At 33.0% G+C, this 72,089-nt stretch overlaps 1 protein-coding gene across 2 annotated transcripts; it reads right to left on the reverse strand.

The window, feature by feature from the left end:
• Window positions 1-30,418: 30,418 nt before the first annotated feature.
• On the reverse strand, window positions 30,419-52,477 carry LOC127704442 (MAM domain-containing glycosylphosphatidylinositol anchor protein 2-like). 2 transcript variants are annotated; one of them, XM_052208491.1, is made up of 8 exons: window positions 52,360-52,477; window positions 50,059-50,195; window positions 41,930-42,037; window positions 38,532-38,639; window positions 35,431-35,513; window positions 33,710-33,836; window positions 31,520-31,686; window positions 30,419-30,533 (listed from the first exon to the last, which is right to left on the reverse strand). In XM_052208491.1, exons 2-8 carry the CDS (start codon window positions 50,183-50,185, stop codon window positions 30,450-30,452), a joined length of 804 nt encoding a protein of 267 aa, XP_052064451.1. In that variant the 5' UTR covers window positions 50,186-50,195; window positions 52,360-52,477; the 3' UTR covers window positions 30,419-30,449. The 2 variants fall into 2 exon arrangements, with proteins under 2 accessions (XP_052064451.1, XP_052064461.1); XM_052208501.1 differs by lacking the exon at window positions 41,930-42,037.
• Window positions 52,478-72,089: the final 19,612 nt, after the last annotated feature.

Raw genomic sequence — 72,089 nt, forward strand, 5'->3', positions numbered from 1 at the left:
GTAATCCAGAAATAGTATAATAGTTGTCTGCTGGAATATTATTGCTGCTACTGTTTTTTCTATCTCCTGAACGAAGATTTTCAAAAAAGGGGAAATAACTCATTTTTCAAAATTACATCTTTATTAGTTTGAGCATAACATTTTTAATTTCTGGAATATGTAATATGATATAAGGACCCTCAATACATCTAAAATAGTTTTTTCATAAGAAAGGACTATTTTATCATGAAAATATTCATATAAAATATTTATTTACAAACAGAGCCTAAATAAAAGGAATCTAAGGGTAAATTTTAATGACTAGTATTCCTCTATTGGCAACTTTGTGCAACATTTACCCAACACTTTTTTTGCAGCAATTTGTTGACAAAACATCCATACTTTTATATTTTATAGTCTTTTATGTGAGGAATTCTGCGTTTTGTGTAAAACAAGATGTCAAAAATGACAAAAATCATGCCGATTTTTGTGTTAAATGGACACCCTTATGTACCAAAAAACTATTTTTATTCAAAATATTTGTCAGTTAACAGTTTAAATGGTTGATATATTCTCCAATACCCATGAAAATAACAAAAACTGTGATGCTTTATCTCATTTGTACCATAAAATACATTGTTAGCCATTTCACCTTGCTATACTAAAATAAACATGTGATGTCACATTGTTTCCATGGCAACCAGACTATACAGATTTTTTTTATTGATTTTTTTTAAGTTTGATTGTTAATTTGGACCATTTAAACTTTAAAAAAAGTAATCGAAAAAAAATAATCTGGCCAAAATTTTTCATATTTGGTCTATTATTACAGAGAATTGATGTTAATATCCAATCAGCAGTTGAGAGACCAAAATTATATTTATTTGGTCAATCAGGTAATTTTAACATAAAAATGTTAATTTCTAGGAATCAACTTCTAGTAAATAATTTTTAATAAGAATCTAAAATTACAGTAGGTGTATTGAAATAGAAAACATTGGTATACTTTTGATTTTCGGTTCACAAATCACTAGATTCAACTTTTTTTTTTTAAACCTAGCTGCAACATAGAATTCCTTAAAAAGCAAATTAGTCATGGTACTCGTGCATAATCACAATTTTTGTTCTGAAGGGTCAGCAATCTGTGATTTCTTGGTCAAAAGACCAAACTTATTCTGTTAAGGACAATTCAGGATCATTCCTGCATAGTTGATGTTTAAGTTAGTTTTGAAGAAGTCTAATAAATCTTTTTTTTTCAAATTGTGTCAAATGTTGAGAGGTCTGCTATCTTTCAGCTACAGAAACATGCAAAATTACCCAAATACTAGAATACTAAAATTAATGGTGCCTCTATTCAACAGATTAAATGACAATAGTATCAAGATTAATTTTAGCAAACCTAACTGAAAGAAATTGATAAATGAAACATAACATTTTACAAACCTGGACAAAGAATGCTTATTTTCAATCTGTAATGTATCCAATTGCCATCTTGTTTGTACTTGAAACTGAAAAAAAATAAATAAAAAAATATAAATAGAGGCTCACATGAGCCTGTGTCGCTCACCTGTATTTACTGATGCTTTAGAAATCATGTAAAATAAGGTTAAAAATCATAATTAATAGTATTAGATATTTGATATTATTAGATACGATAATGATATCTAATATACTAACAAACAAGAGGCTGTCAGAGCAACAGCAAACCAGATTTATTACCATTGATTTGTGTCCTGGCATTTTTCAATATCACAAGAACCATAACTCCTGAACAATGAAAGTTATCAGTAACAGCAACAACATATTTAAAATTTGAAAAGCTTTAGTTGAACGGTTCATGAGTTAAAGTACGGACATGACTGGAAAGACCATTTTTCAATCTTTCAAGAACCATAACTTCTGCACGGTGAAAGTGAAAATCGTCAATATCGAACTTGACCTCCGTTTTGTCATTAGTAACAACATACTTAAATTTGAAAAACTTTATTTAAACAGTTTATGAGTTACAGCACACACATGACTGGAAACACAATTTTTCAAATTTTTAAGAACCATAACTCCTGAGAAGATTTTTGTAAAAGTTAACAGACGACGACGGACGCCAAGTGATGGGAATAGCGCTCACTTGACCATCAGGTCAGGTGAGCTTAAAATGAGGAAACAATGCTGTCACAAGTGTGAAATCCCACATGGCTATATATTTATAAAGTAGCATTTACCTAAAAAAAAAAGAAGTCATTTTTATTTTAGATAAATAACACAACTGTAAACCATAACCTTCATTTTATAATAAGAAACCATATATAATTAACATCATATTTCGGTTTCGACTTGAATTCTGCATCTCAATACTTAATAAAATTATTTGAAATCCTTTGCAACTCATTTAATTCTGTTGACAAAACTTACCTGTGTTTTCTTAAAGTATTACAGTGAATCAAATTTCTTCCTCTTGTGTTAATCCTCTTTTGGTTTCTTTCTAAAATATAAGGAACACAATAGATATCACTAATATATTTGGTTTCTACAATGAGTCTGGAAAAATAATATAGTTAATTTGACCTATAGTTACTTATTCTATTCTCATCCTATTATTACCATTTAACTATTTTGGAAATTCAAATTTGCTTTAAGACTGTAATATAAAGTTATTGCACTATTATTCACTAGTATTGTCAAAGTAATATAGCCCAAGCTTTTGATGGACAATATTCCTCAGAGACAGCTGACAATTACCATCTTTTTATAAAGCACTAAAAATATTTCAGCAACATTAATACTTGTTCCGATTCATGCAGTAGGGAACCAATGTCAATTTCTTCACCTCATTTCTTTTTTTCTTTTTTTTTGTTGCTTGCTTGTGAATAAATTTTAACTTGGGACCTCTCTATTACGTACTTGATGAAAAGTATAGACTGCAATGATGGTCAATATTGAATACTTTTTAAATAGCCACTGGAAACACTCTGCTTAGGTATATTGATAAAGGAAGACTAGCATCAACCTGTAAAAGTATCTGTAAATATAGCATTTAAATTTCACAATGAAAAATATATGTTGAAATTATATTATAATTGAAAGAATTGGTACTCCAGTATCATCAAATTAAGGTAATTGTGATTTTAAAAATTGTCCTGAGAGTCCAAATGACCAGTATTTCAGATATTATTGGTCACTGGACACTTCAACAATGAGCAAAACACATCCAGCATACATGCATGTGGTCCACTAAACAAGTCCCTGACATGACCAATTATGAAAAATGTCAGATTTGGGACATGTAACGGGTACACAAAATAAGGCAGGATTAAATATGTGAGCTTTCGACCCGCCCCTAACCTAGGGCAGTGGTGTAACAGCTCATTATTACTGCATTTTCAGGCAGCAGCGAAACTGAACAAGTTATGTACTTAGAAACCAGACTTCAAGATTTAGAAGCTATTAATTTGCCAACATCTGAAGGTACTGTCGAAGTCTTTGATGTGGTACGCGTCTTTAGTGGTGATGGTCCAGCACGAGAATTCGAAGCAGGTCAGCAACGTGGTGGAAAGTATCCATGCATTTGTGGTTTAAAAGCTTCACAACATGGCAATCTTGTTAACTGCTACCACCAAGAGGTCTTGGACTTGGATGGTCGTAATAAAATTGCTTTGTCAGTCAACAGCCTAGACAAACTCCATCATGGAAACATAAATCCTTTTCAAAACCTGAAAAAGCAGGATATAATATATGAGCTTGACAGCAGACGTGTCGACTTTTTTGCATCCAAGAAAGCAGATCTTCAAGAGGAACTTACCTTATTACTCCATGGAATTGTTCGGCCTCCAGCACTGATGCTCCAAAATCCTAAGAAAACTGCAAAAGAATTAAACATTGGTCATTATGAAGTTCTTGGTTGTGAACCTCTCCACGACATTACCAACCTAGTCCAGAATGTTATAACTGAATTGCCACACCAAATTAAAGATACAACTGTACAAAAACAATTTCAGCATTTCACAGCAACCACAATAGGCAACAAAAATCAAATAAAAGGATCAGATGCTAGAATGTTTACAGTCAAACTTAATAAATTTGCCAACACCTTGTATTCCAATCAGCAACTAGATAGCAACATAATGCAACTGATTAATTCTCTTACTGATATTGTCCAAATCTGTTACAGTCCATATGAATCACGATCACCAAGAACCATCCTGAGACTTTACAACCAATGTTTTATTTTTGCCATCATGAGCAGGACTGTATTTGGTATTCCTTCAAACATGAAAACCAGAAAATTCTTTGGTAGCCACTTTCATAGTTTGACAATACATGCACCGGAATCTTACAGAATCTTCAATTTGAAGTCTATTGTGACAGAACAAGAGGAGAGATGTTTCGGTGATTTACGGAGAGTGTCAGAAACTACATCTAATAGGCAAGCAGGACAAATTGTTGACAATGCAATTATGCGTGTAACAACAGTTGGCATACAAGCAGGATTCTTTCACCATCCAGGATTCAAGTATAAGCAAACAGGCCAGACTTCTTCAACCACGACCAAGAACAACATTTTCTGCAGACCTGATTAAAAACCGGTCTGTCTTAGTATCTGCTCATCTGAAAAGGATATCAGATTTTATGATCTGTGGCAAGGATGTGTGGTGGATGTGGGAAGGCGGCAATGTCGTCTTTATGGATGGACCAGAGGATCCACCATTCCACTGTGAAGGACCACCCCTTCACCATTTCAGGTCCTCATCACTGAAAAAAAAGAAGCAGTCTAATCTCTCAGATATATGGAGAGTTGTTTTAGATCTTTTTGAGAATGGCACATTAGAATTGCCCTTAAACAAAATCAAGGTATTTGATGATGATGGTAAATCACGATTTATTTCAAGCTCAAGACACTTAAATAACAACAGAGTAGTACCAGGTAAAGCAAAAAAAGTATAGGTTAAATTTTCAAGACAAATAGCACAACTAAGTTATTCCTATTCATGGTTTTTTTTCAAAATTAGGCCAAAAAAAAATAATATGTGGGTTTCTTATTACATCTTTGAAAACAATAGGGTAGGTAGGTAGGGATTTTTTTTTATTTTACCAATTTTTTTTACATTGAGTCTATGGGAGGGACTTATTGAAATATGACAAAAAAATCTTTAGGGTAGGCTATTTTTGAGCTTAAAAAATAGGGAGGGTATGGTTATAGGAAACATGCATCTTTTTTTTTTTGGCCTATATATAACAAGAGTGAACACACGCTGAAATGTCTAGCCTTCTTTACTAACCATTGATTTTATGTTGATAGTCCTAAATATAAAGCTTTACTACAAGTAACACATAAACTTAACATGATCCAAGAAAATGAGGTCAAGGTCAAGGTCAGATAAATCAAACATAGTTGACCTATTGCTTATAGTTTCCAAGAAACAGTCTTAACCAAGAAAAATTAACATTGACCAATGAACCATGAAAATGAGGTCAAGGTCAGATGAACCATGCCAGACAGACATGTACACCTTAAAATCAATGTATGCATTAAATATAGTTGACCTATTGCTTATAGTATCTAAGAAACAAACTTAACCATGAAAACTTAACATTGACCAATGAACCATTAAAATGAGGTCAAGGTCAAATGATACCTGCCAGACAGACATATACACCTTACAATCCTTCCATACAACACATATAGTTGATCTATTGCGTATAGTTGAAGAAAAACATACCAAAACACAAAAACTTAACACCGAGAAATGAACCATGAAAATGAGGTCAAGGTCAAATAAAACCTGCGAGACTGACATGTACATTATAAAATATTTCCATACACCAAATATAGTTGACCTATTGCATATACTATTAGAAAAAAGATCAAAACTCAAAAACATAATTTTGACCACTGAACCATGAAAATAAGGTCAAGGTCAGATGACACCTACCAGTTGGGACATGTACACCTTACAATCATTCCCTATACCAAATATTGCAGACCAACTGCTAATAGTATTTGACATATGGACTTGACCACGAAAACTTAACCTTGTTCACTGATCCATGAAATGAGTTTGAGGTCAAATGAAAATTGTCTGACGGGCACGAGGACCTTGCAAGCTACGCACATACTAAATATAGTTATCCTATTACTCATAATAAGAAAGAAATTAACATTACAATAAACAGCTTCGCTGAGCGCAGCTGGATACGCCCGCTGAGGTCCAACCGTGAACAGTTGGGGCAAAACTGGACACAATATTCAAGCTTGATACAGGTCTGAATTTGGATTGTATTAAATATTTGACATATTATAGGTTTCTGAATAAATGTAGTCAAAGAACTTGAAATTGGTTTATATATGAATTGAATTTTTATTCAATTAAGATTTCTTGCTGTTGTGCAATACACTGTGCTGTTGCGCAATACTTAGTAAATCTGTTGTCAGACTATGAACAATTAAAGTTCAATTAATTCTCAATGTCATATTAGAAATTTACGAAAATGTAAAGGGAGCTTACAGCAATAGATATAAACAATTCACCAAAGTTTCATGAGAATTGCTGACAGCATTTTTGAATTATTGTCCGGAAATTTGAAAATACCCCCTTTTTTAATGAATAAAACCCCACAACTCAGAAATGTAAAATGTAAAATTCTAAACGGAGCTTACATCAATAGATATAAACAATTCACCAAAGTTTCATGAAAACTGCTGAGAGCATTTTTGATTTTTTGTCTGAAAACTGGAAAATCCCCCTTTTTTATGAAAAACCCTGTAACTCGGAAAAATAAAATCTAATATATATAAAAATCGAACGGGAGCTCATGGTGATAGATATAAACAATTCCCCACAATTTCTTGCAAGTTGGTGAAAGCATTCTTCAGTTATTGTCAGAGAACTGGAAAATCCCCCTTTTTTTAATGAACAAAACCCCATAACTCTGAAACTTAAAATCTAAAATTTATAAAAAACGAAAGGGAGCTCATGTCAATAGATATAAACAATTCACCAAAGTTTTATGCAAATTGGTTAAAGCGTTTTCGAGTTAATGTCCGACATGTTGACGACAGATGGACGGACAACCATAATACGTCCCTTAAAATATTTGCTAAACGTTTGAAAAACATTATGAACATCAAATAATGTTTTACAAATGTTTTTGGGATATTTTCTTTCAAGTGCCTGCAAAATGTTTACAAATGTTTTTGAAGATGTTTTGGTTGATATCTATATCATATTAATATATGATTTTTTGTTCTTTAAATTGAGTTTCAAGTTTTTTAACATTACAAATCATAAGTTCAATAGATATACATTGATTCATTCTATAAACAAACAAGAACAAATTAGTTGTTTTGCTAAGCACGTGAAAATTCACAATTCAAAGTATCCGAAAACAGGAAGTATATACGCATTTTGGGGCATCCAAAATAATTGCAGACACAACTCATCATGGTCATGATGGTTGAGAGGCTAACCAAATATGAAGTCATTCTGTTCAGCTGCATTACTGATAGAAGTCATGAAAAATTTGTTTTCAATCATACCAAATATAAGCAAACAGGAAACAGGTATATGACAGATACGAAAAATGCTCATACATCACAGTTAATCACTACCAAGCAGCTCACTAAATATGAAATCATCCTGTTCAGTAGTTTTGGGGAAAACAGTTATGAAATATTTGATTAAACCTGCAGTATGAACGAAAAAACAAATAAAACTGACAGTAACCAACGGTAAACACCAAATAACTGTTCCAGGCTAGTGAATAATTCGTAATACTAAGGACTTTCTTATCCCGGGCATAGATTACCTTGGCCGTATTTGGCACAACTTTTCGAATTGTTGGTCCTCAATGCTCTTCAAAGTTGTACTTGGTTTGGCTTTCAAACTTTTTTATCTTAGCGTCACTGATGAGTCTTATGTAGACGAAACGCGCGTCTGGCGTATAAAATTATAAGCCTGGTACCTTTGATAACTATTTACACCACTGGGTCGATGCCACTCCTGGTGGACGTTTCGTCCCCGAGGGTATCACCAGCCCAGTAGTCAGCACTTCGGTGTTGACATGAATATTAATCATATGGTCATTTTTATAAATTTACTGTTTACAAAAGTATGAATTATTCGAAATACTAAGGATTTTCTTATCCCAGGTATAGATTACCTTAGCCGTATATAGCACAACTTTTTGGAATTTTTGGTCCTCAATGCTCTTCAAATTTGTACTTGTTTTGGCTTTCAAACTTTTTTTATCTGAGCGTCACTGATGAGTCTTATGTAGACGAAACGCGCGTCTAGCGTATAAAGTTATAAGCCTGGTACCTTTGATAACTATAGTGACAGACATATACAAATAATGCGATATTTTACATGTTGGTTAGCGTTCAAACCTCCCCCTTTACCTGGGTCAGTTGTGTTTAAAAAAACAAAATAACATTTTTTAAAATTGTTAAAAATATTTCGAAAGGGGCTTAACTCATGCATGTAAGATCTGTATAAAGCACAAACACAGATAACAAAACGCACAAACAACAGCTCAAAGAATACTAGCAGAAAATAAATACTAGTTCAGAGCCCAAATTCAACTGCAAATAACCCACAATTTCAAAGACTTCAATGTCAATCAGTTCACCTCCAATGTTTTAGTGTAAATACGTCAAAGATAGAATAAAAAAAAAAAAATGACCTCGTGCAATGCTTGTTGCTGTTATATATTCATTACTTTTATATAGACTAGGGACAGTTGATTTGATATTTTGTGTAGAAACCTGCTTATTATGGAAGACTGTTTGCTGCCATCTGGATGTCTTTTGTTATTTTTGTTATTTTATTACATTACCATTGACGCATACCAGAAATCTCTTTCTACTCATAAGAGAATAGGAGAATCGTTTTTATTATTTCAGTTTGATTTCATCAATATCAAAACATATCTATTTGGTGAAGAAACTAAAATTAAGAAACATGAATGAACAAACACCATAACCGAATAATATTTACATAAAGAAAGAAATTACAAGTATTGCATTATTCAGAAACTTTCAACTGTACATTCATACGTTTTTCTGTTACACAGAATTAGAGATTCTGAAAACGAAGGCGAAATGACTATTTTGGGCAACTTTATTACTGCACCTCGGTTTCTTTCTGCTTATTTAACAACAAAAAGGTTAGAACAAAATAACTCACATATTTAAATATGCATATTCTATATCATTTGGTCTCTGGTGGAGGGTTGTCTCATTAGCATCCATACGACATCTTCTTTTTTTACCTGCATCTACTGTATTTATTCTTTTCAAGTAACGCCATGTCCAAGAGTCCCATGTGAACACTGTGGGAATTGTTCGGTGACAGGTAATAGTTTTTCCTGTACCTGTTCAAACGGATTCACAGGATTACAATGCCAAAGTAAGTAATATGATATCCGCATTTAACGTGTAAGCATTATAACCGTTAACATAATCGCTATTTTCAATACATATGAACATAAGGAGATGCGGTATATGCCAATTAGCAACCAAACAACGAAAATACTAAACGGTATCTATAGGGCAACATTAAGTTTTCAACCATAATAGACAGCTTTACAATATGTTTACTCTAAGAGTTGACTGTGGTATATGATTATGGTCGTTCCTAGAGTTCTCACATCCAACAGGTAAACACACGCTAATTAGGTTGGGCCTCCGAATCGCTGTGTCGAAAGTATAAATACGCAGCCACTTCAAGACTCGGAGTCGAAATAATTGTGTCCGGGTCGGATGACATGATTTCCTGCAGACTGTTACCTGTGAACTAGAACGTTAATTATCCATCTCAGCGTCTAGAACAAAGTAGGTTTAATATTCATATTACAAAATCATGTTCAGATATGCATTTCATTAGCCACTGGACGTTAAACAACTGTCCATCATTATCCCCATACAAACTGTGCATGCATCTGACGAAACATATTTTATTTGTTTTAAGCACAGTGTGAAAAGAGTACTAGTAAACTTTTGCTAATGATTGCATTTTTATAGCGGAAATGTGATACTAACCGAAAACCTCACAAAGCTTATTGTCGACTTTTAAGTCCTAACACTCCATGTTGGTCTTTGATACACATTTAAGCGTTTCATTTATTTGTTAGAAAGGGTTTTCACAAAAACAAGAAACGTAAAGAGATTATTTCATTTGTAAAACCACTGTACTGCAGGGTGGGAGGATGTTATTTCTACTTGATACACATTGTTTCGGAAAATCCAAGTCCTTCCGAACAATGCATTATTTTAGGGAAGAGAAATTTGTTCATCGCTTTTTGTCGTTTTAAATCAACATTTCAGTTTGCATCCACTCTTTTTTTTTATAAAGCACACGGTTACGTAACTTTCTGGTTTGGTCCAGACTGTTTTCCTACATAACTTGGTTTATAAAAGCTGGGAATAAGTAAGGCCATATTTTCCAACAAATAATAAACTGTAGACTAATCGTTAGATTACTTGTTGTATTTTTGTTTTCAAAAGAGGTAGGCATCAAAAATCGAAGTGGAAAAACACCATTGTGAAAAAAAACACCAAATAATAGTTTGCAAAACATTTCACGAAAAACACTACACGAAAAACTTTACACGAAAAACATTACACAAAAAATAATGATTGATCAAGAAGAAGCTAACTAAAGGTGAAAAAGAGTTATTACGAATCTGCCAAAATTCAATTCCCATGTGGTATCTTTCTCCTGATTAAGACTTTGTTTTACAGTAAAATGAAAAATGAAAAGCGAAAGTCATGTTTTTTTCTTGTTTAAATGACGGAAAAAGGTCCCACCTGTGCTGTATTCTAATTTTAATATATGCGTAGATTCGTTAAAAAATACAAAACTCCGAAACAGCGGTGACGTTTCTCCGCCAAACTAGCAGTCAACGTAGCGTAGCAAGGAGGACGTTACTACTGTTTCGGAGTGTGAAAAAAATACAATGAGCTCGACATTTGAATGGTATCTGTTTAAGGAACTAACGCTTTTCCATTGTGTCCAGTACTTAAACATTTGTTGTGACGCCTGTTCCAAATTCAGTTCTTTTCTTGGTATGGTTTGACTTTTTAAATGCTATTTTGTACCATGGCAGTTCATTGCCTAGTTATTTGCGAACTGCAGTTGAAAATTTCGTAATAAATCATTTTTTGTTCGCCTGTGAAAAATGTAATGTTTATCTAACATTATAGTTGTTGGGGAAAATGTGTATTTTTTCAGTGCTTATTATATCGGGTAACTTTATCTCGATTGCGTTACAAATCACTCATTTGTCATGAGTATTTTAGATCAGACATTCGTTACTTGTCTTATTAGAGGAGTCCATACAAGCGACATAACTTTACTTAATTTTGTCTAAAATAAATGTAACTTAGTGCATCTGTACTGGGTGATGAAGCACGTTTTAACTTAGTTATATTTTATGAGGCTTTCCGGTAAACGGCACATACTAGTAACTAAAAAGTAAAATATTGTTCATCGTCTTATTGTCATAGAGTCATTTTATAGCTCATTTTATATGTTTGTGAAAATTTAGTTTTCAGCAAAAAGGAAAAAGTTTAATTCAATTTCTTTATTTAAAGTCTATTTCGAAGCTGCAATTGTGATTATTAAGTAGTTTTGATTTATATTCGTTCATTATTGTTGAAAGAAATCATTTTTATATTCTCGATAGATTTTTAGCAGATATTTATTTTGGTATTTGTCACTTTAGATTTTCTCTTTGTTAGGCATTATTGTTATCAATATAAGATGTTTAGCGACAAGCTAAATGGACACAATAAGAAATGTTTTTTTACTAAGTCTATTGTCCTTTTAGCACAAACAAGTTGTTGTGTAGGTAACCTGGTCAATTAGGGTTCTTTGTTCTGTCCAGCAAAGATCTTTCCACGCCCCTTTTTACCCTAAAATATCAGGGTAACTAAATTGGCTTGGGTGTTTAACGATTCTGATTGATCGAACCTGAAACAGTAACGCGAATTGAACAAGTGAATGTCGGTCTCAAAAGTGGCACTTTCTCATGCGCTTTTGAAGAAAGAAGATCTAAAACCTATTTCACTGTGTTTGTCATAACTGTTTTCATGCCCTTGTTCATCATCCGAAGTCCGCAAGGTGTGCTGTTGGTTAAGTCCAATCCCAACAGTAAAAAAACAGTCCATTTAACCCAGAAACCCAATTCTGATATTATACTAATACTCCAATACCTAGTCTGAGTAAATTGCTGTTCCGGACGCCTATATTGACTTCAAATTACATAAATGACCACAAGGGTAACGAAATATTTCCAATAACCCTATCTTTGAACAATAGTTTTAATTTTAAAGAATATCAGAGTTATTGAAATACATAAATTACCATTTTTTTTCAATTTATCATGCTAACTTTGAGAACAACATGGACTCCATATTTTTTCAGGATCTCAATGACGATTTCAACTGGACATTAAATTCGGTAATACATTTTAATAAAATATCACGCACGTTATACGTCAATGGGACAACAACCGACTGACAAAGCAACAAAAACTCATCTAGAACGCAGCGTTTAATCCTCAACCAGACATTATGATATGTCAAGTACAAAATCGTACCGCGTCTTTAAAAGTTTGGAATAATTTTTCAGAGACAATAAAAGATCTGTAATTATAACAAATTTCTCCAAATAGAAAAGTCATTCCTTGCTGTCCTTGAGATTTCATATAGCTACGTAAAATATGCTACGTCAAAAACAGCACAGAAAAACAATCTATACGAAAATCCAAGGGAAACGTTTAAGTTATGCGCCAAACTATAGCTATTGATATTTGTCCAAAAGAATACGATTAATTGATTAATTGTTGTTTGCTTTACGCATTATTGCAATTCCAAAATATACAAGTCACAGTGATTAGACAGCATATCAATCAGTATATGAAGGCAAGAAGACAGATATGAGGAATAATTCCTAAATTTATAGGCTTTTTATGAACAATATTACATTAAAGAGCTAAATGCGAAACACCACCTTTCATTTCAATCCCAATGAATCGTAAAGTTAGTATTTTGGATTTCCGCGTTCAATTTGAAACCGGTCTCTTTCAAATTACAGGGGTGCCAAATTCGCTGAGTTACATTAGATCAAGATGGTAATGCAAAGAGAACGATATCAATTCCTTTCACCTCTCCCAGTGGGAATGTTTGAGAGAAATTTACAAAAATATTTCTGAAATTAAGCTGCAATGTGTGAATACAGACATGTACAGTTCCGTTTGTAACTACCTCTCATTTAGGCGTTCAGTCTAACATCCCTAGTTAAATTTGGGTAGTGATTTAAAAAAAAAAGGCAGTAAATAGCCAATATCCAAAACAGGCTGTTAAAAAAGGGATCAAATTTTATGCGAAAAGATGTGGAATTTTTTGCCTGCACAAAAAAAAATTGCACCTACATCCTATAACGACAGGTTCATATATTTTAATTTTATGATAACTCTGTTAAAGTAAAAGTAATAAGAATATAACAATATTAAAAACGTACTACATTTTGAATTTGCCATTATCTGGTTGATGCATTTTAATCCTTGACGTTTTTGAATTGAAAAAATCATCGAACACAAAAAGTGGCAGTTGATGCGAATTTAAATGTTTTTTTCCCTAGAAATCCCGAAAACAAATCAAATTCTCGTTTGTCTAACTATTGAAATGATCTTCGATCTTGTAACAAGCGTTTTTGAAAGTTTATTGCACACATTTCACCCACGCTGGATAAAAAATAAGGTTATGGATTATTATATACATTTATATTCATACATAAGAGGTAAGTTACATTAAATCATGACAATTTTTAATCCTTTTTTTACTATGTCTCGTATTATTAAAAAGGCAATTTGCTATGCAGAATTCTACGATTATTGTTTCGTTTAGAAGCTGTTTCATTTCATTAATTTTTGAATACATGTTTTTCGCAAAGCAGGGCAAAACACCCACTCCACAGACTGGTCCGTCGTCAGCATATGAATGTGATTACTACTTATTTATGGAGTCATCCAACAAAGATGAAGGAGATGTTGCAAGATTACTGTCACGTGACTTCATTTTTGGTAAAATTATCGAACTTTTATATGTATGAGATACTCTCGAACTTATAAATGTAAATTCGCTCTCGATCGACATTTTGCTATAACAATTGCAATCAGCATTGAAAAATGGTTTAACTTATGTATTCACAATATATAATCAGCATTTTTGATACTTTGATATGCTATATAGAAGGAGAATCATTAGGTTAATGTATTGAAGTAATTATTTTCAAAATTTCAACAATAATGACATTTAATACATCACTTTTAGTTTTTTTTAAACAAGTAAAATGTTCATATATGAAGTTCTTATCTTATAGCCAAGTAAACTGTAACGTGCAAAAATGAAACATGAAAGAGGGATGGACAGGGGTAAGGGAACATAAGAATGAGGGGCCGAGAGTCAAGGGGAAGCGGGCAGTCAGGGGACAGGAATCGGGGTTAGAGGTTGAGTAAAAATAGGGATATGCTGAAACTAGAGACTCTAAAGACCTTGTGTCGCTCACCTACATCTTCAACAATGGCCGCTTTTTAGTAAAAATCATCGTTAAAGGGGAATCACTCTTTTAAAAGTTAACTGAAAATTTCAGTCATGCTGAAATATTTGTAGATCTCATACTGCTGATAATTTTTCCTGTTTAAAGTTTCTATTTATCTATTATATATTTCAAGATAATAGGCAAAAAATGCATAAACATGTTAAAAATTATCATTTAAGGGCAAAAACTCAAATAGCAAGTCGACAGAAGATTTTGGCCATTATTGCTTATTTGTAGATCTTGTCTTGCTGATCATTTGTGCTATTTGAAGTTTTCTATCTATCTATTACAGTTTTCAAGACAATAGGTAAAAATTGAAAAATGGGGAAAATCATTATTAAATGGCAATAACTCTTATAAGGAGTCGACTGAAGATTTCGGCTATGTTGACTTATTTGTAGATCCTGTCGTGCTGATCATTTTTGCTTTTTACAGATTTCCCACCATTTTTTTCTTAAAATGTCCTGTACCAAGTCAGGAAAAAGGCCATTGTTATATTATAGTTTGTTTCTATGTGTGTTACAAATTAATGTTGTGTTTTTGTTGTGTCGTAGTTCTCCTCTTATATTTGATGTGCTCCCCTCAGTTTTAGTTTGTAACCAAGATTTGTTTTTTTCTCAATCCATTTATGAATTTCATACAGCGGTATACTACTGTTACCTTTCTTTATCTATCTATGTATTATAGATTTTTAGATTTTAGGCAATAACATGAAAAACGCAAAACGTTGGTAAAAATCATCATTAAAGGTAAAACACCCCAAAAGAAGTCATCTGACAGTTTTGACGTGAAACAACAACTCAACATTCTGAACAATTTTGCTCCTGTCAAATTTTCTCTTTTTATAGCAATTTTCAAAATAATGGGCAAAACTTGCATTTTACAACAATGTTCTATTTTAATCCATGTCGGCCATCTTGGTTAACAAGCAGGGTCATCGGACATATTTTTAAAACTAGATACCCTTATAATGATTGCCGCCAAGTTTGTTTAAATTTGACCAAGTAGTTTTAGAGGGGGCATTAAGTGTTATCCTTGTCCGTCTGTACGTCCGTTCTCTAACTTAAGTTTGCCTCAACCAAATGTTATACACAATGATTATGACCACAAAACTCAGATCAAGTTCTAATTTAAGTGATGTCACTTTTACCGTTCCTGAGTTATGTCCCTTTTACCGTTCTTGAGGTATGTCCCTTTAAAGCGTTATATGCAAGTGGGGGACATCATCTGTGTCCCATGGACTCATTATCCATTTATTGTTAAAGTTAACTGGCGACGACGCTGGACGTCAAGTGATGAGAAAATCTCACTTGGCTTTTCGGCCAGGTGACCTTAAAAAACATTTTACCCGATTTTCGTCTGGTAGTAAGGGGTTATTAGAGTGGCAATAGGAGTGGGGAAGTAAGAGTTGTGGTAGGGAAGTGGGAATTAGTGACCCCCTGTCTACGCCCTCATAAAAAAACTAAACTTTATCGCAAAGCTATTCATCAAATAAGTACATTTTGTTACAAATCATTCTATACGACGATAAGCAATTATTTTTGTTTTTTGACATGGCATTGTCAGTTTGTTTTCGGCTAATGAGTTTGATTATCCCTTTGGTACATGTATCTCTCGCCTGTCTCTTAAAGGCTTCGTTGTAATATGAATGCTACATATTTGCAGAATACCCTGGATGTCTACAGTTTCATCACCACATGTATGGTTCTAACATGGGAACTTTAAATGTATATCAAGGAAGCAGTCTTATTTGGAATAAAACAGGAGATCAAGGAGATAAATGGCAGCTTGCCGAAATAAGCCTACAAGCGAATAGTTCTAGCAGCTACAAGGTGAGAAGAAATCCCACAATGTGATCTGTATCTGCCGACACTATAACCCCCCCAAAAAAAAAATAAAACCACGAAAAAGACAAACAACAGTCAACAAAAAAACTGAATATACAAAATAAAGATTGAACAACAACATCAAGAACAACACCAAAAATCCGTAAGGGTTCCGCGGAACCCAGTGTCTCGCCTATTTTTGCTGTTAATCGCAGGCTCAACAAAAATGAGGAAAAAAATTAATAAAAATATTCGTTAACTGGAAGAAAAACTAAGTCCATTTATAAGAAAAATACGGCAAAAATGGAACAAAATTTTAACAAAATTTCCTTCTAGATACTAGCTTTTAATCATAAACAAGCTTCTGTCCAAGTTTGGTACAAATCCAAGATAGTTTAAGAAAGTTATTAAAATTTCTAAAACTTTAACTTCAGAGTGAATGTAATGTTTCCTGGCAGAATAACAAAGTCCATTTATAAGTAAAATACGGAAAAAATGGATTTTTTTTTACAAAATTTACTTTTGGATATTATCTTATGATCATAAAACAAGCTTCTGTCCAAATTTGGTAGAAATCCAGGATAGTTTAAGAAAGTTATTAAAATTTCAAAAACTTTAACCACAGAGTGAATATTTGTGGACGCCGCCGACGACGACGACGGAATGTAGGATCGCTATGTCTCGCTTTTTCAACAAAACTCGAAGGCTCGACAAAAACCTGGTGTCATCTCAATGGTTCCTGCTCCACTAGTGGTACCCGACGGGCAGTACATAAACAATTAAGATAATCTATCTTACTTTTAAATGTATGTGCATAGTACAGTTCCCGTCTCTCAATTTTCATACAGATTAAACACGTGCAAATTTGACCTTAATAAATTATACGTATCAAGAAACTTGAGTTCACGATCCTTGGGTATTGAATGAGTACGAAAGGAACAAGCAAGACGTCTATTGTTCTCTATTACAGATATCATTTGAAACAGTACGTGGTAGAAGTTTCCAAAGTGATATAGCCATTGATGACGTTCAAGTACTTCTTACAGACTGTTGAAATTATTCAATAAAACGGAATAATTAAGTGATGTCAATATTATTCTTACATATACCATTTTTATAGAAACTCCAACTTTCAGAAAATTCTGAGAACTGAGAAACATGACTACAATACACAAAATTACTATTCACTGAATGTCACATTTGATAAATACAACAAATATGTGATGTTGGATGAAATATTCCCTAGTTATACCTTTTCGTCGAGTCGTAAATATAAAATAAAACCTTTTTTTGAAAGCTCTCGGTCAACTAAATCAAAGTTTGGCCACTAGCACCATTATGAAGGTTATCTACTTTCCCATTGTATCTAAAAGATCAATTATTCCAAAACTTGTAGAACCTTGTCCTTGATATGCATAAATGCCTTACTAATTAGATATAAGAAGATGTGGTATGAGTGCCAATGAGACAACTCTCCATCCAAGTCAAAATTTATAAAAGTTAACCATTATAGGTCACAGTACGGTCTTCAACACGGGGCCTTGGCTCACACCGAACAGTAAGCTATAAAGGGCCCGAAAAAATTACTAGTGTAAAACCATTCAAACGGGAAAACCACCGGTCTAATCTATATAAAAAACGAGAAACGAGAAACACTTATGAACCACATCAACAAACGACAACTACTGAACATCAGATTCCTGCCTTAGGACAGGTGCAAACAAATGCAGCGGGTTTAAACGTTTTAATGGTACCAAACCTTCACCCTTTTTCTGAAACAATAGTGTAACATTACAACATAGAAAGACACAATATAAAATATCAACTGAAATAGCTTAACTCAATCAAAGGACATATTAACACCATTGAACATAAACTGAACAAATAAATTTGACCTATGACACAATGTAAATACAAAATAAATAAAATAAGGGAAGAATAATAAAAGTAACATGTTATATCGGTAAGAAATGTTAAACAATTAAAGAAAAACAATATGCTCGAACAAAAATATCAGCCATTTGCAATAACTTTAAACACAGGTAAATGAAAATAATTTTGTTGTTAGGTATACGTGTACAGTACCAATAGAGAAAGGAAATATTTTTACAAAATAAATAATTTTGATGTTCATAGTACGAAGTGAAAATATATAGTTATACCAAACACTTATCAAAGCTGGTATATAGACCAGATATAACCCTGAATAACATTAAATAACAAAAAAGCAATACAATTAGTATCAACAGGTCAAATAAACAAGAAAGTACGATTTGAGAGTACTCGCAGTTACTGACAGCTAGTTAAAAGCCAAAACAATTAATAATAAAAAATCATGCATCAGAGACTAAAATCAACTAAAACACATCCCAGGGATTTAGTATTTTAACGTCATGGACAGTCAAAGCTAGTGCAATGCCAAAAATAAATGTATCGACAGACAGTAGGATAGTTAGGAGTTTAACCTCTTTATAGATCTAAGCGAACGTGGGTGTGTCTTAATACATCCCACTTGAAAAAAATACAAATTTAGTTATGTTTTAATTTGCTGATGACAAAATCGATATTAGTGCCAATGTAAACTATATTCAAAGATCTAATTACAACATTGGTAAGATAACCTTTACTAATAAGTTTGTTTAAAGGTTCGATGAGTACTAAATATGTTTTTGACATGGTGATGTCGTAGATAACCCATAGTTCGGTATGGTATTCTTCTTATATTTTAGAATTTGGTTAAAAAAACCCGTGTTATTTTCTTCTTTTAAGGCATTGACAAAGATAAGTTAGTTTTATTTCTTTTATTCTGTATGCATTTAAACCGGTTTTGATCAGTTAGAATTTCATTTGTCAGTACGTTACAATTAACTTGATACATTTATATCCTGCAATTTTCTACCATTTCCAATCAGAGAATTGCACTAGACATGTTCCCTCATCTTTTTGATAATTGTGTTGTCTCATTGGCTGTATTACGACGCTAGATTAAAACTGACGAGGAAAGGTAACACCCGGCCACCGAAAGCTTTATTTTTGAAGCCTAGGTGGTCGCGTCGGATACAGTGCAGGCGATTTGGTGTCACGATATCTCAGTAGCATAAGTTCGAATCCCGGCGAGGGAAGAACAAAAAAAATTGCGAAAGCAAATTTACAGATCTAACATTGTTGGGCTGATGTTTAGACGAGTTGTATATACAGAATGTACACAGCCATGTATCACCATCACTGCTGGTGATCCGATGAATAAATCTGTTTTAGAGTTGTCACTGGTTCAGACGTACTTATAAATATAATTATTTCTGTGACTGTATCTTGCACTAATTTATAGGATCCTTTACAATAGATATTTCAGCTGATCTGTAACAATTCCATCTTCATTCATGCCTTATATACCATGTACTGTATTACGACGCTAGATAAAAACTGACGAGGAAAGGTAACATCCGGCCACCGAAATCTTTATTTTTGAAACATAAAATTGGTACACCATATCCGGATATCGACAATTAATGTCTCTTCAGTGATGTTGCGAATCGAAACGGTATTTGGATGGCCATATAATCTACCTCAATTTAGGATTAACTCTTGAATTTAGAATATATATATATATACAAGTCTAAATTGAAAACAACGTTCAAACCTATGATTGCGTTGAATAAAAATCGCAATTCTTATACGTGTGCATGCAAAACAAATTTCTTGGTAGAGGGGTCTTAATACAGCACAAACAACATTTTCTAAAAGACCAAATGAGTGAAAAAGTATATTTTAACAAAACGCATTTGACTAGCAGGTCGAACAACTGATGTTCTTAAACCCTGCTGACTGCCATTGGCGATTGCCAAATAAACGGATCACAAGATGTAACAAAATAGATCTTATTACTAATTTATTACCGAACATAAAACATTAAACTTGCGGAAAAGATGATATAGCGCAAACATGAGGTGCAAAAATTTGTACACCATATCCGGATTTCGACAATTAATGTCTCTTCAGTGATGTTAGGAATCGAAACGGTATTTGGAAGGCCATATAATTTACCTCAATATATATATGTATATATATGAGAAAGTTTAAATTGAAAACAATATATATATATAAGGATGAAAAGAATGCAAATACCTTAAGCGGGGTACTGGTAAATCAAGGTTTCTTTACTGTGGAAGACTGTTTTATTCCATCTGAACCACGCTTTCCTCCAATGAAGGAATTGGCCCGTTAAAGCTGACAGCTCTTCTCTTGTTACTTCTTCAGATGTTGTTGAATTTTCCAAGGAAAACCTAAGGTATCCTTTATTGTCATGTCGTTTTTCAAATTGCGTTTTGAAATTCACAGTTAGAACACGCGGCCACGGTTGTACATGTATCAAGTCACCTGAAAAAGAGCGCGCTTAAAAGTCCAGATGGATGCCGAAAGGGTACGCACAAACTTCAATGAGATTAAATCTATTTATAATATCAATTTTGAGCTGAAAGAAGAGCAGATCACAGTAGCTGTATCAGCCTTACAGAAGAGGAATGGTGTTTGTCTGTTTCCAACAGGTTTTGGAAAGACAATGTGCATGGTGTTGCCAGTCATTTTACGAATGGACAGAATTCCTATCACGCTGGTCATCTCCCCGTTATCATCTCTGATAGACGATCAGATGTCAACCCCGGAAAAATGGAACATCAAGTGTGCGAAAATAACATCTCTGTTAGACATGCAAACAGACGTTCTTTCGGGAATTTCTAAAGGAGAACTTAATTTAATAGTCACTTCATCTGAATCCGTACTTAAACCATTCTGGAAGAATGTTTTCCTTGGAAGTATTTGACAGTCTCGTTTGTCTATTTTATGTGTGGACAAAGCACACTGTATTTCGGAATGTGAGGAAGATTTTCGGGCAGAATATCAACAGTTGCATGAACTGAGAAGCTTTTTCAGTGCACCCGTAATGGCACTGGCAGCAACTTCCGCGCAGAAAGTGAAGGGTGACATCATGGAAACGTTGCAGTTGACAGATAATGACACAGACGTTATATTCAAGTCACCAGACAGACCAAACATCTTCATAGAAATAAGAAAAAGGGACAGTACAGATTTATGAAATTTCACTTCAATGGCTTATTGATAATATCAGGGAAAACGGAGTAAATTCAAAGAAAATCGTAGTTTACTGTAGGTCAATTGATAGGGTGTCCGATTTATTCTTGTGTTTATAGTACAATCTTAAATTACATGCTTATGCAAATCAGGAGAAAATGGCAAGTAACCTGCTAGTGGAAATGTTTAAAAAGAGTACGTCCAAAAACTCTAAAAAACGCATCCTGAAAGAGTTGAAACGTGAAGACAGCAAAATCCGCTGTTTAATTGCTACTGTCGCATTAGGCATGGGACTGGACATGAGGGACATTGACCTTATAATACATATTGGATGTCCAAAATCAGTGTTGTCCTATTGGTAAGAAGCTGGCAGATGCGCTAGGGATGGCAGAAATGGATTCAGTTTTATTTTATACGACAATTTCACTTTGTCACTTAAAACCACCGGCACTTGTATCAGACATCAAATTGTAAATTTATTGACTGTAGATAACTATAAAGACACAACAGATACAAAGAAATGCGAAGGTTGCGATTTGCAGCACTGGCATTGTCCTTCTGTAAATGATTCGCAGAGTGTACAAAAAAATGTCATTGTCAAGGAAGTTTTTACAAACACCGAAAGATTAAAAATTGCATTTTTACTTTAACTCTCCCTTTTAACAACTGGCTTACTTTCTTTGTATGAACTTGCATTTTGAAATACAGATATCGCCTCGCCTGCTCTAATTTATTTCTATTGATGCATACAAACTTGGTCAAGAAAATGTTTGGTGAATGAGAATTGACTCGCTACCACCGTTGTATGAACTCGAATTTTGAAAGACATTTATCGCATTGCCCGCTCTCACTACTCGCACTTGATTTCTGTTGATGCTAAACAGCTTGGACAAGAACACTTTTGGCGAATGGCTCTCTCACTCCCGTTGTATGAACTCGTAATTTGAAACATTTATCGCCTCGACCGCTCTCACAACAGATAATTTCTGTTGATGCTTAACTACTGACTAGTGTGAATGAGAAATGGCTCGCTCACCCCCGTTGTATGAATTCGTATCCTGAAAGACATTTGTGGCCTTGCCGACACATCTGACAATTATTTCTGTTGATGCTTAACAACTTGGACTAGAGAACTTTTGGTGAATGGCTCGCTCATCCTCGTTGCATGAACTCGTCTTATGAAAGACATTCATCGCCTTGCCCGCTCTCTCAACTGGCAATTAATTTCTGTTGATGCTTAATTACTGACTAGAGAACTTTTGGTGAAGGAGAAATGGCTCGCTCACCCCGTTGTGTCAACTAGTATATGAAAATCAGTATCGCCTCAACCGCTATCTCAGTACTGTTATGGAATTGCAACTACATAGTAGATTTCACCACCTTATGAAAACATTTTAGGAAATAACTAGGATTGACTCGCTCACAGGAATTATTGGGTACGAAGGAACTGACTCGCTTAATGAATAAATTATAACTATAATTAAAAGCAGAGGCACCTGAGGGTATGGATTTTTTTTTTGGGGCGGGGGGTCCATTATTTCTGTATTCTTTATTTTTTTCGCTCACCATTCTTTATGTTTAAAATAATTTTTACTATTCTATATTTTGGACATTGATCTCTTCTGTAAACAGCATACTTATACCCTTTTTTTTTGCATTTATCATGTTTATTTTTTATAATTTTTTATAACCCATTTTTCTCTATTCATTATGTTTTTTGCCGAATATTCTCTATTCTGTAAACCCCATTTGCACCCTCGCACCTAAATTTATGGATATAAATTTAACTGACACTATTCTGTTTAGATTACAGTAATTGGTTGTGTTTTCCTACGTTGTACAAACCTGACTCTTAATATTACCGTTAAATTAGTTTTATTCACGAATTCCTAAAAATTAAGAATCGGCACATGTATAGGTGGCGCATTTGAAGTAAAATGGCGAGAAGAAAAATGTTTGTCAACTGAGGATAAAAGGGATGGATTAGGAACATAATTTTGAACTATAAATGCGGTAAGAGGTTATTTTCATTCATATTTAGGTTGCTTCTATTAGTTTTATTAGTTTTAGCAGTGGGTTATTTATTTAAAAATTTGCTACGAGAAAATAGCAAGTTCCGATAAGATTTCGTGGTTCAACATTGATAGTTAAAAAAAATATCCGATAAAAAACGTTGAATGCAAATGACATGAACCAAAGAAGTCTTACATTATAGGACTAAGCAGAGGAAAGAACGAAATCAATGTCATATTGAAATTAACGAATGAAGTTGTAAGGGGCTGTGCAACCTAAAAAGGTGCAAACAATCTTCTTTTTTAATTTCGTATCACATAATAACGTTAGTGGGAATGAGTCATATTTTGGTTTTGGTTTTCAGTGGGAACAGACAGCATGTCATTTCTTTATTATACATACAAAGGCTTGAGTTGACAATACAAAACAACTCTCTTACTTCTTTTCAAAAATTGCTACATAATAATACAACAAAAAGCAAAATTAAGTAATTTTCTATTGCTGTTTTACCATGTTCATGTATGGAGAAAAACGGCTTTTATAACAACATGGACCGCACTAAATAAAATCAAATTAAAGACTGATTATTTTCATTATCTAGGGTCACATAGCCATCGTTTGTACCTATCAAATCAGTCTATGGAAAGTGCGAGTGTCAATTCCGACCCGCGAACGGTATGGGTTTTTCTCAATGTTGAAGGACTCCGTTGACCTATTATTGCATAGATTCGAATTCAAATATTCCATATAACCTGTCATGAATGAATGCCGATGTTTCTTATTTATTTGAAATGCATATTGTAATATTACCGTAACCGTTTTCCTAAGAGAAAAGTAAAGCATTTATAAGTTGTTCATGATAAAAACATATCGCTGTTCTTTTAGAAAAAAATCGCACTCATATAAGATAATATAGCATAATTAATCTATTACATGTGATTATGGCTTAAAATGCAATCGATCACATCGACAGTGCATTCTACTGTCTCTGAAACATGATTTTCTTAGTATAGTTCACTTAAAATTATAAATGCAAATAGGTTTCATTTAATGCAATTTGCCTATTTTCTCGTATAAATACTAAGTACTTGGAACTATATGTAAAAAATGCATGTGAAGTTATACCGACGTTTGTTCTGTTAATTATGTCCCTGTTTTAATAAGGAAAAACAATTATTTACCGGACAATCTGGTTTTTTTTTTCTTTTTACAAATGCGATGTTAGTCTAAGATTTTCTACAAATCTAATCTTGAATCAATTCTAATCCTATCTTATTTTTTGTGAAATATTTTTACAAATTCAAATGTGACGTCACTTTGTGTGTTTTTTTAGAATTTCAAATGTGACGTCACTTTGTGCGTTGAGGCTTTGGCTAACTCGGCTGTGTATTTTTATGTGTTGGATTAAGTTGTTTTATGTAATGTATCCGTTTTTATTCTGTAGTTAGTCCCCACTTCGGTTTTATCATGTATATCTATTATATAGTCATTTTGTAAAATTTACTGTTTGCAAAATCATAAATTATTCTAAATAATAAGGATGTTCTTGTCCCAGGCAGAAAACCCTGGCCGTGTAAGGCGCAACTTTTTGGAAGTTTTGGTCCTCGGTGCACTTCAGCTTTGTACTTGTTTTGGCTTTCAAACTTTTTTCATCTGAGCGTCACTGGTTGGTCTTGTGTGGACGAGACGCACGTCTGGCGTATTGAATTTTAAGCCTAGTACCTTTTGTTAGCTATCATTCGTGTGTGTCTTTGTCCTATATGTTCTTCCATTTATTTGTATTGTGGTCTTGTCATATGATGTTGTCATTTAGGTGTTGTGTTTGACGTTGCTATAAAAGCGGGAGGTTTGGCATGCAACAAAACCAGGTTCAACCCACCATTTTTTTCTTAAAATGTCCTGTACCAAGTCAGGAAAATGGCCATTGTTATATTATAGTTCGTTTCTGTGTGTGTTACATTTTAATGTTGTGGTTTTGTTGTGTCGTTGTTCTCCTCTTATATTTGATGCGTTTCCCTCAGTTTTAGTTTGTAACCCGGATTTGTTTTTATCTCTATCGATTGATGAGTTTCGAACAGCGGTATACTACTGTTGCCTTTATTTCCCGCCATTCATATCGTTTCCAAAAGAACATATAGCTACACTACATAAGAAACAGATTTTCGATTCGCTCCTTCAATAGACTTTTCAGTGATCTACGAGATATCGTTGAGATGTAAATTGGAATGGGAACCGAATTTTGCAACTATGAAAACAAGATCTGCGAAAAAAACTCAAAAGGCACCAATCACCTGAACCCAAGATTAATGTCAGCAAAGGAACATATCCAGTATTATTAAGTCTACACAATTCCCTCAAGTCCCTGCTTTCTATGTAGACGAGATGAATTGTTTTTTATGAAGTACCCTCTGTACAGTACCGGATTGTTTAAATCAAACTGAATTCAGCCTGGTCAGGTAAAAATGAAACGTGTAAGGTTCAAGGGGAAGTAGTGTATATAAAAATAAGAAGATGTGGTATGATTGCCAATGAGACCAAATGACACAGAAATTAACAACTATAGGTCACCGTACGGACTTCAATAATGAGTAGTCCCTTAGACAACACTTCTGTCAACAGATTTGTTCATAAGGAAAATTTTGTAAGGTGTCACTTAGAGTCGTTTTTGAATGTTGAAATGTATGACTTTTTACTTCAGAGGAAGACGAATCTTCAAAATTGAACATCAGATCGAATTCCTCTGTCGCTCATGTTTCTCGGCTGGTCGGCACGCTATTAATCCTTTTTTGGTTATCTTCCATATATGAACAAATTGAAGTTTTGTTTTAAGATTGGCGATGTAGTTTCATAGAAAACATTCAAATGTGATTTCCCATAGTGTTCATTGGACATAACCTTCTTTGCATCACTGCAACAATCCACGCAAATCTTTTAAAAGCGTCTTTCCACCTTTTTTGAGATAATGAAATGGTATGATAAGCACAACGGGGACCTCTAGAGGAGCAGGAACAGTTACTGCTTAACCTTCTGGGGTATCCGAGTTTTCTCGTTTGTTTGTATTTTGTTTGTGTTGTGTGTTCTTTGGTTTTCTACGTATTCATGGTATTACTGTGTGAACTGTCGCTTGTTTGTCTGCGTGTCGTTGTTCGTTTTTTCATAGCGTTATCTGTTTTTAAAACGTTTATTTAGTGGTTACCACTGTGATATTTTTTATTCTTTTGAAAACAAACTCCGCAAACCGACATACTTAAACCTGTAGTGTTTTTTAATTAGGGCGTTCAATTTAATATATATGCATACTTATCGCTACTTTGTGTATTTTTCCTTTGATCTTTTTTGTGATAATTTTTTCATACCATGCTACATTGTACTAGCTTGAGACTGAAAATTGTCGAGAGTATCTAAGGCCCGTTAGCTACAGCGTGTTCATATAAACACTTTCTTGTTTGAAATGACATTGGCTTATAATTATAAAGTTGACCTAAGATTTAACTATTATGATTTAGGTTCTTTTGGTCATATAGCTCTTCACCTGTTTCGGTTCTTATACATCCTTGGATTTCAAATATTCGACTTGAGCATTTCTGATTAAGGTATCTCCAGAAAAACGCTTCGGACGCACATAATTTATAAAGTGTTGTTTTTTTTTTAAACATATCATATTAATCTCAAAAGAAATTAACTATGATTATCTATATAGAATGAAACATTTCATTTATGTTTAAGGAAAATTTTTCTAAAAATGGGATTAAAACTTTAAATGATCTATGAGATGTAAATACCAAATGTTTTTAGGTAAAATATTCAATCGACTTATCAATAAAAGAAATTGGATGTCAGAGCTGAGTCGAATCAAAGCAGCATTCACATCCGTAATTATCAATGTATTAAAAATCCGAACATAACGTCTCTTCTAACTACAAGTGAGAGGTTTAGCTAGCTGTAAAACCAGATTTAAACTACAGTTTTCTACATAAAAGAAATGCCTGTACCAAGTCAGGAGTATGACAGATGTTTTCCATTTGTTTGATGTATTTGAGCTTTTGATTTTGCCATTTAATAAGGGACTTTCCGGTTTTAATTTCCCTTGGAGTTCGATATTTTTGTTAATTTACTCTTTTTATAAATCGTACAAAGTTAAAAGCTCCACCCATTTACAAAAAAATAATAAAATCAATGAAGTAAAGAAATATGTTTAAAACATATTCAATATATCTTTGATGTCTCTTTTGTACCAAATTGTGAACTAAAATGGAAACTGTATTTTGAATCTGAGTTGCCATGGGAATTCATTTGGGACCGTGTTTACGAAAATTTTGCTAATCGAATAGCAACCCAAGAAGATAGGCTACTAGAAAATAAATAATCTGATGGTATTTGCCACTTCTGTCTAGAAGTAGAAACATTATTTCATCTTTTGACCAACTGTAAATTCGTTAGATCAGTTTTGCAAATTGTATTTGGCCATAACGGATTTATTTGGCAGTTTTATTTTATACATTGCTTGCTCGACCGACAGTTCGCAGACCGGTTACATATACTGTAACAGATGGCTTAATATGCTAGCTTTGGACTTCATAAGCGCGTCTGTATCATTTCTTTCACTATTTTTACTTTTTATAATTGCTTTGCACATTTTGCAACACGACAGGTGACACATGTGGAGCAGAATCTGCCTACCCCTTCCAAAGCACCTGAGATCACCCCCAGTTTTATTTCGACTTATGAGTTTGAATCTCCCTCTGGTATATTTCGCCTCTCTTTTGCAAAGTTATGATTTGTTTAGGTAGGCGATCTCACAAAAAAATATATGAAGGAGGAGATTGGCGATATTTATTTTATTTTTACTTCTCTTTTGTCATTTCAACTATAACATCACTTGAATTTGAAAAATCTTATCAGAATTATTTTCAAATCTTGCCATGGCTCATTGGAAGGACAAAATTGTTTCACTAATCCCAAATTTCCCTGCTATCTAATATACATGTAATAACACATTTTCTAAAACCATTATCAAAAGGTAATTTGTGGTTCGATTTTGATGTTTTTTTTCAGATCAACTGACAAATGCGAATACTTTTTCGTGGTTATTATGAAATATGTTGATGAAGTGTCATGACTGGGAAATCATTACTGATATACTCATATTGAAATTAAGTGTAATTGATTCCTATATGGCTATATGATTTTTTTTCGTACAGAAATTCATATTTGTCTTTAAACAGAGATTTCTCTAGAAATATAAATCATAAATATATTTCATTACTTTTGAAAGAAACTGCAGTCATTTCTGTATGAAATGAAATAATTCTTTTAATTTGGACGAGACAAATTTTCAGTAGAATTTTGATTAAGACTGTGTTTTTATGTGAAATAATAGGGGAATTTCCAAAAAAATGGTAGCTGTACTATTTTGTTACGTTGTTTTAATTTTTTAAGACAGACAGACAGATACCATAAACATACTAATGTATGCACAGCCCAGAGTATGATCTTGTTTTGCTATATTTTATAAAAATAAAATTGACAAAAAAGGTACTGTAATTGTTTCAAAATCATGAAATGCAAATAAAACATCTGACATATAAAATATTTGACAGTTCATATTTAATATGAAATTGTAATACATAAGTAGTAAGACATTACATCAACTTAAATCATATCAATTTGATACATGACAAAAAGCAAATGTGGGCAGAAAAATCTGCCCCCTCTCCCCCTTTACAGATATGTATACATAACTACGTCTAAAAATTGAAAAAAGGGAGGTATACGGGTAGGAATTCAAATTAAACATAAATTGTGTGATAAGAAATACAAGTACACAAGTCAAACGTTAATGATAAAAGGAAGTGAACGCAGAGCACATACACGTGAACTCGTGCTAACCACGCAAGATCATTGAACGCTAAGAACGATGTAATCCAATCATCATGAACTGGTCATTAGTTGAATTTCTCTACACATAAAAACAAGTGTTATCTAATTTCAACAAATTATCATTTAATAAGGTTTCACACGTCTCAACCATCGAGTAGTACAGATACATCATAAATTTAGAATGCGAATATATGTGCTATGTACATGTTTTTTTTTACAATAGTTTTTAGTTGAAGATTTAAAATACTGTAATGACAGTTTTGTAGAGGTTCTTTTGGGTATTGAGCTATACATTTGCAAATTTGATTTGTTTACAGTTTGAGTTTAATTTCTTCTTTCATGATTTGATATTGTTTCTTATACATTGTAGATTCTACCACACTTTCCCGTTGATTGTGATATTTATCAAAGCAAGATAGTTTCAAACATCAAAATTTGAAGAGTAACCATACGGAATTGATAGCTATTGTAGTCGACGCGATTAAGTGGAAAAATCTGTTTCTGATGAGTGAACATGTCTAGTGCAATGTTCTGTTTGGAAATGGCAGAAAATTGCAGGATATAAATGTATCAAATTAACCTTATCTTTGTCAATGCCTTAAAAGAAGAAATTAATACGGTTTTTTTAACCATATTCTAAAATATAAGAAGAATACCATACCGAACTACGGGTAATCTACGACGTCACCATGACACAAAAAGGCATTTATGCATAGCAAGGACTATGTTCTACAAGTTTTGGAATAATTGATCTTTTCAATGGGAAAATAGATAACCTTCATAATGGTCCCAGTGGCCAAGCTTTGATTTAGTTGACCGAGAGCTTTCAAAAAAAGTTTTTGTTTTAAATTTACGACTCGACGAAAAGGTATAACTAGGGAATATATCATCCAACATCACATATTCGTTGTATTTATCAAATGTTACATTCAGTAAATAGTAATTTTGTGTACTGTAGTTACGTTTCTCAGTTCTCAGAATTTTCTGAAAGTTGGAGTCTCTTCAAAAAAGGTATATGTAAGAATAATATTGGCATCACTTAAATATTCCGTTTTATTGAATAATTTTAACAGCCTGTAAGAAGTACTTGAACGTCATCAATGGCTAAATCACTTAGGAAATTACTACCAAGTACTGCTTCAAATGTTATCTGCAATAGAGAACAATAGACGTGTTGCTTGTTCCTTTCATACTCATTCAATACCCAAGGATCGTTGACTCAAGTTTCTTGATACGTATAATTTGTTAAGGTCAAACTTGTACGTGTTTAATCTGTATAAAAATTGAGAGACGGGAACTGTAATATGCACATACATTTAAAAGTAAGATAGATTATCTTAATTTTTTATGTACTGCCCGTCGGGTACTACTAGTGGAGCAGCAACCATTGAGATGACGCCAGGTTTTTGGTGTTGTTCTTGATGTTGTTGTTCAATCTTTATTTTGTATATCCAGTTTTTTTTGTTGACTGTTGTTTGTCTTTTTCGTGGTTTTATTATTTGTTTTGGGTTATAGTGTCGGCAGATACAGATCACATTTTACAGATCACATGGAACGAGATAACTTTGATTTAATTCATTCTGAGTCACATCTCATCTGCAAAAGATCTAGATTTTATGATTTAAAAGGTACCAGACTCGTGTTACATATTATAATGCTGAGATAAGGAAAATGATTATGTAACACTATCTGAAATCGTTGTAACAATTGTTGACATTGTCTTTGAATGCATAGAATTGGTTTAAGGGAGTAGAGAAGACCCAAGGGAATTAACCCTTTTAAAAATCAGCTGAACGGTTTTATCACATACAATTAGTAAAGAGAAATCAAACTTCTCAAAAATTAAAATTAGTGTTTGTCAAACTGCTATATATCAATGAATTTATTCCTGTAAGGTTCAAATTTCTTAAAATTATTATATTTTGGCAACAGGTCAAGGACAATATTTTTTCAAAACATTATGAAAATCAAACGAGCAAAATTTATTTTAGTCAAAGCGTTGGGTACCCCCTGGAGTACTTACAGTGACTTAAATATTGCTGCTACCCGAGTCTGTAGTTAAAAGGCATATATATCTTGACAAAACTTGAACAACACAGGACTATAAGGTAGCAATTTTATGGGATTTCTTCTCACCTTGGAGCTGCTAGAACTATTTGCTTGTAGGCTAATTTCGGCAAGATGCCATTCATCTCCTTGATCTCCTGTTATATTCCAAATAAGACTGCTTCCTTGATATACATTTAAGGTTCCCATCCCAGAACCATCCATGTGGTGATGAAACTTTAGACATCCAGGGTTATCTGCAAATATGTAGCATTCATATTACAACGAAGTCTTCAAGAGACAGACGAGAGATCCCAATGGGATAATCAAACTCATTAGTCGAAAACAAACTGACAATGCCATGTCAAAAAAACGGAAATAATTGCTTATCGTCGTATAGAATGATTTGTAAAATAATGTACTTATTTGATGAATGGCTTTGCGATAAAGTTTAGTTCCCACTCCTATTGCCCTTCTAATAACCCCTTACTATCAGACGAAAATCGGTTAAAATGTTTTTTTAGCTCACCTGGCTGAAAAGCCGAGTGAGATTTTCTCATCACTTGACGTCCATCGTCGTCGCCAGTTAACTTTAACAATAAATGAAGAATATGTCCATGGGACACAGATGATGCCCCCGATTGTATATAACGCTATAAAGGGACATAACGCATGAACGGTTACGGGAAATAACTCAGGAACGGTAAAAATAACATCATCAAAATTCGAACTTGATCTGAGTTTTGTGGTCATAAGTATTATGTATAACATTTGGTTGAGGCAAACTTAAGTTAGAGAACGGACTTACAGACGGACAAGGATAACACTAAATGCCCCCTCTGAAACTACTAGGCCAAATTTAAACAAACTTGACCGCAATCATTATAAGGGTATCTAGTTTTAAAAATATTTCCGATGACCCTGCCTGTTAACCAAGATGGCCGACATCGCTAAAAATAGAACATAGTTGTAAAATGCAAGTTTTACCTATTATTTTGAAAATTGCTATAAAAAGAGAAAATCTGACTGTAGCAAAATTGTTAAGAATGTTGAGCTCTACCTTGTCATTTTACGTCAAAACTGTCAGACGACTTCTTATAGGAGTCATTTACCTTTAATGATGATTTTTACCAACGTTTTGCGTAATTCATGTGATTGCCTAATATCTTAAAAACTATAATACATAGATAGAATCTATAAAAGGAAAAATGATCAGCACGAAAGGATCTACAAATAAGTCAACATAGCCGAAATCTTCAGTCGACTCCTTATAAGAGTTATTGCCCTTTAATGATGATTTTCCCTTTTTTTGTCCAATATTTACGTATTGTCTTGAAAACTGTAGATATATTGAAAACTTCAAATAGCACAAATGATCAGCAAGACAAGATCTACAAATAAGCAATAATGGCCAAAATCTTCAGTCGACTCGTTATTTGAGTTTTGCCCTTAAATGATAATTTTTAACATGCTTATGCATTTTTTGCCTATTATCTTGAAATATATAATAGATAAATAGAAACTTTAAACAGGAAAAATTATCAGCAGGATGAGATCTACAAATATGTCAGCATGACTGAAATTTACAGTTAACTTTTAAAAGAGTTATTCCCCATTAACGATGACTTTTACTAAAAAGTGGCCATTATTGAAGATCCAGGTGAGCAACACAGGGTCTTTAGAGTCTCTAGTTCCAGCATATCCCCATTTTTACTCAACCTCTAACCCAGGTTCCCGTTCCCTGACTTCCGCTTCCTCTTGACTCTCGGTCCCTAATTCTTATGTTCCCTTACCCATGTTCATCCCTCTTTCATGTTTCATTTTTGCACGTTACAGTTTACTTGGCTATAAGATAAGAACTTCATATATGAACATTTTACTTGTTTAAGAAAAACTAAAAGTGATGTATTAATTCTTATGTTCCCTTACCCATGTTCATCCCTCTTTCATGTTTCATTTTTGCACGTTACAGTTTACTTGGCTATAAGATAAGAACTTCATATATGAACATTTTACTTGTTTAAGAAAAACTAAAAGTGATGTATTAAATGTCATTATTGTTGAAATTTTGAAAACAATTACTTCAATAAATTAACCTAATGATTCCCCTTCTATATAGCATATCAAAGTATCAAGAATACTGATGATATATTGTGAATACATAAGTTAAACTATTTTTTAATTCTGATTGCAATTGTTATAGCAAAATGTCGGTCGAGAGCGAATTTAAATTTATAAGTTTGAGAGTAACACATACATATAAAAGTTCAATAATTTTACCAAAAATGAAGTCACGTGACAGTAACCTTGCAACATCTCCCTCATGTTTGTTTGATGACTCCGTATATAAGTAGTAATCACCTTCATATGCTGACGACGGACCAGTACGTGAAGTGGATGTTTTGCCCTGCTTTGCAAAAAACATGTATTCAAAAATCAACGAAATGAAACAGCTTCTAAACGAAACAATAACCGTAGAATTCTGCATAGCAAATTGCCTTTTTAATAATACGAGACATAGTAAAAAAAGGATTAAAAATTGCCATTATTTAATGTGACTTACCTCTCATGTATGAATATAAATGTATATAATCCATAACCTTATTTTTCATCCAACGTGGTTGAAATGTGTACAATAAACTTTCAAAAACGCTTGTTACAAGATCGAAGATCATTTCAATAGTTAGACAAACTAGAATTTGATTTGTTTTTGGGATTTCTAGGGGAAAAAAAAAACATTTACATTCGCATTAACTGCCACTTTTTGTGTTCGATGATTTTTTCATTTCAAAAACGTCAAGGATTAAATTGAAATTATAGGGCATATTTGCATATGACTTTTAAGATAAAGAAATTGGACGCAAGAGCTTATAATTTTTTCCTATAAATGCATCAACCAGACAATGACAAGTTCAAAATGTAGTACATTTTTATATTGTTATATTCTAATCATTTTAACTTTAACAGAGTTATTAGAATATTAGAAGACGTGTCAGTTACTAAAATATATGCACCTGTCGTTATAGGATGTAGATGCAATTCTTTTTTGTGTAGGCAAAAAATTCCACATCTTTTCGCATAAACTTTGATCCCTTTTTTAACAGCCTAGTTGGATATTGGCTATTTAACGCTTTTTTTTTAAATCACTACCCAAATTAACTGGGGATGTTAGACTGAACGCCTAAATGAGAGGTAGTTACAAACGGAACTGTACATGTCTGTATTCACACATTGCAGATTAATTTCAGAAATATTTTTGTAAATTTCTCTCAAACATTCCAACTGGGAGAGGTGAAAGGAATTTATATCGTTCTCTTATATTACCATTATGATCTAATGTAACTCAGCGAATTTGGCACCTCTGTAATTTGAAAGAGACCGGTTTCAAATTGGACGCGGAAATCCAAAATACAAACATCTTTACGTATTATTAGGATTGAAATGAAAGGTGATGTTTCGCATTCAGCTCTTTAATGAAATATTGTTCATAAAAAGCCTATAAATTTAGGAATTTTCCCTCATGTCTGTCTTCTTGCCTTCATATACTGATTGATATACTGTCTAATCACTGTGACTTGTATATTTTGGAATTGCAACAGTGCGTTGAGCAAACAACAAATAATCAATTAATCGTATTCTTTTGAACAAATATCAATTAACTATAGTTTGGCGCATAACTTAAACGTTTCCTTTGATTTTTCGTATAGATTGTTTTCCTGTACTGTTTTTGACGTAGCGTTTTTGACGTAGTTATATGAAATCTCAAGGAAAGCAAAGAATGACTTTTCTATTTGAATAAATTTGTTACAATTACAGATCTTTTATTGTTTCTGAAAAATTATTCCAAACTTTTAAAGACGCGATACGATTTTGTAATTGACATATCGTAATGTCTGGTTGAGGATTTAACACTGCGTTCTAGATGATTTTGTGTTGCTTTGTCAGTCGGTTGTTGTCCCATTGACGTATAACGTGCGTGATATTTTATTAAAATGTATTACCGAATTTAATGTCCAGTCGAAATCGTCATTGAGATTCTGAAAAAATATGGAGCCCATGTTGTTCTCAAAGTTAGCATGATAAACTGAAAAAAATGGTAAATTATGTATTTCAATAACTTTGATACTCTTTAAAATTAAAACTATTGTTCAAAGATAGGGTTATTGAAAAAATTTCGTTACCCTTGTGGTCATTTTATAATTTGAAGTCAATATAGTCGTCCGGAACAGCAATTTACTCAGACTAGGTATTTGAGTATTAGTATAATATCAGAATTGGGTTTCTGGGTTAAATAGACTTTTTTTTTACTGTGAGGATTGGACTTAACCAACAGCACACCTTGCGGACTTCGGGGGATAAACAAGGGCCTGAAAACAGGAATGACAAACACAGTGAAATAGGTTTTAGATCTTCTTTCTTCAAAAGCGCACGAGAAAGTGCCACTTTTGAGACCGACATTCACTTGTTTAATTTCGCGTTACTGTTCCAGGTTCGACCAATCAGAATCGTTAAACACCCAAGCCACCTTAGTTACCCTGAAATTTAGGGGAAAAAGGGGCGTGGAAAGATCTTTGCTGGACAGAACAAAGAACCCTAATTGACCAGGTTACCTAGACATACATGTATGTTGTTTACACAACAACTTGTTTGTGTTCAAAGGAAAATAGGCTTAGTTAAAGAAACATGTCTATTTGTGTCTACTTAGCTTGTCGCTAAACATCTTATATTGATAAAAATAATGCCTAACAAAGAGAAAATCTAAAGTGACAAATGCCAAAATAAATATCTGCTAAATATCTATCGAGAATATAAAAATGATTTTCTTCAACAATTATGAACGAATATAAATCAACATTACTTTTTAATCACAATTGCAGCTTCGAAATAGACTTTAAATAAAGAAATTGAATTAAACTTTTTCCTTTTTGCTGAAAACTTAATTTTCACAAAAATATAAAATGAGCTATAAAATGACTCTATGAAAATAAGACGATGGACCATATTTTATTTTTAGTTACTAGTTTGTGGTGTTTAACGGAAAAACTCATTAAATATAACTAAGTAAAAACATGCTTCATCACCCAGTACAGATGCACCAAGTTACATTTATTTTAGACGAAATTAAGTAAAGTTATGTTGCTTGTATGGACTCCTCTAATAAGACAAGCAACGGATGTCTGATCTAAAATGCTCATGACAAATGAGAGATTTGTTACGCAATCGAGATAAAGTTACCCGATATAATAAGCACTGAAAAAAATACACATTTTCCCCAACAACTATAATGTTAGATGAACATTACATTTTTCACATTCGAAAAAAAAAAAGATTTATAATGAAATTTTCGACGGCATTTCGCAAATAACTAGGCAATGAACTGCCATGGTACAAAATAGCATTTAAAAAGTCAAACCATACCAAAAAAAGAACTGAATTTGGAACAGTCGTCACAACAAATGTTTAAGTACTGGACAAAATGGAAAAGCGTTCGTTCCTTAAGCAGATACCATTCAAATGTCGAGCTCATGGTATTTTTTTTTCACACTCCGAAACAGTGGTAACGTCCTTCTTGCTACGCTATGTTGACTGATAGTTTAGCGGAGCAACGTCACTGCTGTTTCGGAGATTGGTATTTTTTAACGAATCTACGCATATATTAAATTTCGAATACAGCACAGGTGGGACCTTCTTCCGTCATTTAAAGAAGAAAAAAAACATGCGTTTAGCTTTTCATTTGTCATAATAATGTAAAAAAAAGTCTTAATCAGGAGAAAGATACCACATGGGATTTCAATTTTGGTAGATTCGTAATAACTCTTTTTCACCTTTAGTTAGCTTCTTATTGATCAATCATTTTTTTTTTGTGTAATGTTTTTCGTGTAATGTTTTTCAAGACATGTTTTGCAAACTATTATTTGTTTTTTTTTTCACAATGGTCTTTTTCCCCTTCGACTTTTGATGCCTACCTCTTTTGAAAACAAAAATTACAACAAGTAATCTAACGATTAGTCTACAGATTATTATTTGTTGGAAAATATGGCCTTACTTATTCCCAGCTTTTATATACCAAGTTATGTAAGAAACTAGTCTGGACCAAACCAGAAAGTTACTTAACCGTGTGCTTTATAAAAAAATAAAGAGTGGATGCAAACTAAAATGTTGATTTAAAACAACAAAAAGCTATGAACAAATTTCTCTTCCCTAAAATAATTCATTGTTCAAAAGGACTTGAATTTTCCGAAACAATGTGTATAAAGTAGAAATAACATCCTTCCACCCTCCAGTACAGTGGTTTTCCAAATGAAATAATCTCTTTACGTTTCTTGTTTTTCTGAGAACCCTTTCTTACAAATAAATGAAACGCATAAATGTGTATCAAAGACCAACATGGAGTGTTTGGACTTAAAAGTCGACAATAAGTTTTGTGAGGTTTTCGGTTAGTATCACATTTCCGCTATAAAAATGATATCATTAGCAACAGTTTACTAGTACTCCTCTCTCTTGCTTTTTCTCTTGATTTTTTCACACTGGGTTTTAAACAAATAAAATATGTTTTGTCAGATGCGTCCAAAGTCTTTATGGTGATAATGATGGACAGTTGTTTAACGTCCAGTGGCTAATGAAATGCATATCTGAACATGATTATGTAATATAAATATTGAACTTACTTTGTTCTAGACTTGCACCCTGAGATGGATAATTAACGTTCTAGTTCACAGGTAACAGTCTGCAAAAAATCATGTCACCCGACCCGGACATAATTATTTCGACTCCGAGTCTTGAAGTGGCTGCGTATTTATACTTTCGACACAGCGATTCGGAGGCCCAACCTTAGCGTGTGTTTACCTGTTGGATGTGAGAACTCTAGGAACGACCATATTTATATACCCCAGTCAACTCTTAGGGTAAACATATTGTAAAGCTGTCTATAATGGTTGAAAACTTAATGTTGCCCTACAGATACCGTTTAGTATTTTCGTTGTTTGGTTGCTAATTGGCATATACCGCATCTCCTTATTTTCATATATTGAAAATATCGATTATGTATACGGTTATAATGCTTATAACTAAGCACGTTAAACGCGGATATCATATTACTCACTTTGGCATTGTAATCCTGTGAATCCGTTTGAACAGGTACAGGAAAAACTATTACCTGTCACCGAACAATTCCCACCGTGTTCACATGGGACTCTTGGACATGGCGTTACTTGAAAAGAATACATATAGTAGATGCAGGTACACATAAGAAGATGTCGTATGGATGCTAATGAGACAACCCTCCACCAGAGACCAAATGATATAGAATGTGTATATTTGAATTAGCAGAAAGAAACCGAGGTGCAGTAATTAAGTTGCCCAAAATAGTCATTTCGCCTTCGTTTTTAGAATCTCCAATTCTGTGTAACAGGTAAAACGTATGAATGTATAGTTGAAAGTTTCTGAATAATGCAAAACTTGTAATTTCTTTTTTTATGTGAATATTATTCGGTTATGGTGGTTGTTCATTCATGTTTCTTAATTTTAGTTTCTTCACAAATAGGTATTTATGGCAGCCTTCGTTAGACGTGTTTTGATATTGATGAAATTCAACTGAAATAATAAAAACGATTCTCCTATTCTGTTATGAATAGAAAGAGATGTCTGGTATGCGTCAATGGTAATGTAATAAAATGACAAAAATAACAAAAGACATCCAAATGGCAACAAACAGGCTTCCATAATAAACAGACTTCTACACAAAATACCAAATCAACTGTCCCTAGTCTATATAAAAGTAATGAATGTATAACAACAACAAGCATTGCACAAGGTCATGCTTTTTTTATTCTATCTTTGACGTATTCACACTAAAACATTGGAGGTGTACTATTTGACATTAAAGTCTTTGAGATTATGGGTTATTTGTAGTTGAATTTGGGCTCTGAACTAGTATTTATATTCTGCTAATACCCTTGAGCTGTTGTTTGTGCGTTTTATTATCTGTGTTTGTGCTTTATACAGATCTTACATGCATGAGTTAAGCCCCTTTCGAATTATTTTTAACAATTTAAAAAAATGTTCCTTTGTTTTGTTAAACACAACTGACCCAGGTAAAGGGGGAGGTTTGAACGCTAACCAACATGTTAAATATCGCATTATTTGAATATGTCTGTCACTATAGTTATCAAAGGTACCAGGCTTATAATTTTATACGCCAGGCGCGCGTTTCGTCTACATAAGACTCATCAGTGACTGTCAGTTCGAAAAAGTTTGAAAGCCAAAACAAGTACAAATTTGAAGAGCATTGAGGGCCAAAAATTCCAAAAAGTTGTGCCAAATACAGCTAAGGTAATCTATGCCTGGGATAAGAAAATCCTTAGTATTTCGAATAATTCACTAGCCTGGAACAGTTATCTACTGTTTACTGTTGGTTGCTGTCAGTTATATTTGTTTTTCGTTCATACTGCAGGTTTAATCAAATATTTCATAACTGTTTTCCACAAAACTACTGAACAGGATGATTTCTCTGATGTATGAGCATTTTTCGTATCTGTCATATACCTGTTTCCTGTTTGTTTTTATTTTGGTATGATTGAACACAAATTTCTCATGACTTCTATCAGTAATGCAGCTGAACAGAATGACTTCATATTTGGTTAGCCACTCAACCATCATGACCAAGATGAGTTGTGTCTGCAATTTTGGATGCCTCAAAATGTGTATATACTTCCTGTTTTCGGATACTTTGAATTGTGAATTTTCACGTGCCTAGCAAACCAACTGATTTATTCTTATTTGTATATAGAAGGAATCAATGTATATCTATTGAACTTATGATTTGTAATGTTAAAAAACTTGAAACTCAATTTAAAGAACAGAAAATTTTATATTAATATGATATAGATATCAACCAAAACATCTTCTAAAACATTTTGTAAACATTTTGCAGGCACTTGAAAGAAAATATCCCAAAAACATTTGTAAAACATTATTTGATGTTCATAATGTTTTTCAAACGTTTAGAAAATATTTTGAGAAAATATTTGTGAAATAATTATCAAAATATTTTATACGCCATTGTTTTTGCGATATTTTTACAACCATACACCTTTTTTTTTTTGCATACATTTTTTGGCGATATTTTCATGGCAATTGACATAAAAATATTTTTGTGTTTGCTGGGACATTACAATATTAAATTGATAACCTCTTTGAATTGGTCAGTGTATTCAAAGGATCAATAAGTGAAAAGGAATCGTACAAAAATGTATCTAAGTTTATGAACTCTATAAACAACATGACAGTTAAAGAATGAGACATTTCGTTTGTAATACGTTTTCTACGAGTTCATTCAAATTGTTGAACCAAATGTGTGTAGGTATAAAATAATTAAGTAAAGGTTAGCAGTTATTAGTGGTAACGAAATCCCGGACTTAATGATTTACCAGTGATACATAGATACATTTCTTTAAAATCTGTAACGCCAATACAGACACAGGCGTAGCGAACGAGGTCCTGATGGATATTTGTTTAATAGGCAATCTTATTATACGTCAGTTATCTTTTTCTATATACGTCGCAGAATTTCAACTGCAGCTACGGGATTGGAGAATGTAGAGAATACCGCGGGAGTTACGACGTCGCGTTTTACCTATTATATCTAGGGTTGACGTTAGTGCGGGACGTAGCCTTAGGATTCAGAATATATATGAAGGAAACGTAAAACAGTATGGTTGTGTTTCTCCTTTTTATGTTACGATAGTTGATTAAGCCCCGACATTTATTGTCTGTTGCCTCTTTCGGTATAATAAAACACTTACTGACTGGATATTCGTGGAATAGTAAGTTTAATGTCCCTTCGGATACAACTATTGACCCCGGCTACGCCTCAGGGCAATTGTTGCTACTCGGGGGACAATAAACGTGCTATTGCACTAATACCCAGTCAATAAGTATAAAATATCACATCTCCTTATACTATAATAAAGATATCCGATAAAAACATATTTTCCAAAAAACAACATTAAGATACAATGTAGGTTATTTGGCAACAACGGACGATGATCCTGACTTAGGACAGGCACAAAAAATGGTTAAACTAGGTTTTGTTAGACCATAACTATCCCCCTTCTAAAATACAATGAGAAGATAATTAAAACGCTCATAAAAGAACATATTATGATAAAACCAAGTACAGTATAAGCACTTAACTCTAAAATCTTTTATCCATTTGGAAACTTCTAAATTGAAGTTGTGGCATGTTAATCTGATCTATATGTTTATTAATTGATTGATTTGTGGAATTATTGATTAATTGTTTGTAGCTTGTTGATCATCCAGTGGCAAAAATTGTTAGCTTATTTAGAACCATAAACTTATAAAATGAACAACTAATACAATTGAAAAGTTCTGTAGTCAGCTGATGAATATAAAGGAAAGGCATATATGAATATATAATTTTGGTGTTTGATGGAATATAAAAAAAGAAAAATAGATTGCTATATTTCGTAAGCTTACATGCACAATTTTCACCAATGAATCCATTTTTGCAAGCACATTTTGGCTGAAATTCATCAAGAAAGCACGTCCCACCATTGTCACAGCTATAGTTATCGCATGGAGTACCTGATATAAAAATCAAGTAATAGGTTAAAATAATTCTAGAAAGTAAAACCATTTGACGATCGTATATTGTCTTTTAAATATTTATTTTCTTTCTTTGTGTGTTGTTATGATAAATTCTAATAGATGGATATTTCATAATTTTAAGAAAACCCCATCATGATCACAGCTATAGTTAACGCATGAAGTACCTGTCATAATAATCAATCGACCTGATCAGTTAAGCCCTTTTCAACTGATTTTTACTATTATAGTTTGTTCTTATGTTGTGCTGTAGCACCACTGTCCTAGGTTAGGGGCTGGTTGAGCGCTAACAAACATGTTTAATCCCGCCACATTCTTTATGTTCCTGTCCCAAGTCTGGAGCCTGTAGTTTAGTGTTTTTCGCCTGCCAAAACTGTATTATGTTTTTGAAAACAATATGCATTTACAGATGTTAACTTAACTTGATTTATAGAATTTGTGTCTCTTGAAATAAAAAAAAAGCGATGTCTATCAATTGAGCGTAATTATTTGAGTCAATGTTTTCTTTTAAATGATAATGCAATTGAATTTCTATGTACACATAATAACCATTATAAAATGATCAAGAGCAACTGTGTCACTACGTCATGCCATCAAACTGACATTGTCTTTATCAAAAGTGAATGCAGGACTTTCTTTATAGGCATTTCATTTATGGATTAGTCTTAGTGATATATGGACTTATTTATAATTTTATATTCATAATTTAGGAAATTTTAATAAATTGTATTTTGGACGTAAGATGACACAACGGTGCAATGAAATGGTAGAAATTGTAAACAATGTATAAGTTTCCTAATGTTAATAATGCAATTTTAAGTGAGAAATTATCTTTTGTTAATTTACAGTTCAATTTAATAAATTTAAAATCTGAGTTACAACTTAATTGCATTCCACAGCAAATTTTGTTCCAGCTGTTTACATCAAATACTACCTAAGTAATTTAAACTTAAATTGAAATCAAAAAGTTATTTCTTATTTCCTGTTTCAATTGTATTGGTATTTTTGAAATAACCATTCTTACTTACGCTGGATACAGTAATTTTAAATTTGGTAAGGGTATAAGCTAAAGATTTAATTTATATTTAGTTTTGTTTTTCTTTTTTCTTCTTTTTGGCATTGTTTTGATATTTTTTATTTTTCTTGTATTTTTAAAGTTCTAATCATTAAAGTAATGGCATTAACGGTATAAATTTTACTGCGCCAATAAACAATTAACTTATTTTGATTTTTTATTTATTTTAAAATTCAACTTTCAATCAATAATCCATTAAAAAAATGAAAACAACACGTTATAAATTCCATGCGTCAGAAGCGCTTTTCTGGATTTACCTGCACCAGGAACGCTCAACGCCAAATTTGTGAAAGCCAAGGATGTATAAGAACTGAAACAGTTGAAGACCTATACGACAAAAAAAGACCTAAAAATTAGCCAAATCCATATAAAGTCAACTTTGCCTGAAGGAGTTAAAACCTCAGTTTCTTATCAGTTTCAAAATTTATAAAGGACTTATAAATGTGCTTCGTGGCATTTGTGACTCATTTATATTTCTTTGTTTTGAACTGTGAATATGCCTAAACAATAGGATAATCCCTTACTCAGAACATGATGTACATTCATTCATCACAATTATGGAACATCAAAGTCTACATTTTCATTGGCAGAGAGCACTTTGACTTTTTGAAACTAAATATTAGCACATACTTACAACTTCTCGTCCAATCAAATTGCTTGAATTTGCCTTCTAATTTTCATAGTACATACTTTTTCCGTGTACTAAGTAAATCTGCATGAATGACCACAAGGGGTAAGATTTCATCGTATTGCAATCAAGATATTAAAACAAAAATTGCCACTGGCTATTTTGGAACAAATTGCTGTGTCCCAAATTGAAAAAAGTTTGGTATTAGTTTTCATATTGATTTTTAAATACCAGGCTATTAAAATATTTGGATTTAAAAAATATTTTTGACAATTCTAAGTTTCTTTCATTTGAATAAAGTATAACAAATATTGTCCTAAACATTGATTAGAGTACAACGCTATCTTATAATTGTGGTAATTTATCATCCATGCAATTACTATGTACACAAAAAAGTGTGTACTATGAAATCTTGTGAAGGGAAATTAAGGCAACTTGATGATGATTTTTTTATAACTTTCTTTAGGAAATTGATCTATTTTATCATGAATTGAAAAACCGTGGTAATATCTAAAGGGAATGTGCCACGTATATATATATATTTGTTGCACCTTTTGTTTGCGGTAAGGGTTTAAGAACATCCGTTGTTCGACTTGCTAGTCAAATGCGTTTTGTTAAAATATACTTTTTCACGTTTTTAGTTTTTTGGAAAATTTTGTTTGTGCTTTACCAAGAAATTTATTTTGCATGCACACGTATAAAAATTGCGATTATTAACCAACGCAATCAAAGGTTTAAACGTTGTTTTTATTTTGAAAAAAAAACCCAAAAAAACCTATATTCTTTGATTTATTGGTAGTTGTTTCTAATGCCTATCCGGTAGACTGTCTATGGGAATATATATCTATATGTTTATCTTTATTATAGCATTAGTTTTACTGTGAAATTGAAAATTATTTTTAAAACATGTACAGCTTCCACTGCAATTTAATTATACATGCCTGCTTATGGCCAATTTATTTTGTCGTCTTACCGTTTAAAGAAGTACACGTATTAAAACATCGCTTTATATCAATATAAATACTAACACCAGCAGCTACCATATTTTCATTCTGGAGTCAAGGGCCTTTTGAAATCACATATTTTACTATGATGCTAGTGGGTAAATTCACTAAACATAAAATTTAGTTAATTAACTCCGTTTTACAAACACCTGTGATACAAGTACAGCCAAAATAAACTGTCAATAGACCAATTAAAAGATTACTTGAGTTGTAAATATGTGCTAAATTGGATAGTCTATAAAAAAGTATATACTCGCTCTAAATTTTATAGTACATACCTTTTCATAGACTAAGCGATATGTATTTGTAATTTAGGCTCACATATAATGCGACTTATTAAGAAAGGAACTGTACTTTTGAAGAGTCGTGACAACAATAGTTTAAGTACGAGACATAATGGATGAGCGTTAGTACGTTGAAGGGGCATAAGCTGTTCATATTCATCGATTTGACTCAAATTTTCATATTTAATTTATAACATATATATTACTAAACGGAATATCTAAATTTAACTCAAAAACGGAAACGCTTAAAAGTAACTGGAAATTAATCAATTTTTATGACCACTTCAAAGATCTTCGACCGGAAATGAATTTTGATTTTGACAATGAATCAACTGAAGAAAGTAATTGTTGTGTTTTCGATGAGCTTGATGCTGAAATAACAAATAATGAAGTTAAGCAGGTTATTAAACTATTGAAGCGTAGTAAAAGTCACGGACTTGACCTTTTGTTAAACGAGTATTTCATTGAACTTTGCGACTTTTTGCTTCCATTTATAGTCGAGTTATTTAACGCTGTTCTCGAGAATGAAAACTTTCCAAAGTCTTGGTGCGAAGCAATAGTCATATCGGTTTATAAAAATAAAGGGAACGTAAATTTTACTAATAATTACAGAGGGATAATCCTCTTGAGCAATTTAGCCAAGTTATCCACAGCTGTTTTAAACCAAAGACTGCTAAAGTGGGCATGTACAAACGACATTATAAGTGACGAAAAATTGGGATTTAGACAAAGTCATGGCACGGCAGATGCAATATTCGTACTGCACTCTCTTATAAATAGGACATTATCAGATAAGAAACGACTCTACTGCTGTTTTGTGGACTACAAGAGAACGTTTGATAGCATAAATTGTACAAAACTTTGGATGAAGCTTTCACATGTAGGAATCCGTGGAAAGTTATTGACAGTTGTGCGTTCTATGTACGAAGTGACAAAATCTTGTTTTCGTTTCAACGGTTCGTACTCTGAACTTTTTGAAGATCAAATTTTTTTACCACAAGGTGAGGTTTTATCGCCTATATTCTTCTCTTTTTATGTCAATGACTGTTAAATGTTCTTCTTAATCGATGGATTCATCCCTCTTGAGCTGAGAGATTTAAGTCTTTTTCTTCTAATGAATGCGGATGATGTGGTGCTTTTTTCGTAAACCATACAAGGTCTACAGTCAATGCTGAATTCATTAAAACTATATACTGTAAAAAAACGATTTTACAGTTAACATTGACAAAACTAAGGTAGTTGTGTTTCGAAAGGAGGTCTAGTCAAGGATTATAAGAGATTGGTCTACAATAACTAGAGCGTAGAGACGGTCGATGACTTCTGTTACTTGGGATTTAATTTTAAATGCAATGGAAATGTTGTATTTTCACAGAAAACGCTGGCATAACAAGGTCGAAAATCAATGTTTGCCATGTTATCAACGTCAAGGAATTACTATTTAAACACTCAAACTCTCCTGTCTCTATTTGTTGTGTACGTAGGTAGTGTAATTTCATATGCATGCGAAATCTGGGGATTCTATAAAGCTGATGATGTCGAAAAAGTCCACTTGCATTTCTGCTATGATATACCTGGAACTAGGAAGACTTCCAATGATTATTTCAAGGAAAATTCAAATTTTTGAATATTGGTTCAAAATACTGTCAACAATAACTGTATTTAAAGCTCCGTACATAAAGAAATATGCATCGATATTGATCGAAAGCGTTCAAAAACTGAAGATTGGGCAACGTTAATTAGAGATGAGCAAAACAACATTGGACTTGGAGATATGTGGTTTAAACAGTCAGAGCTCGTATTTGAGATTGATTTTCCTCTGATTAAGCAACGACTTTTAGATATTAAAAAACGTCAGATGTATTCGTTAATTGATAGCAGTAGTAAGTGTCGTATCTATAAATACATTATAAACAGCTTTGATTATAATTTTATTTGACGAGGTATATCCCTACTGTACATGTGTACCGGACAGCACTATCTAAAATAAGACTTTCTTCGCATTCGTAATCAGTTGAAACTGGACGATATCAAAGCGTTTAGTTGTCACGTCGTACATGTATAATTTGCCGTCAGTGTATTGAAGACGAATTTCATTTTATCTTAGTGTGTCCAAAATATAAGGAACTTAGAGTAAAATTCATCAACAAATATTACTGGTCTAGGCCAAGTGTGTTTAAATTCATTGAACCTTTGAGTATAAAGAATACCAAACAGTTAACCAATATAGGAAAAAAACATTTTTACTGCTTTTAAAATCAGAGATAACATTATAACATGAACATTATTTATCTGTTTAAATGTTTACTTTGAAGTTTTTATATTGCTACCGATAAAATGTAAAGTTCATGCTAATACAGAATTTGAATTAAGAAAGCCAAAATGCCAGAGAAAACGACGGGGAAATCAAACAAAGTGTAGTAGTCAGTCGACAACCAGCTTTAGTTTTTCAGAGCCATAAAATTAAATTTACTTTTGTCATAATCATAACGTCACGATGACGTCATGAATATCACGTCATTGCTTCAAAATAAACTTAATGGTCATGACTCATAAAGTATTTAGTGTATTAAAATTTGCAATGTTTTGATTTATAATGCATGATTATTGGAATTGATGAAACTCAGTCATGTTATTATGACCAATATGTTGTAATAACAATGATACGAGTCATTTTGAATATCGGCATAATGAAAATGTATTCGATGACGACTTTTTTTTATCAAGACACTACATACACAATTATTGTATTTTAATGGCGCTTCGTAATCTTCAACAGGGTATTTGAATACAAGTTTTAAATGATTTGAATTTATTACAATACAAACAATTTTTGCTCTCTTTCAGAAAATGTCATCTAAATTTGTTGTAATGAAATTTGTCAAAGAAAGCTCTAATTGAATGATGTTTAATTGTCATTTCGAAGTATTTGTGACGAAAAGGATTAACACTTTACCTTGGCTTCTATTTTGCTGGCAACTTAGTTATCGTTTGAAGTGAAAAATATTTAAATCTACATATTAAATGGATAAAAAAAAAATATCAAAATTCTCTGCTCTATAGATTTTCCTAAATGGAATCTAAAACTTAGCATAATTAATGCTTAAATGAGATTTTAATTTGTGAACTACTGCTTATAAACTGTTACACTTCCCATGCTATGTGATGTAGAGACATGCATCATAAATGTCAGCTAAAAGACAAATTTATAAAAAAGATAAAAAGTTTTGTTTGACAAATTTTATACTAACTTTATTACAACTAGTTTAAATTACATTTTCTTACGACTTCAAGGATAAATACTATGCCTGGTCTTTTCTGTTTAATTATTTATGAATTATTGTACATCGCATACACTGGCGTCAATCGTTTGTTACCAACCGACTGTCCCTAGTATAGATAAACACATCTTCTCTCTTCAAATCCTTTTAAGACGCTTTTATTCTTATTTAGGTTACAATATTTCAAGTTCATGACACAAAAGCGTTGAAAATAATGTATGCTTTGAGGGGGGTTATTTAAAAGTGGCTACGACTTTATAAAAATAAGAATATGTGGTATGATTGCAAATGAGACATCTCTCATATATATAAAACATCCTGAAAATATACCCATTCATATATATGACATCCTGAAAAACAGACCCATTCCAGCTTAATACCTATCACACCTTTATATTATACTTTTTTTTCATACAATAATCTGGAATTTCTATGGGATATTTAAAATGTGTTATTTCGGTATATTCCGAACTAACCCCGCCCCCTTAACAATGTTTAGTAGCCCTGATAGTTCACCCCGATATATCACTTCCGGTGACCGGAAATTGCGTTCTCAATACGTATGCACAGTTGGCATAAAGGAGTGATATATTGAAAAGTGTATTCAGTATAATATAACACATACTGCCTTAGTATCTTGTGTTACGCCGGAATAACACTCTCTATTACAGGCAGTTTGTGTATATTATTATACTGGGATAATATATCCCAGCTAATCCTGCAATTTGATTTCCTACCTTGACAGTGTATGTATGAGCCTATATATACTGTGAACAAAAATGAAAAAAAAATTATAATGGTAATCAAAATTTGAAATGAGGGCAGTCGAGTATAATATAATTGTTATTCGGACTCCACAGGGAAGATCAAGAAGAACAAATAATATATGGGAAGTGAAAAACATGGTAGATGTATTGCAAGTTGTAAGAGAACTGACAATTCTCCTTTCTGGTACACAGAAATTCGTTCACCTCAGTTTTCACGGGGTCCGTGTTCTTTCTATTGTCCCTTTATTTCCCTTATTCTTGACTAGAACTTTGGTTTCCTGCCCTTTCTGCTGACCTAGTGACATTTTGAGCAAAACAATCCTGAATTAAACCATGATTTAAACCTGCCTACTAGCAAGTCTAAATTAAACCAAGATTAAACTGGTATTTAAACCAAATTTAATTTAAACCACTTTTATGAATACGGTTTAATTTCAAACTTATTTTAAATTTAAACCACCTAAATGAATACGGGCCTTAATTTGTAAAGTCAGATACTTTTGTTCCTATGGTGTGCCGTTACACCACTGTCCAAGGTTAAACGAAGCATAGGGGGCGTGCAAACATGTTTTACCCCGCCACATTTTGTATGTGCCTGTCCAAAGTCAAAGACCTGTAATCCAGTACTTGTAGTATGTTACTGTATATAATATATGTCCTTCGTTTGTTGTTTTGTATATAAATCAGGACGTTTGTCTTTTTCATTTAAGTTCATTCACATTTTGTTATGTCGGGGTCTTTTATGTCTTGATATGTGGTAAGGGTTATGCTCATTGTTGAAAGCAGTCCGGAGAATTATAGTTGCTAACATCTACGTCATTTGGTCTCTAGTGGATAGTTTTCTCATTGACAATCAATACAACATCATGACCTTTTGTCCTGATAATAGCATTGAAATTTCTAAAAGCATTATAATATTTGCGAAAATGTGCGAGCTTTAAAACAAATATGCATATATATCTACCTTTATATTCACTCCAAATAAATAGGCTTACGAATATCACTGTAGTGGACAGAAATAAACATGCGGCAATTTTCAATTTCCGATTTGTACTCGACGAAACTGTTGTTTTCGTAGATGACTTGTCCATACCTTTATACCTAGAAAATAATCTATTAATGGTACAGTGAATGAGCATTTGACTTTAATTTTGCTACAAAATTTGCTCTCTTGAGTTTATGTAGGACTCATTAAATATACCGAGGTTATAATTTAATACGCCAAACTCGATTATTTCTTCTTAAGACTCATTGGTGTCGCTTGGATCAATAGATATAAGAAGATGTAGTTTGAGTGCCAATGAGACAACTCTCCATCCAAGTCAAAATTTATAAAAGTAAACCATTATAGGTCAAAGAACGGTCCTCAACACGGAACCTTGGCTCACACCGAACAGCATGCTATAAAGGGCCCCAAAAAATTACTAGTGTAAAACCGTTCAAACGGGAAAACCAACGGTCTAATCTATATAAAAAAAAACGAGAAACGAGAAACACTTATGAACCACATCAACAAACGACAACTACTGAATATCAGATTCCTGACTTAGGACAGGTGCAAACAATTGCAGCGGTTTTAAACGTTTTAATGGTACCAAACCTTCACCCTTATCTTAAACAATAGTGTAACTTCACAACAAGGAAAGACACACTATAAAATATCTATTGAAATGGCTTTACTCAATCAAAAGCCATATTAACACCAGTGAACATACCCTGAAGAAATAAATTTGATCTATGATACAATGTAAATACAAAATGAATAAACTAAGAGAAGAATAGTCAAAGTAACATGTAAGCACAGTTTGAAAAAAAAAAAAAATGTGAAGTTGAAAACATGTTGTTTTTAATTCTTGACTGTAATTTGGTAGTGTTTCCATGAATTTTTATTGAAATATTTCTTCCTTACTCGAAAAACAATTTCTTCAATTAAGTATTGGTTACTGGATGTCATACAAACAATCAATCAATCAATGATCAGTCATTATGAAATATGCGTCTCTTTATGTTATGCAAAGTATCAATCAATAAATAAATCATTTCATTAATCAACCGACCAATACATCTACCAGCCAACCAAACAATCATTTAGAAGCATGTTAAACTAAAAGAATATGAAATGACCTTCATCAGCAATCGTTTGCTAAAACAGTTATTTGCTTAAACAATTATCTTATATTTATTGGTAGCAATGGCGTTAAAGATTTCAATGTGCAAAGAAAAAAGTAGAATAACAAAAATATCGAACTCCAAGAAAAATTCAAACAGAAAGTCCTTTATCAAATGGCAAAATCAAAAGCTCAAACATATCAAATGAATGGAGAACAACTGTCATGTTTCTGACTTGGTACAGGCATTTCCTTATGTAGAAAATGGTGGATTAAACAAACCTGGTCTTATAGCTAGCTAAACTTCTCACTTGTATGACAGTCGTATCTATAATTAGATTAGACTTTTTAGATGATCCCTTACTTAAATGTCTCTTTAACAAAAATATCAAAAACATCATCTTCAAATATATATTTCCAGAATAAAAAAAAAAACCAATAAAAAATGTAAAGTGGGGATGTTGGAGGTCTGTTATAACAATCTCTACCTATTGACCAATTGACAGGCGTTCCAAAAAATAAAATATCAAAACGATACATTCTCTCCAAAGTAAATCCATATGAGGAATTTACAAGACATGATGTTGCGTAATATGTAAAAGTTTGAGAATTAAGTTTCTCTAATTATCATGCTATTTTCACATTTCTCAATCGTTGTGAGAAAAATATTTCTCATCTCTAGAGAAAACTTTGTTCTAGGCAATTGGTTAGTCGAAATGCAATCATGACGTCAAATGTTCTTGATTTCTAATAAATTTCCTTTTGTGACGTCATAAAAGAAGGCGACCATGCCTGATGAAGTCACATATAAAGAATACAACTTTCTGCAAATCTTTGAAAAGGAAGGATAGACCTTCTTTGGATATCGTCCAAAAATCATTAGAGAAACAGATTCCACCACTATATCTCGTGAATTTCGATATTCCTCTACTCTCAACAGTTAAATTTTAAATATTAAAAAAGCTCGACAAGCCTCGCGTTTTAAATCTTAACATTTAACTATTTCGAGTGGAGAAATATCGTAACACACTTGATGAAGTGATGGAATCTATATATTTCTTGGAGTCGGCTGTTTGAGATCAAGAGTAATATACTGGTGAATTCATTAAGATCTTCAATAGAGAATTTCACAATCTTCTATCATAAACTGATTGTACCTGTAATTCAGACATTCATCTTAGAAAACATCTCCGTTTAGATGGTCACACTACAATATTTCAGATCTTGTGTTTCTTCTCATGAAGTCCTTGATAGAAGGTTGCTGCTTACAAGGAAGCTTTTGAACAAAAAAATTCCTATTGGTAAAGTTTGTGTCATCCATTCGAATATTAAAGGAAGTAGTCATGATTTGGTTGACTGCTATTGAATATATGTGTCATAGATGACCACGAATATGTTTCAATTGTCGTTACCACAATCCCATTTTCTTCTTTTTAAAAAAAAAGAGTGTATCTATAGGTAAGTTTGTCAATTGAAAAATCCAGTGAGTTTATAAACATTTGCATATGACTAGATAATACTCATGAGTGAGAACTCCTGTCTTCTACTATAATTATTCATTTTCATGAGTTTGATCCTCACATTGCTTAACTTTGAAGGAATATTTTTTTATATGAAGATATTTAGTTCATTTCATCTCAACTTAATTGCAATCTAATACTTTTGATTTAGTATAATAATTCCTTTATTGTTTTAAGTTTAGACTACTTTCTAATCTTTTTCCTGAATTTATTGTAAACATATATTAGGTAATATATGTATTTGTAAAAGTGATTAGTTCAGCATTTGCCAATTATATCTAACCAAATTCTATTAGTTTGATCCAACAGATTCATAGACCTGAAGAATACAGTGAATGTCATTTCTGATGAAACAAAACAAAAATTTGGAAGAAAGCTTTATGTTAACTTTTCATTATTTATCACAATTATTTAGTGACTGAATAAATTTAACCTCAAATTATAATTAACCCAGGAAAAGACAGTGAAAAATGATTAAACATCATTAAATGCAATATATATAGAAATAATTTCCAGCAATTATTTTGAATGTCCCTTTTGGTCATAACTCCTAACATTTCTACGGGTTTTTTTTTTCACCCCAGGATGTAAATGTCTGGTTTGAGCGTTCCTGGTGAAGGAAACCAAGGAGAAGTGTTTCTGGCACATGAAATGCATAAAGTGTTATAATTTTTATTTATTGTTCTTTTATGCTCTCCATTTCAACATTAAATTATCTACATTTCTAAGAGTTTTATTTTTCCTCCAACATCTTTTTCAGGTCAAAAAATTAAAGATTGTGTAAAGAGTATAGTAACTATTCTTCTAATTTTGATCAGACGAAAAGTGAAACATTAGACTCAACTTCAAAAGAAATTTTTTTTTCAAATTGAGTGTAAGGGATATAATGCTTGACATTTGTATAGCTTACTAAAAGTCAATTCACTGACATCTGAAGTATGAGTATTAATGATATATTTTGTGTAGTTTTGAATTTAAGGTGATATTGCCTACAGTCTCTTCTATAAATGGTCAGGGATAAAGCAGTAACCATTTTATCTTTAGTAAAGATGATTTGTTTTTGCGGACAAACTAGTTTTGTGTCGACTTTATGAAAAAAATAAAATCATCTCTTTTTGCTCATAACATACAAGAACATGTATAATTAATTTCTCAAATCATTCTAAATTACTGTTTACACTAAAGAAAAGCTGATGTATATGGCAGAAAAGAAATTGACAAATCAAACTGACCTATTACAATTGAGGAACATGTATACAATTGATTTGCATGGTCGTCATTTTGAAAGATAGAAATTTCTTTATTAGTAATTATTTGGTGGAACTTTTATCTTATATAAATTACATGCTAAGCTGATTTAGGGTGATGTACACACTAAGTGTCTGCAGTGATAAGCTAATTGTACATGTATCAAGTCTGAGTTAAATTTTGTATATGTAGAATGAAATTGTCTTACCTTTTTATTATTGAAGACCTTTTCAAAGTATCCTTTTTTAGCAAAGATCTGTTTTCCTTTTTTTAAAGATAAATTAAAACAGTAAGCAGCAACCGTAGAATTTATGTAGTTTGATGAGAGTTACTTTAACATTATCAATTTATACAACGAGATTCAGTTGACTGCATTTTAGGTATGATGTTATTATTGGTTAATGATATTTAAACGGAAAATCTTAAGGTCCAATTTTGATGATCAAGATCCATTGCATTCTTTCTTGTTGTGGCCTTTGGTTTCCATTTCAATGTTTGGTAATGGTGATGCAGTTTGAGCAGCAAAATAAGATTTATTTTTCTGATTTTTTTTGTTGCATTTACGGTTATAATGGTTTAATGTTTAGATACCATACACTTAGGTACATTCATCGTATTTAGTGTCAACCAGTAGTTAATTGTCTTGATGACTTTTTGCAATCATGAGAAAATCATATTTCCTTTTGATGTTTAGCAATTTTTTTCACAGACCCATGATATTGTCATATTATTTATCAAGCATCGCCGTTCAAATTTTGTCAAATGGATACTAGTTCAACCTTTATCAAAATCAAATATAGTTTTGCACATGATAAAACGTATTTCAGGTTTTTGTGTAGCAAAAATAAATATTATACATAGCGTTGAAACTTTGCAGCTCGCTATGCTTAATCGTAATTATTATTTCTTTTCTTCAGTTTAACAAGATAAAGGCTTTTACAGGTTAATAGGGGTTTTCTTTTTAAAAACAAAGATGCATTTTTCATACCCTCCCCCCCTTCCCCCCCAAGCAAACGATGGGCGTTGAAAAAAGCAGCACATTGGGAAATAGAATCGATGTTTTACCTGTTTGTACTGGCAAAATGGTATAAATGTCATGGTATTTTAATGTCTATGCATTAACCATATATGTAGCTGCAGACAAGCCCGCCCCCTTGTGCTCCTCCTGCCCCCCCCCCCCCCACCTTTCCCTCCTCCGAAAATTAGAATAGCAATCCGCCTTTGACTTCATAAGTTGAAGCCTGGCAAAACAAATAATTTGATCTAAAGTAAATCGATCATTTGAAAATTTATAATCGGCTACTGCTTTCTGTTAGTTCCTTCAATTTCCTCTAAATTCAGTTGAACACTGTTTAAATGTCGTTCGAAGTATTTGTGAAATACCCTTTACCTTGGCTTCTTTTTTTGCTGGCAAGTACATGTATTCTGAAAAAGTTTAACGTTATATTTTAAAAGGTTTGAAGCGAAAATTATTTAATACTGCGCATGCCCTGTAGATTTTCATGAAAAGAATCATTAAATGTATCATAATAATGTACCGTATCCAATTCTTATATGAGATGGTATTTGTTTAAATACTTATACATGTAAATTGTTATGCTTCGCATGATATGCGTCGTAGAGTCATGAATCATGCAATTAAGTTAAACAAAATATCATATTTAAGCTTTTATTGAGACAATGTTTTACTAACTTGATTAAAACAAGTTTAAATTACATTTTCTGAAAAAGAGCAAAACAATGTTTGTATTTTAATAATATTTTATTTCAAATTTGTATTCAAATATGCAGTTGGAAAATACTAAGCACCAATACACTCATTCCATTGTTATTACAACATATCTGTAACTAATAACTTGAAAGAGAGTTTCGTTTCAGTATAAACATTATGTACTAGATACATATACATATAGAGAGGTGCATTCAAAACTATCAGCAACAGTATAATAATCACCTTTTTCTGATGGTTGTGGCCTGTTATCTTTTTCTGGAAAGAATATATATTTCTCGAAACACACTGATATGAGTGATACAAACAATGAGTTAAACCTGATTGGCTTATCCATCATCATGACACGATATTGCCACATTTCCATTGGCTATTCGTTAGGTCATCGATGAATTGCAAAGGTTGAGACAATGTACATACGGCCAGGGCAACGGAGATATGTTATTTTTTCAATAATTAACAAAACACCAATACTTTTCATTTGCAAATCTTTTTGTGTCAAATTTTATTGCATTCTGAACCGTACAATTGTTATTTTTAAATGTCTGATGTTAAAAGAGGGACGAAAGATACAAGAGGGACAGTCAAACTCATAGATCGAAAACAAACCGACAACGCCATGGCTAAAAAAAAAAAAGACAAACAAACAAATAATAGTACACAAGACACAACATAGAAAACTAAAGACTAAGCAACACGAACCCCACCAAAAACTGGGGGTGATCTCAGGTGCTCCGGAAGGGTAAGCAGATCCTGCTCCACATGTGGCACCCGTCGTGTTGCTCATGTTATTACAAATCCGGTAAAGTTTAATGACGTCATACTGGTGTGCCGGTGCAAAAGACTAAATCAACGATTCACGGAATTTGCAAGTTAACACAATAAGAATGTTTACCATAAGAAAAATAGGTTTAACAACTAATGATAATTGGATATCGCTGGATATCAACACTCGTTTTTTAATTTGAATAGTAATAGTAAACTCGCTCAAGACTAGTTTATTATTATATTGAAATTAAATAACTCGAGTTGATACCAAGCGATAACCTATTCTCACTCGTTATGAAACCTATATTTATCAACACACCTTTCACATTAAAAAACGAAGATAACTATTACCATCGTAAGAGCAAGTCATTAAGACCGATAATTAGCCAAAGGAAATAAAGTTTTTGATTTATTTTTCAAATTTGTACATAATGTGTACAAATGCATAAAATCAAGATGATTCCGCGATAAAAATGATACCATTCGCTACAATGTTTTGGTTTTCGGATATAATTCTGCATATTTGATAAAAATGAGCCCGAAAATAAAACATGCTGCACTGAAGTACAGGTGATAAGTATGCTGGAGCTTGTCATTGACAACATATTTGTTGAATGTGGAGGTAGAATTTTACATCATGTTATCGGCATTCCTATCGGAACAACTGTGCATTTCTCCTGATCGACCTTTTCTTATTTCCATATGAAGCGGATTTCTTTCTATTAAAAATCCAAACTTTTCTGATGGGGTTCAATTGATATATCCTCCCAAACTAGAGATTAAAGAAACCAAAGATACAGCTTTCTCTGTCTCGTTTCTAGGCATTTACCTCGATTTTGACAAAAACGGTCATCTCAGTATTGAATCTATGACACGATTTTAGTTTTGGAATTATAATTTTTTCTCACCTTAACAGCAATATACCCACTTCCCCCGCGTATGTAGTAAACGTCTAGTCCTTTTTCTCTAAACGTTCATCGAAAAGTACCAAAACCCAACAGATAAATACTCAGTGTCTACTTCAGAAATGATATAAGATGGTCTTGAGTTCTGAGATTCTAGGTGCTGAAGTTGTGTATCTTTTTATATATTTTAAAGTTTTCCCTTTATTTGTCTTCGTGCTATTATTTTTCCTTTGGTCGTCTGGCTTTGACGGAACTCAATATTTATGTATCCTGCTATCGGGTTTTTTACTGTGAGCGTTCCTGTTGAAGGTGGGTCCTGATGTGCGATTCGGACGCGCAAGTTTTGTATAGTGTTGTTTCCATTTTGTTATTCCTTGTATTTATATTTACTTAATTTTTACTTTATTGAGAAAGTGTATACTATCTTATGTATGTACTTTCAACCATGGTAACGCCACTACTCGAATAAACAGTGTCGAAGTATTTCTCCAATCCCTCTCTCACTGCGGTCAATCTACTGGACATTTCCTTTTTAGAACATGTACATGTAGATGAGCCGGCAATGTACCGTTGTTTGTACGGAGCTTTATGAAGTTTAGATATCCTATATAAACAAGGTAAGTCCTCAAATATGCAAAGAGGCCATGAAGGACTTGTGGTTTCCCAAAATCTCATCAAAGGTTACCTTTTTGTACGTATATTACTCGAGAGTTTATTTATTCCGAATTCTTTGATAAGAAACTCGTAGTTATAGGATTTACAACAAAAACAATATTGTTTTGAGCTTTGTCCGCAGAAACAACAACAAATTTGCCGTGAAGAGTTCTTTGTGTTGAAAAAACAGTGCAGATGTTGATAGCATCGATTCCTTTATTTGAAAAATGAATTGGAAGGAATTTGCTGTTTTCTTCTTGAAATGGTTCAGATTTACATTTGGACGATGGTAACTTTTTCGACCATGACTACACGCTTGAACCTTAAGCTAGTGTGAATAAACCCATTACATTAACATCACAGCAGGCTAGACTTGTCAAATTTACTACACCTTTAATATAATATTTCAACTGTATGGCATTGCAGTACCTAATTCCCTCATCCAGGAATTCCGTTTACCTGTTCGGAAAGGCTTTCTTAGAATATGGCTATTAGTAAGGCAGTACATATTTTCAATGATGCGTACTTTTGTGGATAAAGAGAAGAATCATAGTCTGTATAATTGAAATTGTTATAAAGAATCCAGAATAATTGTCGATGTTCATCAACATTAAGCAGAACACATAAGGTTAACTCTATTCTGTAAATTACATTATTCGTGGAACAGTCCAGAGGCTTAAATGATTTTGTGTTATATGTTTTTACTGTTAAATTACTAGTGAATTCTGAAGTAATGATTACCTTATTGCATGTTTTGCGTGTGCTCTTGTTTCCTTTTTTCGGTTGTCAATTTGAAATAATTGTAGCCGATTCACTATAAGCTGGACTGATCAAACAAAACCAAAAGACTTTTGGTCGTTTTTGTATCAACAGTAAGGTTATTGCATTTCCTCAGGATAAGATTTATCACTAAAAGTTGAAGATGCTATTGAAACATGCAGATGAATATATCATTTAAAAACTGCTTTTTACCATATCATTTGCCAGAGGGGTTAGTACTCTCAAATGTCCATTAAAATAAATGCATAGTATACTGTTCAAAAAAAGAAACGCATAGGTCGGATGAATTTTTCAAAATGCAAAATATATATTATACGAGGTAAAAGGAAACGGTCAATTTCATCTGCGAATTTTAACAGGTAAATTTTAAACTTTAAATTCCCGTTTTTTTTTTATTTGGCTCTCTGCCACTTGAAATTTGCAACTCGCTAAAAGTGCACATGACCTTTTTTGCCGCGACATTTTGCTAACGTTTTTCACGAGAATTTTGTGGTCAACTCAACTGTTACACTTTGCGCATATAAGGACCAAGTTTGAAGATTTAATTCATCACAACATGAAAACGCTGCCATGCCAAAGTTGGACCCTGCTATTCGAAATATCGTCATCGGCGTTTCCAGGCCGGAGTGTCCCAAAGTGAATAGCAAGAACTGAAAATGTTAATCAGAGCACAATTTCGCGACTTTGGAACAGACACCAGCAGACTGGCTGTACTAAGGACCACCCGAGGAGTAGACGACCTCGCCTAACGACTCCTGGACAAGATCGCTACATCCGGGTATTTTATCTACGGAATCGAACCATTGCCGCAACAGCCACTGCAGTTGGGATACCAGGTTTAAGAAGAATCAGCTCACAAACAGTTTGCAATCGACTGCGACAACATGGCATTGGACATAGGAGGTCGTATTTTGGACCCGTTTGAAGGCCGTTACACAGACGGAATAGAGTCCGATGGTGCAACAGATTAAGGGGCTGGACATTCCGCAACTGGGGCCAAATCTCGTCCAGTGATGAGTCCCGTTTTATGCTTCAGAAACGTGATGGAAGAACTCGTGTCTACCGCCGCATGAATGAACGTTTTGCTTCTTTGTGTGTCCAAGAAATGGACAGCTTCGTTGAAGGAAATGTAATGATGTGGGCGGCTATCTTTAATGACTGTAAAACGGATTTTGTACATGTTCCAGGTAATTTAACGGCTTAAAGGGACAGAGACGAAATTCTCCAACCTCAACTTATGCATGTTATTGACCAACAGAGGCATTTATTCCAGCAGGACAATGCTATGCCTCGTACAGCGCGTTTAACAATGGACTACCTAGAGCAGAATAACATCAATGTGCTTCTTGGGCCTTCCAAATCACAAGACTGGAATCTTATTGAGCATCTGTGGGACCAACTGGATAAACGTGTGCGCCAGGACCAAACCCCGCCTCAGACCCTTGATCCGCTCCGACAAATGTTGCAACAGGAATAAGAAGCAATTCCACGCAACAACATTAGAACATCGATAGCATCAATGCCGAGGAGATGCATAGCTGTCTAAGCAGCGAGAGTTGGTCATACACAGTACTAATCTTAATAGCATCGGAAGTAACTCTAATTGTGATAAATTGACTTTTATTCATCAATCTCGAAGGAATTGACTGTCCTCTTCTCAATCAAACACGTTTAAGTGAATATTTTTATCAGTAATTGTAAAATTTCCATTCAAAATACATGAATTAAAATTCTGAAAAATTCATTATGCTTTTTTTTTTTTTGCAGAGTTTAATTTATGTTTAACGATAAATGTTATAACTTAGTCAGACAATTGCAGACATAAACAACCTGCAATACATTCATTCAATAGCTTTTTTAAGGACCATTTAACATAATAATTGTATATCACAAATGTTATATTTTTTTAATTTACAGTCGTTTCAATGACGTTTGATATTCTTGAATATAAAATAAAGATAAGAAGATGTGATACGATTGCAAATAAAATAAAACAACTCTCCACCAGAGACCAAATGACGTAGTAGTTAGCAACTATATGTCACCGTACATCCTTCAAAAATAAGCAATCCATACCGCATAGTAAGCTGTTAAAGGCCCCGAAATGATAAAAATTTAATGTAAAACAACATAAACGAGACAAATAATGCTTAAAAACGAATAAGTACATATCAAGCATCCAATTGATTTAGTGTGTAGACCTCATTTACAGTCAGTGAAAAACATGCAATTCTCAAATATAGGTATCGACGGATTGTAGGACAGTGAATGTACATATGTGTATAACATTTAAATTTAGTTTAGTTTTAATATACTGATAACATAATCAATATTCATACCAATGAAAATTAATATTCAAAATCTAATTACAGTGCTTTAAAATAAGTTTATTTAAAAACTGATAAGATTACCTGGATCGTATCTAAATTTATCGGCTCGGTAAACAAATCACCGTAAAATTAGGATGCGCTATCCCGTTTGTGATAAGTTTTTCACAGGAACAAGCAAATATCAAACCAAAGCTTTGTATCTGTGGAATAATTGAGTAAAGGTTTAAATTAATTTGTTGTAACGAAATCCTTGACTTAAGAATTTACCAAAAGTACATAGATTACATTTAGAAAAATCCAAAACGTCACTACAGACACAGGCATTTCGAAGGAGTTGAGATATACAACAGCGTATGATGATGTCAAAGAAACATCACCGTCCAAAAAAGGAAAATAAACAATAGGAAACGAAAATCATCCCTCTTGTCGTAATTTGTTGTGTAATTTCCCGTTTAAAACTGATATATCCAAACCTAGGAAAGGACATTTATTTCTGTTTATATTTGATTTATTTAAATTTAATATAAAAATAAGAAGATGTGGTATGATTGCCAATCAGACATCTCTCCACCAGAGACCAAATGACATAGAAGTTTACAATAATAGTTCATCGTACGACCTTCAACAATGAGCAAAACCCATTAACGCATATTCAGCTATAAAAGACTCCGAAATGTCAAATGTAAAACAATTCAAACGAGAAAACTGACGGCCTGATTTATTTAAAAAACAATAAACGAAAAACTAATATGATATACAGCAACAAACGACAACCACTGAGTTACAGGCTCCTGTCTTGGGACAGGCACATACAGAATGATTCCTTTGGGTTAATCTCTGCAGTATATTTGACGAGTTCCTTATTATTTAACGAAAAAGTATACCGGTAAGTATTGTTGAATTTACCAATAAATGGAATTAAAACGGGTCTTTAGTGAGTTTGCTCATACACTGTGATTCATGACCGTACAGGAACAAGTATGCTATTAAAAGGACGCAATTGAAGCCCATCGGAATACCTACAATCTGTCGATAAACTTTATCGCCGAAACGAACATAAATATTGTCAAGCAGACAATTTACAGCTTTACACATCTTTAATCATCTCATTGCACGTCTAGTAAGTATATCTACCATATTTACCGTTCTCAATAGAGAAGAAGGATTTATATGGGTTGCAGCAAATAAATTTGCAATCATATTTTTTCAAAAGACAATTCAATGGAATAGGAAAACGGTTGTTTGGTAAGATTGTAGTGTCAAGAGTTGAAAAGTCAAAATTGTCAAACCAATTTAAAGGACCATCAACAGCAATATATGTTTTTCAGAACCATAGGTATAAAAAGAAGATGTGGTATGATTGCCAATGAGACAACTCTCCACAAGAGAAAAAATGACACAGAAATTAACAACTATAGGTCATCGTACGGCCTTCAACAATGAGCAAAGCCCATACCGCACAGTCAGCTATAAAAGGCCCCGAAATGACAATGTAAAACCATTTCAAACGAGAAAACTAACGGCCTAATTTATGTACAAAAAAAAAAACGAAAAACAAATATGTAACAAATAAACAAACGACAACCACTGAATTACAGGCTCCTGACTTGGGACAGGCACATACATACAGAATGTGGCGGGGTTAAACATGTTAGCGGAATCCCAACCCTCCCCCTAACCTGGGACAGTGGTGTAACAGTACAACATAAGAAAGAACTATAAAAATCAGTTGAAAGAGGCTTAACTCATCAGATGGACAAAAATACAAATACTACAAATACAAGCGGACTTTTATCCAAATTCACCAATAAGATGTCGTCAATTTGATCTGAGTTGAAAAAAATAAGTTTCATTTTATCTTTTTTTACCTTACTATTTGTTACACTCTTATCATTTAAAAAGAATCTGGTAGACAGTATATAATTTAAGGTTAAACTTTTCGGAAATTGTTGAGTTCAAGATGCTTTTAAAGTCGCCATCAATATTTATTGGGAGTTCTGCCTTTTTATATTATGAAAATGTATATAATATATATTATGACATACATTTTTATTTCATAATATTTTTGTTTCTTTAGCTATGTTAAAAAATGTTACATCAGACGTCAGCATAGAAAATAATGCTCCTTCAACATGAGACTGTGAAACATCGAAGTTTAGATATGATCCAAATGGCCATGTAAATAGAGGGGACCTCAACATCGAAAGATTATAGATTTTCTGAAAAAAGGACCAAAATATCGGCAACCGTCGAAAATAAATTGGGAAGAGTGTCGTCAGGTTATTAAAGATGCTTTTTCATCCTATTGTAAAAAATTATGTAAACGGAAGAAATATGACAAATAGTCACTTGATTCGTATTTAAATAAATGTCTGAATATTGTTGATATTCGCATATCACATTTCGAAAATAATTTAGAAACAAATAAAAGAGTAAGTAATACAACCATGTCTATGATTAAAAACAAAATCCAAGTCCTCGCAAAGCGTTTTGTGTTCGTACCGGCCGACAAAGCAGCCAACAATGTGGTGGTGGTATGACGTAAATACTACACGGAAGTCCTTATGATTTGAAATTATACATTCAACTATATTTAAGTCCGTACGCTCCATAGAGAGTCATATAGTAAATAATCATGTCACTACCACAGCTCGGCTTAAGGCCTCCTCTGAACATTTGAAGGTCCCCACTATGCACTGGTTACCTAAACTACACACAACAAAAATCCCCGTAAAATATCGTTTCATCTCGGCCTCTAGTAAGTGTTCTACTACTAATCTTTTGGTGCTTTTAACGAGTTCCTTAACTACTACCAAAGAACTAATCATAGCGCTTTTTGTAATGAAACATATGAAAATAGTAGAATTAACCATTTTTGGAGTGTAACAAATTCTTTGGATGTTTTAGACAAGTAACGCGTTTTTGATGATTTTTTTTTATTCGGTTGACAGTTTTGGTTTTCCACATTCTATACTACCATTCCACACAATCTTATCAAACAAAAGTTTTCCTATCTAATTAAATTGTCGTATGATAAATCTGATTGCAAATTTATTTGCTGCACCTCATATTAAGCCTTTTTCTCAAACGAGAAAGGTTAATATGCTAGATATACTTACTGGAAGTGTGATGAGATGATTAAAGCCTTAAATTTTCTCCTTGACAACATTTATGTACGTTTCGGCAATAATGTTTATCGACAGGTTGTAGGTATTCCTATGTGCACATACTGTGCCCCTTTAATAACAGACTTGTTCCTATACTGTTATGAATCACAGTGTATGGCCAAACTCAGTAAAGAACCGTCTAAATTCCATTTAATTGATAAATTCAACAACACTTACAGTTATCTTGATGATATATTATCGTTAAATAATCAAGAATTCTCTAAATATACTGCTGAAATTTACCAAAAGGAACTTATTTTAAATAAATCAAATATTAACAGCAATAACTGTCCTTTCCTAGATTTAGATATTTCAGTATTACACCAGAAACTATACACTAAAATTTACGACAAAAGGGATGATTTTTCTTTCCCTTTTGTTCGTTTTCCTTTTTTGGACGGTGATGTTCCTTTTGGCACCGTCTTACGGTGTTTATATATCCCAAATCGTTCGCTATGCCCGTGTCTATATTGACGTTTTGGATTTCAATGAGCGCAATCTATGTATTACTAGTAAATTATTTAGTAAGGGTTTTCGTTACCACAAATTTCTTAAAACCTTTACTAAATTCTTCCATAGATACAAAGATTTGGTTTGCAAGTTTGCCTGTACCTGTAGAAAACTTATTTCAAACGGAATAGCACATCCTTAACTTTACGTTGATGTTGTTAACTGAGCCCGGAAATTTAGATAAACTTATCAATCCTTTAAATAAACTTATTCTTAAAGGTTACCAATTCAACACTGTAAATAAATCTTTGAATATTGATTTTATTGGTATAAATATTGATTTTGTTATCAGTAAATTAAAACTATACTAAATACATGAAATATTGCGCATGTGTACTTTCACGGTACTACAATCTGTCGAGACCTATATTTTGGCATTGCACAAGGTCATGTTTTTCTCTGACTTTTAATGACGTCTTTATATGAAATCCATTGGAAGTTAGATGTGTACTAATTGATATTTTAGTCTTAGGTACATAATTTTTGTTATTAGTTGTTATTGGCTTTGAACTAACTGTCAGTAACTGCGAGTATTCTATCTCGGATCTGTACTCAATGTCATTTTTGTTGTTAGGGATGAGGGATGGATATATACCCTACCACGTCGTGTCTGTGCTTTTGTTTGATGTTTTCTTTGTATTCTTTATGTGCCTGTCCCAAGTCAGGAGCCTGCAGTTCATTGGTTGTCGTTGGTTCATGTCTGTAATATTTGTTTTTCGTAAATGGTTTTGTTATAAATTAGGCCGTTAGTTTTCTCAATTGAATTGTTTCGTATTTTTCATGTCGGGGCCTTTTATTGCAGACAATACGTTATGGGGTTTTCTCATTGTTGAAGGCCGTACGGTTGCCTATAATTGCTTACACACACTTCACTTGAACTTTGGTGGATAGTTGTCTCATTGGTTATCATACCACATCTCCTTATTTTTATATAAACATAGCCAACTTCTGTATAAATCGTTAACTATGAAAGTTAGACTCTCATAAATTAGAGAAAAAATAATACATGAAATGAATTTCATTGTAAATATCATTCATAGTTTTGCAAAATATTTAAAATGCACTGATTGCAAATAAGTAAAAAAAAGAACCCATTAACTACGAGCTTTTTTCCCATCTTTGCAACTACACAATTTATGAATAAATATTAAAAAAAAACAATTCGTTTAATGTGTTAGAGTTTTAATTTGATTTTGCCATTTGATAAGGGCTTTCCGTTTTGAATATTCCTTGAAGTTCGGTATTTTTGTTGTTTTACTTTTTAATATAAATACATTTATACTGAAATCCTGCATATTCGAAGGGATTATTTCAACTTTATCCCATTTTGCATATATACATGATATACTGGACTATTCTCTATGGAAACTTATGTGTCTGGAATATAGTTCTCAACCGTACTGAAAGTGAACGTGCATTTTTACTATCTGCTCTAGGAGATAAATTTTTCATATGATTTCATATTCACTTTACAAACTCATATAGCAACCCACAACATAAAATCTTATCGCGCCTGTATAGTATAGAGTACCGTTGTGTACACCTCCGGGCAAACGGTTCATCGAAGTTGGACTTTGGACTCTTCACATTAAATTATATTACTGTAGTATTGAAAATGAGTTGTAAGGAACAGATCAATCGATTTGATCTTCCGCACTAGGACAATCTAAACTTTTATCAGCCGAGAAAATTATAAAAGAAAGACACCTTAGTAAAATCCAATTGGTCTTCTTTTCACTAAATACATTTAACCCAACTATTTAAAGAAAAAGACCAATGCCAAATTATGTTTGTTGACTAGCTCGAGTACTGCATAGAGCAACAAAGATAGAAAAATATGAAACTAAATAAGGTACAAGCCTAATAAATTAGCTAAATACAATGCAACATGTATAGGTGAAGCAGGTATTTAAACTAAACAAGTTTTACTAACACATTTTTGCCACTTTAAAAAACCATAGTAATATTTTTTTTGAATCCAATAAATGTGTAGATAAGCTGGCACCAAACTGTATAAAGGATGAGCTTCATCAATTCCACTGTGTATCACTGCATCACATACAAACTGTTCCAGCTTTATTCCTGTGCAAAAGAAATACTAAAATCAAAATCTTATTTTAAAAGCAATCATTGCAAAATTCAAAGGATATACTCTGAATATACCGTTATTTTCCTCTCCCACTTACAATTAAATGTTTATTTGTTAAATGCACCTTGCTCTTTACAAAATATTGTAAAGTACAGTCCGATTTGGGTAATAATACCAAGAATGGCACTGATTTCCAAAAAGGAACAACAAAAGTACTGTTAGCTCCATCTGCGCATACTTTTCTAATGACCTTGGATATCAAATTTGGTGGTGGTTACAGGCAGTTATTTCCCCCCTGCCAATTTTGCGTGAACGCATCAATAGATTCTGTACCTTTGCACCATCATTTTGAATTAAACCTAAAACATTTACTGTTATAATCAGTAGCAAATCTATCTACAGAATGTTTACCCAAAAACTCATCAAACATGGCAAACACTTCAAAATGAATTCCCCAATCATCACAATCTGAATATCTACTAAAATTATCCGCTATTTTGTTTGTTTCCCGATGAACCCATTGTGTCTTAATGCTTATATTTTTTCCGTGCACAATTCATTTATATCGCAAGCTATCTCTTGAAGCTCAGTCTTTCTATTACCATTCTTGATTATGCGTGTAACGTTTTTATTATCAGCATTCAGTTGCACTTTGTGATTTTCCGCATCGTAACGGAACTTTTGACTACTCTACTTACTGCCTCCAGCTTTCTCCATGTAGAGCTTTTAACACTTTCAGATACCGACCAGTTACTAGTCACAGTTATCAAACTCTTATTGGGAACTTCTAGACTACAATCAGTCATTTCCATAGTACAATCAGAGTCAGACTCCGTATCAGCTGGAACTACATATCCCCCAAAGCCGACATCTGAAGCGTCAGTATACACAATAAAATCACCAAAAACTGACTCATGCAGTTTTAAGCCATTTATATTGAACTTTCGTAAGTTCTCAAACCAAAGGTATAGCTTTTCAATAGCAACAGAATTCAAAACTATAAGTGAATTCCAACTTTCTCTCAATAAAAGACAATTGAAAAGTTCTCTAGTTCTAAACTTACAAACATTTCCTAGTACAGTCATCATTGATATTATTTGTCCAATAATACCAGCCACAAATCTAGCATTGTACAAAAGCTTGCCTTTACCTATATGTTTTAGTGTCTTGTCTATAACCGAAAGAAATCTTTCGACTCTCCCCTCGGTAATACTCAATTTTCCAAATTGCATTTCCCAAACTAACTCTATCCAAGTAATATTCTGTACCGGCAACCATATACATTTCTCTTCTGCTATTAAAAACCCAAACTCTGTCAAACTGTCTAATAAAAGTGCTTGCATGGTATGCACTATCAAAATGTTCTGTCTCCTCCCCGACCATCATCTACATACATTATGATTTTCAAACCTTGACTCCTCCAATACTTAACATTTTTTTTTGTTAGTTTGGTGAATATATGACCAGCACTAGCAATTCCAAATGGAAGAACGCTAAATACAAAATAATTGATTGTCACTTCAGCATTTCAACTAAAACCTAAATACTTTCTGTGGTCTGGAAATATTTCTATATAATGAAAGACGCTTTTTAAATCAAAACGAAACAAGAAATTTCCCTTATTAAATAATTGCTTTGCAACTGACCCATACTCAAACTTAAAATTAAACTGATGTATGCACTCATTAATGCGTCTGCAATCAGGAACCAATCTAGATTTTGCCGATCTGGTATATGCTTCCGTTAGTGGGTTTACTACATAAGGTATTTCTTGTACTTTTGAAATACACTTCTTTTCTTATAATTTTGAAATTTCAGCATTTACAAAAACATAAGTATCTAAAGAAGATTTAGTATTTCTGAGAACACAGCTATCTGGAAGAGTTTTGAATTGTATACCATAACCTTCCTCTTTAAAATGTACTACCAGACTGTTTCCATTTGTGTATTGCTTTATTTAATTTACCCACTGGTGTCAAAACTTTCACCTGTAAATTTGATTGACTAGACGTCTGAACGATACCTTCGTCATACCCGTATGAACAGTTAATACAATTGACTGTTACTTCGTTTACCTCATGTGAACAGAATTCATTAATTAAATGACATGTCCCTTCTAAATCAAAATTTGATTTATTATAGCTTAAATCCCAAGCTAAATTTAAACAGATAAACATTTTACTTTACTTTGGTCGTTTCTTTTCAGGACACTCATTCTGCCAATGACCAGGCTTGTAACAATTATAACAAACACCAGGCATCTTTGATACCATATGTCTGTCTCTGCCTCCACTGGAACTCGCTAGTTTTACATACGGATCAGTTCGGGATCTCCTCTTTACCCTATCTGCTTTAATCTTTCTTTCGGCACGGTTTTGTGCTCAAAAAATCTTTTTGTCGTCCTCGGAATCATCTGCCAGAGGATTTGCGGTGTACTCCTGCACCAATATCCATCCACATTCGAAAGAATCTGCCATCTTAACTAATTTTTGTCGATATTTTAAAAGTTCAATACCCTCTGTAATTTTCTGTTTAGCCCTCGCTCAAGATGGATCTTTTGGCTCTATGATAGCTTCTGCTTCTTTCAAGGTAACTGCCACTTTCTGGTTAAACTTTTATTGATCTTCACAACTTTTCCTCTAAAATTCATAGCTGTATGTCGTTAAAAGATCGTTATGAATACGGTTAAAATGCGCCTCTGAACGTTCTTTCTGTTGTTGGTCGTACACTTGAAATTAAACTGTCCAACTTAGATAAAAATTTATTCTACGATCTAATTACTTCTTCGCTAACGATACGCTTAACATTATTTTCCAAGTCATCCATAGCGTGAACGGCACTCATAAAAATACGATGTTCACAGTACGAAGTTCAAGCTAAAATTAAATATATAAAACCGTCGCTTTACAACCTAATGTTTTGACGCTAAAAGTTCCTACGCCTACACTTACATGTATTACACATGCGCAAGAAGACAATCAATTCCCGTTATACTTATGTGCCTCTGGAATTTTTTATTATCTATGGCAGAGCTTAGAGCTTTCCATAAATATAAATATAAAAACATTATGATAAATGAAATGAAAGAGCAATTACCAGATTTTAGCGATGTAATTATATCTGAGGCTTGTCATTATATGTCGAACGCATTTAACAATGAGAGTCAGATGGCCTTAGGTGTACTGAAACGTAGTCGAAAGCAAGCCCCTCAGCCAGCAAAATTATTCACAGATGATGACCGTGCCGAATCTAAGCAAACGAAAATAGCGGATGATGTCTTAGATAACCAAATACAAAATGAATTATCTGAATTATTAGTTAACCTTGTCTCACACAAAACGAGCCACAAGACATGTGTGATTGAAACATTGAAAGTACAATAGTTGACTCGATTGATCTAGACGACAGACTGACAGTTACTAGCCGTACCAACTTCACATAATGTTGAACAGAGTCATTGTGTTGGTAAGTCAAATGATTGTGTCACTGACTAGTCGAGGCCTAAAAAAAAACCCACAGAAAAGCAACAAAGACTGTAAAGATAACGAAGCAGTAGGTTGCATTTGCAACTCGACAGAAAATTACGACATGATTCGTTACGACTTGTGCCGTGACTGATTCCATGAGAAATGCATAGGAATTAAAAAGAATAAGAAGATAGGTTTCTGGGTTTGCTCAGTTTGTAAGGACATTCCGTTTGCGATAAGACGCATCGAATATTTTGATGACCTCTATTGTATTGAACAATATAGACTTGGTACGTGAGGTAGCGTCTAAAATTACGCACATAAATGAACTGCCATCCGAGAATAATCGTCTTCGTGTCCTATTAAATAAATCGGAGACTAGAAAGCAAGCTGACGAAACTCGTAGTCGGGTGCATCCCCATCTCAGTGACAGCAAACCATTAAGGTCTTAAAGATTTGGAGACAATTCTAATATGTCAAACAATGGTACTTTATGTTGGTATTGTGGTTAGCGGAATCACACTCCCGCTGTGTGTCGTCATTGGGCCCCTGTCACCTGTCACAAGTGTAATGGTAAAGTCCATAAGGCTAAGTCCTGTAATTTGTTTTAGGTTCTCGACCAAGAAGCGAGAGCCGTAAATGGCGATAGCTCTTGTGAAGCAAAGTTCTGTAAGAAAGGAAAGCGAAAAAATGGTAAGTTCACGGCAAAATCCATTTCTAAAATAGACTTTTCAAACATCCTTGATGCCACCAGTCAAGTACACGAATTAAACAATCATCTCTCTAATCATGACGTAAGTATATTTGGAATGGTCCAAACCTTTTTAAAAACAAATGATAGACCCGCAAACCTTGATCATGCTTATACATGGATCGGTAAATGCAGATTATCAGGTAAAGATAAAGGGGTATAGGTCCTTGTATAACATCAGAACTTCTTGTCCTTGACGATAACCTTCTTGATAGTAAAAACGATAAACATGAATGTTTGTGGGTTCTATCTAGAATAAGTAAAACCGAAAACAGCTATTGGAATTGCATATTTTCCAAATGATGGAATCGATCGGCAAACAACCGATATGCTCATGTATGAATTACTTGAAAACTGCTAAACGTTAATTGCCTCTGGTTATGAAATTTTTCTATCGGGTGACTTTACCGGAAAATGCATTGAAAAGTGTAACGTTAAAAACTTTAATAGCATGTGTGAATTAGCATCCTATAATGGAAAAAGGCTTCGTCAGTTTATAGATGCGAGTGACTGCTGACCTCTTCTTATTTTCATATGAGTCAGTGTTCCTTCAAACAGTTGTCAAAAACAAGAAGATCAAAGAAGCCAGATCATTTAATTTCACATTCAGATATATTGATGATGTTCTTTCCATAAACAATCCAAACTTTTCTGATTGGTTCCATTAATTTATCCTCCAGAACTAGAAATTAAAGAAACAACAAACACAGCTTCCTCCGCCTCATTTTTAGACTTATACCTCGAATTTGACATAAGCGGTCATATCAGTACCAGAATCTATGACAAACGAGACGATTTTCATTTTGAAATTATCAATTTCCCCCCACCTTAGTAGCAATATACCAACTTCACCTGCATATGGGATATACATTTCCCAACTCATTCGGTATTCAAGAGCTTCCAGCTGCTACTCAGATTTTGTAAAACGTCACCAGTGTCTGAGCAGAAAGTTGATGAACCAGGGTTATG

The sequence above is a fragment of the Mytilus californianus genome, unplaced genomic scaffold (assembly GCF_021869535.1).
Source record: "Mytilus californianus isolate M0D057914Y unplaced genomic scaffold, xbMytCali1.0.p SCAF_1, whole genome shotgun sequence".
NCBI classification, from domain to species: domain Eukaryota; kingdom Metazoa; phylum Mollusca; class Bivalvia; order Mytilida; family Mytilidae; genus Mytilus; species Mytilus californianus.

What these genes read in the sequence shown, in the direction of transcription:
- LOC127704442 (XM_052208491.1), bottom strand. Translation starts at nt 50,185, where the DNA reads ATGGACAAGTCATCTACGAAAACAACAGTTTCGTCGAGTACAAATCGG. An exon ending in TATTTGGAGTGAATATAAAG is followed by an intron (nt 42,038 to 50,058) that starts GTAGATATATAT and finishes TTTTTATATCAG; the next exon opens with GTACTCCATGCGATAACTAT. An exon ending in TCGACTGGACATTAAATTCG is followed by an intron (nt 33,837 to 35,430) that starts GTAATACATTTT and finishes TTTGCAAAGCAG; the next exon opens with GGCAAAACATCCACTTCACG.